This window comes from Somniosus microcephalus, chromosome 4 (genome assembly GCF_052327205.1).
Source record: "Somniosus microcephalus isolate GS21.2 chromosome 4, FLI_Smic_1.0, whole genome shotgun sequence".
NCBI lineage: Eukaryota > Metazoa > Chordata > Chondrichthyes > Squaliformes > Somniosidae > Somniosus > Somniosus microcephalus.
In genome coordinates this window covers 45,115,689-45,187,777 of record NC_140990.1, presented here as the reverse complement: position 1 = coordinate 45,187,777, position 72,089 = coordinate 45,115,689, and the positions used below count along the sequence as shown (strand labels likewise).

Here is a 72,089-nt window from a genome sequence, read left to right as displayed (position 1 = left end):
ACTCTCCCATACCCCGTCAGATCTTCCTTTGCCCCGAGACTCTCCCATACACCAGTCACATCTTCCTTTGCCACGAGACTCTCCCATGCCATAGTCACATCTTCCTTAGCCCTGTGACTCTCCCATACCAAAGTCACACATTCCTTTGCCCCATGACTCTCCCATACCCCAGTCACATCTTCCTTTGCCCCATGTCTCTCCCATACCCCAGTCATACCTTCCTTTGCCCCATGTCTCTCCCATACCCCAGTCACATCTTCCTATGCCCCATGACTCTCCCATACCCCAGTCACATCTTCCTTTGCCCCGTGAATCTCCCATACCCCAGTCACATCTTCCTTTGCCCCATGACTCTCGCATACCCAGTCACATCTTCCTTTGACCCGAGTGTCTCCCATACCCCAGTCACTTCTTCCTTTGCCCCGTGACTCTCCCATACTCCAGTCACATCTTCCTTTGCACCGTCACTCTCCCATACCCCAGTCACATCTTCCTTTGCCCCGTGACTCTCCCATACCTCAGTCACATCTTCCTTTGCCCCATGTCTCTCCCATACCCCAGTCACATCTTCCTTTGACCCATGACTCTCCCATACCCCAGTCACATCTTCCTTTGCCCGGTGACTCTCCCATACCCCAATCACATCTTCCTTTGCTCCGTGACTCTCCCATACCCCAGTCACATCTTTCTTTGCCCCATGACTCTCGCATACCCAGTCACTTCTTCCTTTGCCCCGAGAGTCTCCCTTACCCCAGTCACATCTTCCTTTGCCCCGTGACTCTCCCATACTCCAGTCTCATCTTCCTTTGCCCCGTCACTCTCCCACACTCCAGTCACATCTTCCTTTGACCCATGACTCTCCCATACCCCAGTCACATCATCCTTTGCCCGGTGACTCTCCCATACCCCAGTCACTTCTCCCTTAGCCCCGTGACTCTCCCATACGCCAGTCACATCTTCCTTTGCCCCGTCACTCTCCCACACCCCAGTCACATCTTCCGTTGCTCCGTGACTCTCCCATACACCAGTCACATCTTCCTTTGCCACGAGACTCTCCCATACCATAGTCACATCTTCCTTAGCCCTGTGACTCTCCCATACCCCAGCCATATCTTCCTTTGCCCCATGTCACTCCCATACCCCAGTCACACCTTCCTTTGCCCCATGTCTCTCCCATACCCCAGTCACATCTTCCTTTGCCCCGAGACTCTCCCCGACCCCAGTCACATCTCACTTTGCTGCGTGACTCTCCCATGCCCCCGTCACATCTTCCTTTGCCCCGTGATTCTCCCATACCCCAGTTGCTTCTTCCTTTGACCCGTGACTCTCCCATACCCCAGTCACATCTTCCTTTGCCCCATGTCTCTCCCATAACCCAGTCACATCTCCCTTTGGTCCGTGGCTCTGATATACCCCAGTCACATCTACCTTTGCCCCGTAACTCTCCCATACCACAGTCACATCTTCCTTTGCCCTGTGACTCTCCAATACCCGAGTCACATCTTCCTTTGCCCCATGACTCTCCCATACCACAGTCACACCTTCCTTTGCCCCGTGACTCTCCCATACCCCAGTCACATCTTCCTTTGCCCCGTGACTATCCCATACCCCAGTCACATCTCACGTTGCTCTGTGACTCTCCCATACCCCAGTCACATCTTCAATTGCCCCGTGACTCTCCCATTCCCCAGTCACATCTTCCTTTGCCCAGAGATTCTCCCATACCCCAGTCACATCTTCCTTTGCCCCGTGACTCTCCCATACCCCAGTCACATCTTCCTTTGCCACGTGACTCTCCCATACCCCAGTCACATCGTACTTTGCCCCGTGACTCCCCATACCCCAGTCACATCTTCCTTTTCCCCATGTCTCTCCCATACCCCAGTCACATCTTCCTTTGACCAATGACTCTCCCATACCCCAGTCACATCTTCCTTTGCCCCGTGACTCTCCCATACCACAGTCACATCTTCCTTTGCCCCTTGAATCTCCCATACCCCAATCACATCTTCCTTTGCCCCGTGACTCTCACATACCCCAGGCACATCCTCCTTTGCCCCGTAACTCTCCCATACCCCAGTCACATCTTCCTTTGCCCCATGACTCTCCCATATCCCAGTCACATCTCCCTTTGCCCCGTGAATCTCCAAAACACAGTCACATCTTCCTTTGCCCCGTGACTCTCCCATACCCCAATCACATCTTTCTTTCCCCTGAGATTCTCCCATCACCCTGTCACATCTTCCATTGCCCCGTGACTCTCCCATACCCCAGTCTCATCTTCCTTTGCCCCGTGACTCTCCCATACCGTAGTCACATCATCCTTTGCCCCATGACTCTCCCATACACCAGTCACATCTTCCTTTGCCCCGTGACTCTAACATACGCCAGTCACATCTTCCTTTGCCCCATGTCTCTCCCATACCCCAGTCACATCTTCCTTTGCCCCGTGACACTCCCATACTCCAGTCACATCTTCCATTGCCCCGTGACTCGCCCATACCCCAGTCACATCTTCCTTTGTCCCATGACTCTCCCATACCCCAGTCACATCTTGCTTTGCCCCGCGACTCTCCAATACCCCAGGCACATTTTCCTTTGCCCCGTGACTCTCCCATACCCCAGTCACATCTTCCTTTGCCCCGTGACTCTCCCATACCCCAGTCACATCTTCCTTTGCCCCGTGACTCTCCCATACCCCAGTCATATCTTCCTTTGCCCCATGTCCCTCCCATACCCCAGTCACATCTTCCTTTGACCCAAGACTCTCCCATACCCCAGTCACATCTTCCTTTGCCCGGTGACTCTCACATACCCCAGGCACATCCTCCTTTGCCCCGTAACTCTCCCATACCCCAGTCACATCTTCCTTTGCCCCATGACTCTCCCATATCCCAGTCACATCTCCCTTTGCCCCGTGAATCTCCAAAACACAGTCACATCTTCCTTTGCCCCGGGACTCTCCCATACCCCAGTCACATCTTCCTTTGCCCTGAGATTCTCCCATAACCCTGTCACATCTTCCTTTGCCCTGAGATTCTCCCATAACCCTGTCACATCTTCCATTGCCGCGTGACTCTCCCATACCCCAGTCACATCTTCCTTTGCCCTGAGATTCTCCCATAACCCAGTCACATCTTCCTTTGCCCCTTGACTCTCCAATACCCCAGTCACATCTTCCTTTGCCCCATGTCTCTCCCATACCCCAGTCACATCTTCCTTTGCCCCGTGACACTCCCATACTCCAGTCACATCTTCCATTGCCCCGTGACTCTCCCATACCCCAGTCACATCTTCCTTTGCCCCGTGACTCTCCAATACCCCAGTCACATCTTCCTTTGCCCCGTGACTCTCCCATACCCCAGTCACATCTTCCTTTGCCCCGTGACTCTCCCATACCCCAGTCACATCTTCCTTTGCCCCATGACTCTCCCATACCCCAGTCATATCTTCCTTTGCCCCATGTCACTCCCATACCCCAGTCACATCTTCCTTTGACCCAAGACTCTCCCATACCCCAGTCACATCTTCCTTTGCCCGGTGACGCTCCCATACCCCAGTCACATCTCCCTTTGCCCCGTGACTCTCCGATACCCCAGTCACATCTTCCTTTGTCACGTGACTCTCCCATACCCCAGTCACATCTCACTTTGCTCTGTGACTCTCCCATACCCCAGTCACATCTTCCTTTGCCCCGTGACTCTCCCATACCCCAGCCACGTCTTCCTTTGCCCCGTGTCACTCCCATACCCTAGTAACATCTTCCTTTGCCCCGAGACTCTCCCACATCCCAGTCACATCTCACTTTGCTCCGTGACTCTACCATGCCCCCGTCACATCTTCCTTTGCCCCGTGATTCTCACATACCCCAGTCGCTTCTTCCTTTGCCCCGTGACTCTCCCATACCTCTCTCATCTTCCATTGCCCCATGCCTCTCCCATACCCCAGTCACATCTCCCTTTGCCCCATGACTCTCCCATACCCCAGTCACATCTTCCTTTGCCCCGTGACTTTCCCATACCCCAGTCACATCTTCCTTTGCCCATTGACTCTCCAATACCCCAGTCACATCTTCCTTTGCCCCATGACTCTCCCATACCGATGTCACATCTCACTTTGCTCCGTGACTCTCCCATACCCCAGTCACATCTTCCTTTGCCCCATGACTCTCCCATATCCCAGTCACTTCTTCCTTTGCCCCGTGACTCTCCCATACCCCAGTCACATCTTCCTTTGTCCCGTGACTCTCCCATACCCTAGTCACATCTTCCTTTGCCCAGAGATTCTCCCATACCCCAGTCACATCTTCCTTTGCCCCGTGACTCTGCCATACCCCAGCCACATCTTCCTTTGCTGCGTGACTCTCCCATACCCCAGTCACATCTTCCTTTGCCCCATGTCTCTACCATACCCCAGTCACATCTTCCTTTGACCCATGAATCTCCCATACCGCAGTCACACTTTCCTTTGCCCGGTGACTCTCCCATACCCCAGTCACATCTCCCTTTGCCCCGTGACTCTCTCATACCCCAATCACATCTTCCTTTGCCCCGTGACACTCCCACACCAGTCACATCTTCCTTTGCCCTGTGACTCTCCAATACCCCAGTCACATCTTCCTTTGCCCCGAGATTCCCCCATACCACAATCACATCTTCCTTTGCCCCATGACTCTCCCATACCACAGTCACATCTTCCTTTGCCCCGTGACTTTCCAATACCCCAGTCACATCTTCATTTGCCCCGAGACTCTCCCATACCACAGTCACATCTTCCTTTGCCCCGTGACTCTCCCATACCACAGTCACACCTTCCTTTGCCCCGTGGCTCTCACATACCCCAGTCACATCTTCCTTTGCTCCGTGACTCTCCCATACCACAGACACATCTTCTTTTGCCCCGTGACTCTCCAATACCCTGTCAGACCTTCCTTTGCCCCGAGACACTCCCATACACCAGTCACATCTTCCTTTGCCACGAGGCTCTCCCATGCCATAGTCACATCTTCCTTAGCCCTGTGACTCTCCCATACCAAAGTCACACATTCCTTTGCCCCGTGACTCTCCCATACCCCAGTCACATCTCCCTTTGCCCCATGTCTCTAACATACCCCAGTCACATCTTCCTTTGACCCATGAATCTCCCATACCGCAGTCACACTTTCCTTTGCCCGGTGACTCTCCCATACCCCAGTCACATCTCCCTTTGCCCCGTGACTCTCTCATACCCCAATCACATCTTCCTTTGCCCCGTGACACTCCCACACCAGTCACATCTTCCTTTGCCCTGTGACTCTCCAATACCCCAGTCACATCTTCCTTTGCCCCGAGATTCCCCCATACCACAATCACATCTTCCTTTGCCCCATGACTCTCCCATACCACAGTCACATCTTCCTTTGCCCCGTGACTTTCCAATACCCCAGTCACATCTTCATTTGCCCCGAGACTCTCCCATACCACAGTCACATCTTCCTTTGCCCCGTGACTCTCCCATACCACAGTCACACCTTCCTTTGCCCCGTGGCTCTCACATACCCCAGTCACATCTTCCTTTGCTCCGTGACTCTCCCATACCACAGTCACATCTTCTTTTGCCCCGTGACTCTCCAATACCCTGTCAGACCTTCCTTTGCCCCGAGACACTCCCATACACCAGTCACATCTTCCTTTGCCACGAGGCTCTCCCATGCCATAGTCACATCTTCCTTAGCCCTGTGACTCTCCCATACCAAAGTCACACATTCCTTTGCCCCGTGACTCTCCCATACCCCAGTCACATCTCCCTTTGCCCCATGTCTCTCCCATACCCCAGTCACACCTTCCTTTGCCCCATGTCTCTCCCATACCCCAGTCACATCTTCCTTTGCCCCATGACTCTCCCATACCCCAGTCACATCTTCCTTTGCCCCGTGACTCTCCCATACCCCAGTCACATCTTCCTTTGCCCCATGACTATCGCATACCCAGTCACATCTTCCTTTGACCCGAGTGTCTCCCATACCCCAGTTACATCTTCCTTTGCCCCGTGACTCTCCCATACCCCAGTCACATCTTCCTTTGCCCCATGTCACTCCCATACCCCAGTCACATCTTCCTTTGACCCAAGACTCTCCCATACCCCAGTCACATCTTCCTTTGCCCAGTGACTCTCCCGTACCCCAGTCACATCTCCCTTTGACCCGTGACTCTCTCATACCCCAGTCACATCTTCCTTTGCCCCGTGACCCTCCCATACTCCAGTCACATCTTCCTTTGCCCTGTGACTCTCCCATACCCCAGTCACATCTTCCTTTGCCCAATGACTCTCCCACACCCCAGTCACATCTTCCTTTGCTCTGTGACTCTCCCATACCCCAGTCACATCTTCCTTTGCTCCGTGACTCTCCCATACCCCAGTCACATCTTCCTTTGCCCCGTGACTCTCCCATACCCCAGTCACATCTTCCTTTGCCCCGTGACGCTCCCATACCCCAGTCACATCTCCCTTTGCCCCGTGACTCTCCGATACCCCAGTCACATCTTCCTTTGTCACGTGACTCTCCCATACCCCAGTCACATCTCACTTTGCTCTGTGACTCTCCCATACCCCAGTCACATCTTCCTTTGCCCCGTGACTCTCCCATACCCCAGTCACATCTTCCTTTGCCCCATGTCACTCCCATACCCCAGTAACATCTTCCTTTGCCCCGTGACTCTCCCATACCTCTCTCATCTTCCATTGCCCCATGCCTCTCCCATACCCCAGTCACATCTCCCTTTGCCCCATGACTCTCCCATACCCCAGTCACATCTTCCTTTGCCCCGTGACTTTCCCATACCCCAGTCACATCTTCCTTTGCCACATGACTCTCCCATACCGATGTCACATCTCACTTTGCTCCGTGACTCTCCCATACCCCAGTCACATCTTCCTTTTCCCCATGACTCTCCCATACCCCAGTCACTTCTTCCTTTGCCCCGTGACTCTCCCATACCCCAGTCACATCTTCCTTTGTCCCGTGACTCTCCCATACCCCAGTCACATCTTCCTTTGCCCAGAGATTCTCCCATACCCCAGTCACATCTTCCTTTGCCCCGTGACTCTGCCATACCCCAGCCACATCTTCCTTTGCTGCGTGACTCTCCCATACCCCAGTCACATCTTCCTTTGCCCCATGTCTCTACCATACCCCAGTCACATCTTCCTTTGACCCATGAATCTCCCATACCCCAGTCACATCTTCCTTTGCCCGGTGACTCTCCCATACCCCAGTCACATCTCCCTTTGCCCCGTGACTCTCTCATACCCCAGTCACATCTTCCTTTGCCCCGTGACACTCCCACACCAGTCACATCTTCCTTTGCCCTGTGACTCTCCAATACCCCAGTCACATCTTCCTTTGCCCCGAGATTCCCCCATACCACAGTCACACCTTCCTTTGCCCCGTGGCTCTCACATACCCCAGTCACATCTTCCTTTGCTCCGTGACTCTCCCATACCACAGTCACATCTTCTTTTGCTCCGTGACTCTCCAATACCCCGTCAGATCTTCCTTTGCCCCGAGACTCTCCCATACACCAGTCACATCTTCCTTTGCCACGAGACTCTCCAATGCCATAGTCACATCTTCCTTAGCCCTGTGACTCTCCCATACCAAAGTCACACATTCCTTTGCCCCGTGACTCTCCCATACCCCAGTCACATCTTCCTTTGCCCCATGTCTCTCCCATACCCCAGTCACACCTTCCTTTGCCCCATGTCTCTCCCATACCCCAGTCACATCTTCCTTTGCCCCATGACTCTCCCATACCCCAGTCACATCTTCCTTTGCCCCGTGACTCTCCCATACCCCAGTCACATCTTCCTTTGCCCCATGACTCTCCCATACCCCAGTCACATCTTCCTTTGCCCCATGACTCTCCCATACCCCAGTCACATCTTCCTTTGCCCCGTGACTCTCCCATACCCCAGTCACATCTTCCTTTGCCCCATGACTCTCCCATACCCAAGTCACATCTTCCTTTGCCCCATGACTCTCCCATACCCCAGTCACTTCTTCCTTTGCCCCGTGACTCTCCCATACTCCAGTCACATCTTCCTTTGCCCCGTCACTCTCCCATACCCCAGTCACATCTTCCTTTGCCCCGTGACTCTCCCATACCTCAGTCACATCTTCCTTTGCCCCATGTCTCTCCCATACCCCAGTTACATCTTCCTTTGACCCATGACTCTCCCAAACCCCAGTCACATCTTCCTTTGCCCGGTGACTCTCCCATACCCCAGTCACATCTTCCTTTGCCCCGTGACTCTCCCATACCCCAGTCACATCTTCCTTTGCCCCATGACTCTCGCATACCCAGTCACATCTTCCTTTGCCCCGTGACTCTCCCATACTCCAGTCACATCTTCGTTTGCCCCGTCACTCTCCCACACTCCCAGTCACATCTTCCGTTGCCCCGTCACTCTCCCATACCCGAGTCACACCTTCCTTTGCCCCATGTCTCTCCATAACCCAGTCACATTTCCTTTGACCCATGACTCTCCCATACCCCAGTCACATCATCCTTTGCCCGGTGACTCTCCCATACCCCAGTCCACATCTCCCTTAGCCCCGTTACTCTCTCATACCCCAGTCACATCTTCCTTTGCCCTGGGACTCTAACATACCCCAGTCACATCTTCCTTTGCCCGTCACTCTCCACACCCCAGTCACATCTTCCGTTGCTCCGTGACTCTCCCATACCACAGTCACATCTTCCTTTGCCCCGTGACTCTCCAATAACCCGTCAGATCTTCCTTTGCCCCGAGACTCTCCCATACACCAGTCACATCTTCCTTGCCACGAGACTCTCCCATACCATAGTCACATCTTCCTTAGCCTGTGACTCTCCCATACCCCAGCCACATCTTCCTTTGCCCCATGTCACTCCCATACCCAGTCACACCTTCCTTTGCCCATGTCTCTCCCATACCCCAGTCACATCTTCCTTTGCCCCGAGACTCTCCCCTACCCCAGTCACATCTCACTTTGCTGCGTGACTCTCCCATGCCCCCGTCACATCTTCCTTTGCCCCGTGCCTCTCCCATACCCCAGTCACATCTTCCTTCGCTCCATGACTCTCCCATACCCGAGTCACATCTCCCCTTTGGTCCGTGGCTCTGAAAACCACAGTCACATCTACCTTTGCCCGTAACTCTCCCATACTCCAGTCACATCTTCCTTTGCCCCCGAGACTCTCCCATACCCAGTGACATCTTCCTTTTCCCAATGACTCTCCCATAACCCAGACACATCGTCCTATGCCCCGTGACACTCCCATATCCAAGTCACATCTTCTTTGCCCTGTGACTCTCCCATTCCCCAATCACATCTTCCTTTGCCCCGTGACACTCCCATACCCCAGCCACATCATCCTTTGCCCCGAGACTCTCCCACACCCCAGTCACATGATCCTTTGCCCCGTAACAGTCCCATACCCCAGTCACATCTTCCTTTGCCCGTGTCTCTCCATACCCCAGTCACATCTTCCTTTGCCCGTGCCTCTCCCATACCCCAGTCACATCTTCCTTTGCTCCATGACTCTCGCATACCCAGTCACATCTTGCTTTGCCCCGAGATTCTCCCACACCCCAGTCACATCTTCCTTGCCCCGTGACTATCCCATACTCCAGTCACATCTTGCTTTGCCCGTCACTCTCCCACACTCCAGTCACATCTCCGTTGCCCCGTGACTCTCCCATACCCCAGTCACACCTTCCTTTTGCCCCATGTCTCTCCCATACCCCAGTCACATCTTCCTTTGACCCATGACTCTCCCATACCCAGTCACATCATCCTTTGCCCGGTGACTCTCCATACCCCAGTCACATCTCCCTTTGCCCCGTGACTCTCTCATACCCCAGTCACATCTTCCTTTGCCCTGGGATGCTAACATACCCCAGTCACATCTTCCTTTGCCCCGTCACTCTCCACACCCCAGTCACATCTTCTCGTTGCTCCGTGACTCTCCCATACCACAGTCACATCTTCCTTTGCCCCGTGACTCTCCAATAACCCGTCAGATCTTCCTTTGCCCCGAGAATCTCCCATAAGCCAGTCACATCTTCCTTTGCCACGAGAACTCCTCCCATCCATCGTCACATCTTCCTTAGCCCTGTGACTCTCCCATACCCCAGCCATATCTTCCTTTGCCCCATGTCACTCCCCATACCCCAGTCACACCTTCCTTTGCCCCATGTCTCTCCCATACCCCAGTTACATCTTCCTTTGCCCCATGACTCTCCCATACCATAGTCACATCTTCCTTTGCCCCGTGACTCTCCCATACCCCAGTCACATCTTTCTTTGCCTCGTGACTCTCCCATACCCCGATCACATCTTCCTTTGCCCCGTGACTCTCCCATACCTCTCTCATCTTCCATTGCCCCATGTCTCTGCCATAACCCAGTCACATCCCCCTTTGCCCATCACTCTCCCATACCCCAGTCACATCTCCCTTTGCCCGTGACTCTCCCATACCGCAGTCACATCTTCCTTTGCCCAGAGACTCTCCCATACCCCAGTCACACCTTTCTTTGTCCTGTGACTCTCCCATACCCCAGTCACATCTTACTTTGCCCCATGAATCTCCATACCCCCGTCACATCTCCATTGCCCCGTGACTCTCCCATACCCCAGTCACATCTTCCTTTGCCAATGACTCTCCCATACCATAGCCATATCTTCCTTTGCCCCGTGACTCTCCCATACACCAGTCACATCTTCCTTTGCCCGTGACTCTCCCATACCTCAGTCACATCTTCCTTTGCCCCGTGACTCTCCCATACCCCAGTCACATCCTCCTTTGCACGGTGACTCTCCCATACCCCAGTCACATCTTCCTTTGCCCCGTGACTCTCCCATACCCCAGTCACATCTTCCTTTGCCCCGTGTCTCTCCCATACCCCAGTCACATCCTCCTTTGCCCGGTGACTCTCCATACCCCAGTCACATCTTCCTTTGCCCGTGACTCTCCCATACCCAGTCACATCTTCCTTTGCCCCGAGAATCACCCATACCCCAGTCACATCTTCCTTTGCCCCGAGAATCTCCCATACCTGAGTCACATCTCCCTTTGCTCCGTGACTCTCGCATACCCAAGTCACATCTTCCTTTGCCCCGTAACTCTCCCATACTCCAGTCACATCTTCCTTTGCCCTGTGACTCGCCCATACCCCAGTCAGATCTTTCTTTGCCCAATGACTCTCCCACACCCAGTCACATCTTCCTTTGCTCCGTGACTCTCCCATAGCCCAGTCACATCTTCCTTTGCCCCGTGACTCTCCCATACCCCAGTCACATCTTCCATTGCCCCATGTCTCTCCATAACCCAGTCACATCTTTCTTTGACCCATGACTCTCCAATACCCCAGTCACATCTTCCTTTGCCCCGTGGACACTCCCATACCCCAGTCACATCTCCCTTTGCCCCGTGACTCTCCGATACCCCAGTCACATCTTCCTTTGCCACGTGACTCTCCCATATCCCAGTCACATCTCACTTTGCTCCGTGACTCTCCCATGCCCCAGTCACATCTTCCTTTGCCCCGTGACTCTCCCATACCGCAGTCACATCTTCCTTTGCCCCGTGACTCTCCCATACCCCAGTCACATCTTCCTTTGCCCCATGTCTCTCCCATACCCCAGTCACATCTTCCTTGCCCCGAGACTCTCCCCGACCCCAGTCACATCTCACTTGGCTGTGTGACTCTCCCATGCCCCCGTCACATCTTCCTTTGCCCCGTGATTCTCCCATACCCCAGTCGCTGCTTCCTTTGACCCGTGACTCTCCCATACCCCAGTCACATCTTCCTTTGCCCCATGTCTCTCCCATACCCCAGTCACATCTCCCTTTGGTCCGTGGCTCTGACATACCCCAGTCACATCTACCTTTGCCCTGTAACTCTCCATACTCCAGTCACATCTTCCTTTGCCCGAGACTCTCCCTTACCCCAGTCACATCTTCCTTTTCCCAATGACTCTCCCATACCCCAGACACATCGTCCTATGCCCCGTGACTCTCCCATATCCAAGTCACATCTTCCTTTGCCCTGTGACTCTCCCATACCCCAATCACATCTTCCTTTGCCCCGTGACACTCCCATACCCCAGCCACATCATCCTTTGCCCCGAGACTCTCCCATACCCCAGTCACATCTTACTTTGCCCCTTGACTCTCCCATACCCCAGTCACATCATTCTTTGCTCCATGACTCTCCCATACCCAGTCACATCTTCCATTGCCCCGAGACTCTCCCATACCCCAGTCACATCTTCCTTTGCCCCGTGACTCTCCCATACCCCAGTCACATCTTCCTTTGCCCCGTGACTCCCCCATACCCCAGTCACATCTTCCTTTGCCCCGTGAATCTCCCATACCCCAGTCACATCTTCCTTTGCCCCGTGACTCTCCCAAACCACAGTCACATCTTCCATTGCCCCGTAACTCTCCCATACCCCAGTCACATCTTCCTTTGCCCCGTGTCTCTCCCATACCCCAGTCACATCTTCCTTTGCCCCGAGACTCTCCCATACCACAGTCACATCTTCCTTTGCCCCTTGACTCTCCCATACCCCAATCACATCTTCCTTTGCCCCGTGACTCTCACATACCCCAGGCACATCCTCCTTTGCACCGTAACTCTCCCATACCCCAATCACATCTTCCTTTGCCCCATGACTCTCCCATATCCCAGTCACATCTCCCTTTGCCCCGTGAATCTCCAAAACAGAGTCACATCTTCCTTTGCCCCATGACTCTCCCATACCCCAGTCAAATCTTCCTTTGCCCTGAGATTCTCCCATAACCCTGTCACATCTTCCATTGCCCCGTGACTCTCCCATACCCCAGTCACATCTTCCTTTGCCCCATGTCTCTCCCATACCCCAGCCACATCTTCCTTTGACCCATGACTCTCCCATACCCCAGTCACATCTTCCTTTGCCCGGTGTCTCTCCCATACCCCAGTCACATCTTCCTTTGCCCCGTGACTCTCCCATACCCCAGTCACATCTTCCTTTGCCCCATGACTCTCGCATACCCAGTCACATCTTCCTTTGCCCCGAGAGTCTCCCATACCCCAGTCACATCTTCCTTTGCCCCGTAACTCTCCCATACTCCAGTCACATCTTCCTTTGCCCCGTCACTCTCCCATACTCCAGTCACATCTTCCGTTGCCCCGTGACTCTCCCATACCCCAGTCACACCTTCCTTTGCCCCATGTCTCTCCCATACCCCTGTCACATCTTCCTTTGACCCATGACTCTGCCATACCCCAGTCACATCAACCTTTGCCCGGTGACTCTCCCATACCCCAGTCACATCTCGCTTTGCCCCGTGACTCTCTCATACCCCAGTCACATCTTCCTTTGCCCCGTCACTCTCTCACACGCCAGTCACATCTCCCGTTGCTCCGTGACTCTCCCATACCACAGTCACATCTTCCTTTGCCCCGTGACTCTCCAATAACCCGTCAGATCTTCCTTTGCCCCGAGACTCTCCCATACACCAGTCACATCTTCCTTTGCCACGAGACTCTCCCATACCATAGTCACATCTTCCTTAGCCCTGTGACACTCCCATACCCCAGCCATATCTTCCTTTGCCCCATGACTCTCCCATACCCGTCACATCTTCCTTTGCACCATGACTCTCCCATACCGCAGTCACATCTTCCTTTGCCCAGAGACTCTCCCATACCCCAGTCACACCTTTCTTTGTCCTGTGACTCTCCCACACCCCAGTCACATTTACTTTGCCCCATGAATCTCCCATACCCCAGTCACATCTTCCATTGCCCTGTAACTCTCCCATACTCCAGTCACATCTTCCTTTGCCCCGAGACTCTCCCTTACCCCAGTCACATCTTCCTTTTCCCAATGACTCTCCCATACCCCAGACACATCGTCCTATGCCCCGTGACTCTCCCATATCCAAGTCACATCTTCCTTTGCCCTGTGACTCTCCCATACCCCAATCACATCTTCCTTTGCCCCGTGACACTCCCATACCCCAGCCACATCATCCTTTGCCCCGAGACTCTCCCATACCCCAGTCACATCTTACTTTGCCCCTTGACTCTCCCATACCCCAGTCACATCATTCTTTGCTCCATGACTCTCCCATACCCAGTCACATCTTCCATTGCCCCGAGACTCTCCCATACCCCAGTCACATCTTCCTTTGCCCCGTGACTCTCCCATACCCCAGTCACATCTTCCTTTGCCCCGTGACTCCCCCATACCCCAGTCACATCTTCCTTTGCCCCGTGAATCTCCCATACCCCAGTCACATCTTCCTTTGCCCCGTGACTCTCCCAAACCACAGTCACATCTTCCATTGCCCCGTAACTCTCCCATACCCCAGTCACATCTTCCTTTGCCCCGTGTCTCTCCCATACCCCAGTCACATCTTCCTTTGCCCCGAGACTCTCCCATACCACAGTCACATCTTCCTTTGCCCCTTGACTCTCCCATACCCCAATCACATCTTCCTTTGCCCCGTGACTCTCACATACCCCAGGCACATCCTCCTTTGCACCGTAACTCTCCCATACCCCAATCACATCTTCCTTTGCCCCATGACTCTCCCATATCCCAGTCACATCTCCCTTTGCCCCGTGAATCTCCAAAACAGAGTCACATCTTCCTTTGCCCCATGACTCTCCCATACCCCAGTCAAATCTTCCTTTGCCCTGAGATTCTCCCATAACCCTGTCACATCTTCCATTGCCCCGTGACTCTCCCATACCCCAGTCACATCTTCCTTTGCCCCATGTCTCTCCCATACCCCAGCCACATCTTCCTTTGACCCATGACTCTCCCATACCCCAGTCACATCTTCCTTTGCCCGGTGTCTCTCCCATACCCCAGTCACATCTTCCTTTGCCCCGTGACTCTCCCATACCCCAGTCACATCTTCCTTTGCCCCATGACTCTCGCATACCCAGTCACATCTTCCTTTGCCCCGAGAGTCTCCCATACCCCAGTCACATCTTCCTTTGCCCCGTAACTCTCCCATACTCCAGTCACATCTTCCTTTGCCCCGTCACTCTCCCATACTCCAGTCACATCTTCCGTTGCCCCGTGACTCTCCCATACCCCAGTCACACCTTCCTTTGCCCCATGTCTCTCCCATACCCCTGTCACATCTTCCTTTGACCCATGACTCTGCCATACCCCAGTCACATCAACCTTTGCCCGGTGACTCTCCCATACCCCAGTCACATCTCGCTTTGCCCCGTGACTCTCTCATACCCCAGTCACATCTTCCTTTGCCCCGTCACTCTCTCACACGCCAGTCACATCTCCCGTTGCTCCGTGACTCTCCCATACCACAGTCACATCTTCCTTTGCCCCGTGACTCTCCAATAACCCGTCAGATCTTCCTTTGCCCCGAGACTCTCCCATACACCAGTCACATCTTCCTTTGCCACGAGACTCTCCCATACCATAGTCACATCTTCCTTAGCCCTGTGACACTCCCATACCCCAGCCATATCTTCCTTTGCCCCATGACTCTCCCATACCCGTCACATCTTCCTTTGCACCATGACTCTCCCATACCGCAGTCACATCTTCCTTTGCCCAGAGACTCTCCCATACCCCAGTCACACCTTTCTTTGTCCTGTGACTCTCCCACACCCCAGTCACATTTACTTTGCCCCATGAATCTCCCATACCCCAGTCACATCTTCCATTGCCCCGTGACTCTCCCATACCCCACTCACATCTTCCTTTGCCCATGACTCTCCCATACCATAGTCATAACTTCCTTTGCCCCGTGACTCTCCCATACCCCAGTCACATCTTCCTTTGCCCCGTGACTCTCCCATACCAGTCACATCTTCCTTTGCCCCGTGTCTCTCCCATACCCCAGTCACATCCTCCTTTGCACGGTGACTCTCCCATACCCCAGTCACATCTTCCTTTGCCCCGTGACTCTCCCATACCCAGTCACATCTTCCTTTGCCCCGAGAATCACCCATACCCCAGTCACATCTTCCTTTGCCCCGAGAATCTCCCATACCTGAGTCACATCTCCCTTTGCTCCGTGACTCTCCCATACCCCAGTCACTTCTTCCTTTGCCCCGTAACTCTCCCATACTCCAGTCACATCTTCATTTGCCCTGTGACGCTCCCATATCCCAGTCAGATCTTCCTTTGCCCAATGACTCTCCCACACCCCAGTCACATCTTCCTTTGCTCCGTGACTCTCCCATAGCCCAGTCACATCTTCCTTTGCCCCGTGACTCTCCCATACCCCAGTCACATCTTCCATTGCCCCATGTCTCTCCCATAACCCAGTCACATCTTTCTTTGACCCATGACTCTCCCATACCCCAGTCACATCTTCCTTTGCCCCATGACACTCCCATACCCCAGTCACATCTCCCTTTGCCCCGTGACTCTCCATACCCCAGTCACATCTTCCTTTGCCACGTGACTCTCCCATATCCCAGTCACATCTCACTTTGCTCCGTGACTCTCCCATACCCCAGTCACATCTTCCTTTGCCCCGTGACTCTCCCATACCGCAGTCACATCTTCCTTTGCCCCGTGACTCTCCCATACCCCAGTCACATCTTCCTTTGCCCCATGTCTCTCCCATACCCCAGTCACATCTTCCTTTGCCCCGAGACTCTCCCCTACCCCGTCACATCTCACTTTGCTGCGTGACTCTCCCATGCCCCCGTCACGTCTTCCTTTGCCCCGTGATTCTTCCATACCCCAGTCACCTCTTCCTTTGACCCGTGACTCTCCCATACCCCAGTCACATCTTCCTTTGCCCCATGTCTCTCCCATACCCCAGTCACATCTCCCTTTGGTCCGTGGCTCTGACATACCCCAGTCACATCTACCTTTGCCCCGTAACTCTCCCATACTCCAGTCACATCTTCCTTTGCCCCGAGACTCTCCCATACCCCTGTCACATCTTCCTTTTCCCAATGACTCTCCCATACCCCTTACACATCGTCCTGTGCCCCGTGACTCTCCCATATCCAAGTCACATCTTCCATTGCCCTGTGACTCTCCCATACCCCAATCACATCTTTCTTTGCCCCGTGACACTCCCATACCCCAGTCACATCTTCCTTTGCCCCGAGACTCTCCCATACCACAGTCACATCTTCCTTTGCCCCTTGGCTCTCCCATACCCCAATCACATCTTCCTTTGCCCCGTGACTCTCACATACCCCAGGCACATCCTCCTTTGCACCGTAAATCTCCCATACCACAGTCACATCTTCCTTTGCCCCATGACTCTCCCATATCCCAGTCACATCTCCCTTTGCACCGTGAATCTCCAAAACACAGCCACATCTTCCTTTGGCCCGTGACTCTCCCATACCCCAGTCAAATCTTCCTTTGCCCTGAGATTCTCCCATAACCCTGTCACATCTTCCATTTCCCCATGCCTCTCCCATACCCCAGTCACATCTCCCTTTGCCCCATGACTCTCCCATACCCCAGTCACATCTTCCTTTGCCCCGTGACTCTCCCATACCCCAGTCACATCTTCCTTTGCCCATTGACTCTCCAATGCCCCAGTCACATCTTCCTTTGCCCCATGACTCTCCCATACCCCAGTCACATCTCACTTTGCTCCATGACTCTCCCATACCCCAGTCACATCTTCCTTTGCCCCGTGACTCTCCCATACCTCAGTCACATCTTCCTTTGCCCCGTGACTCTCCCATACCCCAGTCACATCTTCCTTAGCCCCGTGACTCTCCCATACCCCAGTCACATCTTCCTTTGCCCCGTGACTCTCCCATACCCAAGTCACATCTTCCTTTGCCCCATGTTTCTCCCATACCCCAGTCACATTTTCCTTTGCCCCGAGACTCTCCATACCCCAGTCACATCTTCCTTTGCCCCATGTCTCTCCCATACCCCAGTCACATCTTCCTTTGCCCTGTGACTCTCCCATACCCCAATCACATCTTCCTTTGCCCCGTGAATCTCCCATACCCCAGTCACATTATCCTTTGCCCTGAGACTCTCCCATACCCCAGTCACCTCTTACTTTGCCCCTTGACTCTCCCATACCCCAGTCACATTATCCTTTGCCCCGAGACTCTCCCATACCCCAGTCACCTCTTAATTTGCCCCTTGACTCTCCCATACCCATGTCACATCTTCCTTTGCTCCATGACTCTCCCATACCCAGTCACATCTTCCATTGCCCGAGACTCTCCCATACCCCAGTCACATCTTCCTTTGCCCCGTGACTCTCCCATACCCCAGTCACATCTTCCTTTGCCCCGTGACTCCCCCATACCCCAGTCACATCTTCCTTTGCCCCGTGAATCTCCCATACCCCAGTCACATCTTCCTTTGCCCCGTGACTCTACCAAACCGCAGTCACATCTTCCTTTGCCCCGTGACTCTCCAATACCCCAGTCACATGTTCCTTTGCCCCATAACTCTCCCATACCCCAGTCACATCTTCCTTTGCCCCGTGACTCTCCCATACCCCAGTCACATCTTCCTTTGCTCCGAGACTCTCCCATACCACAGTCACATCTTCCTTTGCCCCTTGACTCTCCCATACCCCAATCACATCTTCCTTTGCCCCGTGACTCTCACATACCCCAGGCACATCCTTCTTTGCCCCATAACTCTCCCATACCCCTGTCACATCTTCCTTTGCCCTATGACTCTCCCATACCCCACTCACATCTCCCTTTGCCCCGTGAATCTCCAAAACACAGTCACATCTACCTTTGTCCCGTGACTCTTCCATACTCCAGTCACATCTTCCTTTGCCCCGAGACTCTCCCATACCCCAGTCACATCTTCCTTTTCCCAATGACTCTCCCATACCCCAGACACATCGGCCTATGCCCCGTGACTCTCCCATACCCCAGCCATATCTTCCTTTGCCCCATGTCACTCCCATACCCCAGTCACACCTTCCTTTGCCCCATGTCTCTCCCATACCCCAGTTTCTTCTTCCTTTGCCCCATGACTCTCCCATACCTCTCTCATCTTCCATTGCCCCATGTCTCTCCCATACCCCAGTCACATCTCCCTTAGCCCCGTCACTCTCCCATACCCCAGTCACATCTCCCTTTGCCCCGTGACTCTCCCATACCGCAGTCGCATTTTCCTTTGCACAGAGACTCTCCCATACCCCAGTCACACCTTTCTTTGTCCTGTGACTCTCCCATACCCCAGTCACATCTTACTTTGCCCCATGAATCTCCCATACCCCGGTCACATCTTCCTTTGCCCCGTGACTCTCCCATACCCCAGTCACATCTTCCTTTGCCCATGACTCTCCCATACCATCGTCATATCTTCCTTTGCCCCGTGACTCTCCCATACCCCAGTCACATCTTCCTTTGCCCCATGACTCTCCCATACCAGTCACATCTTCCTTTGCCCCGTGACTCTCCCATACCTCAGTCACATCTTCCTTTGCCCCGTGTCTCTCCCATACCCCAGTCACATCCTCCTTTGCACGGTGACTCTCCCATACCCCAGTCACATCTTCCTTTGCCCCGTGACTCTCCCATACCCAGTCACATCTGCCTTTGCCCCGAGAATCACCCATACCCCAGTCACATCTTCCTTTGCCCCGAGAATCTCCCATACCTGAGTCACATCTCCCTTTGCTCCGTGACTCTCGCATACCCCAGTCACTTCTTCCTTTGCCCCGTAACTCTCCCATACTCCAGTCACATCTTCCTTTGCCCTGTGACTCTCCCATACCCCAGTCAGATCTTCCTTTGCCCAATGACTCTCCCACGCCCCTGTCACATCTTCCTTTGCTCCGTGACTCTCCCATAGCCCAGTCACATCTTCCTTTGCCACGTGACTCTTCCATATCCCAGTCACATCTCACTTTGCTCCGTGACTTTCCCATACCCCAGTCACATCTTCCTTTGCCCCGTGACTCTCCCATACCGCAGTCACATCTTCCTTTGCCCCATGACTCTCCCATACCCCAGTCACATCTTCCTTTGCCCCATGTCTCTCCCATTCCCCAGTCACATCTTCCTTTGTCCCGAGACTCTCCCCTACCCCAGTCACATCTTCCTTTGCCCCATGTCTCTCCCATACCCCAGTCACATCTTCCTTTGCCCCGTGATTCTCCCATACCCCAGTCGTTTCTTCCTTTGACCCGTGACTCTCCCATACCCCAGTCACATCTTCCTTTGCCCCATGTCTCTCCCATACCCCAGTCACATCTCCCTTTGGTCCGTGACTCTCCCATACCCCAGTCACATCTCCCTTTGCCCCGTGACTCTCCCATACCGCAGTCACATCTTTCTTTGTCCTGTGACTCTCCCATACCCCAGTCACATCTTACTTTGCCCCATGAATCTCCCATACCCCAGTCACATCTTCCTTTGCCCCGTGACTCTCCCATACCCCAGTCACATCTTCCTTTGCCCATGACTCTCCCATACCATAGTCATATCTTCCTTTGCCCCGTGACTCTCCCATACCCCAGTCACATCTTCCTTTGCCCCGTGACTCTCCCATACCAGTCACATCTTCCTTTGCCCCGTGACTCTCCCATACCTCAGTCACATCTTCCTTTGCCCCGTGACTCTCCCATACCCCAGTCACATCTTCCTTTGCCCCGTCACTCTCCCATACCCAGTCACATCTTCCTTTGCCCCGAGAATCACCCATACCCCAGTCACATCTTCCTTTGCCCCGAGAATCTCCCATACCTGAGTCACATCTCCCTTTGCTCCGTGACTCTCGCATACCCCAGTCACATCTTCCTTTGCCCCGTAACTCTCCCATACTCCAGTCACATCTTCCTTTGCCCTGTGACGCTCCCATACCCCAGTCAGATCTTCCTTTGCCCAATGACTCTCCCACACCCCAGTCACATCTTCCTTTGCTCCGTGACTCTCCCATAGCCCAGTCACATCTTCCTTTGCCCCGTGACTCTCCCATACCCCAGTCACATCTTCCATTGCCCCATGTCTCTCCCATAACCCAGTCACATCTTTCTTTGACCCATGACTCTCCCATACCCCAGTCACATCTTCCTTTGCCCCGTGACACTCCCATACCCCAGTCACATCTCCCTTTGCCCCGTGACTCTCCATACCCCAGTCACATCTTCCTTTGCCACGTGACTCTCCCATATCCCAGTCACATCTCACTTTGCTCCGTGACTCTCCCATACCCCAGTCACATCTTCCTTTGCCCCGTGACTCTCCCATACTGCAGTCACATCTTCCTTTGCCCCGTGACTCTCCCATACCCCAGTCACATCTTCCTTTGCCCCGAGACTCTCCCCTACCCCGTCACATCTCACTTTGCTGCGTGACTCTCCCATGCCCCCGTCACATCTTCCTTTGCCCCGTGATTCTTCCATACCCCAGTCACCTCTTCCTTTGACCCGTGACTCTCCCATACCCCAGTCACATCTTCCTTTGCCCCATGTCTCTCCCATACCCCAGTCACATCTCCCTTTGGTCCGTGGCTCTGACATACCCCAGTCACATCTACCTTTGCCCCGTAACTCTCCCATACTCCAGTCACATCTTCCTTTGCCCCGAGACTCTCCCATACCCCTGTCACATCTTCCTTTTCCCAATGACTCTCCCATACCCCTTACACATCGTCCTATGCCCCGTGACTCTCCCATATCCAAGTCACATCTTCCATTGCCCTGTGACTCTCCCATACCCCAATCACATCTTCCTCAGCAGAGGCGGGACCAAATCAACAGCAGAGCAGAGAGGCCCACAGCCCCGAGACCGGAGAAGCAGCGGACCTGCGCGGGAGCAGCCCGAGGCGGGAGAGCTTAAAGGCTTGAGAGGGAGCAGTCAGAGGCACCGACCAATCCAGGTTCCAGGAGAGAGCTGGTGCAGTCGGGAGAGCAGGAGGCCAGTAACTGCTGGGGCAGTCGGGAGAGCAGGAGGCCAGTAACTGGTGAGTTTAAAAGCTCACCTTTCGCGGGCTTTTTCTTTCACAGCTGGTGCAGTCAGGAGAGCAGGAGGCCAGTAACTCTTATATAAGTGGAGCTGTTGCTAAACCCGAAACACTACAGTGTAGTGTCTCCCACCCTTCCACCTCCTCTAACCTTTTAGGGGTTAGGGGAAGTTGAAAAGGTAGGTTCAATTTATTTTATTTCAGGAGCCTAACCTAGGTGGAAAAGGTTCCAGGACAGGAGGCGGCAGTGAAAATACAACACCAGAAAACAGGTAGGTGACTGGTTGGTGAGTACTTTCACAAACTTATTCTAAGTAGAATTCAATAATTAAGCTAAATCGTAGTAAATAAAAGGGTCTTGTAAGGGTTAAGTCATGGAAGGGCAGCTCAGACCCGTGTCATGCTCCTCCTGTGCCATGTGGGAAATCAGGGACACTGTCCCTGACAACTATGTGTGCAGGAAGTGTGTCCAGCTGCAGCTCCTAGCGGACCACATGGCGGCGCTGGAGCTGCGAATGGACTCACTCTGGAGCATACGCGATGCTGAGGATCTTGTGGATAGCACATTCAGTGAGTTGGTCACACCGCAGGTAAAGGCTAGCTCAGACAGTAAATGGGTGACCAAAAGGCAGGGTAAAGGCAGGAAGGTAGTGCAGGAGTCACCTGCGGTCATCTCCCTCCAAAACAGGTTTACCGTTTTGGGTACTGTTGGGGGAGATGACTTATCAGGGGAAGGCACCAGCAGCCAGGTTCAGGGCACCATGACTGGCTCTGCTGCACAGAAGGGCGGGAAAAAGAGGGATAGGGCTATAGTGATAGGGGATTCAATTGTAAGGGGGATAGACAGGAGTTTCTGTGGCCGAGACCGAGACTCCAAGATGGTATGTTGCCTCCCTGGTGCAAGGGTCAAGGATGTCTCGGAGCGGGTGCAGAGCATTCTGAAGGGGGAGGGGGATCAGCCAGTTGTCGTGGTACATGTAGGTACCAACGATGTAGGTAAAAAGAGGGAGGAGGTCCTACAAGCTGAATTTAGGGAGTTAGGAGCTAAATTGAAAAGTAGGACCTCAAAGGTAGTAATCTCTGGATTGCTACCAGTGCCACGAGCTAATAAGTTTAGAGAGAGTAAGATAGATAAGCTAAATACGTGGCTTGAGCAGTGGTGCAAGGGAGAGGGATTTAAATTCTTGAGGCATTGGAACCAGTTCTTGGGGAGGAGTGACCTGTACCAAGGGGACGGTCTACACCTGAACTGTGAGGGAGCCGATGTCCTCGGGGTAATATTTTCTAGGGCGGTTCGGGAGGATTTAAACTAATTTGGCAGGGGGATGGGAACCTAGGTAGTGGAAAAGAGGGAAGTCATATGAAGTCAGAAATAGATGGTAGAAAGGTGAGAAGCAATAAGCAAAGGAGAGAAACACAAAGGGCCAAACTAATTCATAATGAGAGTGTGAAAAAAGCAAGCCTGAAGGCTTTGTATCTTAATGCTAGAAGCATTAGGAACAAGGTGGATGAATTAGTTGTGGAAATAGAGGTAAACAAGTATGATTTGATTGGGATTACAGAAACGTGGCTGCAGGGTGGGCAAGGCTGGGAACTTAACATCCAGGGATATACAATATTTAGGAAGGATCGGCAAAAAGGTAGGGGAGGTGGGGTAGCATTGCTGGTAAAGGAGGGGATTAATGCAATGGAAAGGAAGGATATTAACTCGGATGAAACGGAATCTGTATGGGTAGAAATGAGAAATAGCAAGGGGAGGAAAACGTTAGTGGGTGTGATATATAGGCCTCCAAATAGTAATATGGAGGTGAGGGAAGGCATAAAAAGGGAAATTAGAGAAGCGTGCGATAAGAGCACAGCTGTCATCATGGGTGACTTTAATTTACATATTGATTGGACTACCCAAACTAGTAAAAATTCTGAGGAGGAGGAATTCCTGGAATGTTTTCGGGACGGTTATCTGGGCCAATATGTCGAGGAGCCGACTCGAGATCAGGCCATTTTAGACTGGGTATTGTGCAATGAGAAGGGACTTATCAGCAATCTTCTTGTACGAGGCCCCTTGGGTCAGAGCGATCATAATATGATCGAGCTCTCAGTCGAGATGGAGAGTGAGGAAATTGAATCAGAGACTAAGGTCCAGAACTTAAATAAAGGGAATTACGAGGGTATGAGACGGGAATTGGGTAAGATTGATTGGGTGGTGTTTCTGGGGGGATTGACAGTGGATAGACAATGGCAAGCATTCAAAGATAGAATGGAAGAATTCCAGAACATGTTTATACCGGTTTGGCACAAAAATAAACCTAAAAAGGTGACTCAACCGTGGATAACGAGGGAAATTAGGGACAGCATAAAATCAAAAAAAAGGGCATATCAACTGGCAAAAAAAAGCACCAGACCGGAAGATTGGGGGCAGTACAAGATACAGCAAAAGAGGACAAAGGGATTAATCAGGAAGGGGAAAATAGAATACGAAAGTAAACTTGCAGCAAACATAAAGACAGACTGCAAAAGCTTTTATCGGTATATCAGGAGGAAAAGACTGGTAAAATCCCAAGTCGGTCCCTTGCAGTCCGATTCGGGAGAATATATAATGGAGAATAAGGAAATGGCAGACCAATTAAACTCATACTTTGGTTCTGTATTCACAAAGGAGGACACAAATAACCTCCCAGGAATATTGGCAAACATAGGGACTAATGAGAGGGAGGAGCTGACAGAAATTAGTATCTCTAGGGATATGGTGCTGGGTAAGTTGAGGGGACTGAAGGCCGACAAATCCCCGGGGCCTGATAAACTACATCCTAGGGTACTTAAGGAGGTGGCCCTGGAGATAGCAGATGCTCTAAGGATCATCTTCCGGAACTCCATTGACTCGGGAACAGTACCCGTGGATTGGAGGGTAGCTAATGTTACCCCAATATTTAAAAAGGGGGGTAGAGAGAAAGCAGGGAATTATAGACCAGTAAGCCTTACATCGGTTGTGGGCAGAATGCTAGAGTCCATTATTAAGGATAAAATAGCGGAGCACTTGACAAATGGGGAAAGGATCGGACAGAGTCAACATGGATTTACAAAGGGTAAATCGTGTTTGACTAATCTGCTGGAATTTTTTGAGGAAGTAACTGGTAAAATAGATGGGGGAGAGCCAGTGGATGTGGTGTACCTTGACTTCCAGAAAGCCTTCGATAAGGTTCCACACAAAAGATTATCATGCAAAATTAAGGCACATGGGATTGGGGGCAAAGTATTAACGTGGATAGAGAACTGGCTGGCGGATAGAAAACAGAGAGTTGGAATAAACGGCTCGTTTTCGGAGTGGCAGGCAGTGACCAGTGGGGTGCCGCAAGGATCTGTCCTGGGACCCCAGCTGTTCACAATATATATAAATGATCTGGATCAGGGAATTGGATGCAATATTTCCAAATTCGCTGACGACACTAAACTAGGAGGAGGGGTGGGCTCTGATGAGGATGTCAGGAGGCTACAGTGCGATTTGGACAGGTTGGGGGAATGGGCGGATACGTGGCAGATGCACTATAATGTGGATAAATGCGAGGTTATCCACTTTGGGGGTAAAAACAGGAGGGTAGATTATTATCTAAACGGCAATAGATTGGGAGATGGGGAAGTGCAGAGGGACCTGGGTGTTCTTGTGCACCAGTCACTGAAGGAGAGCATGCAGGTGCAACAGGCGATTAAGAAGGCAAATGGTATGTTGGCCTTCATATCAAGGGGGTTCGAGTATAGGAATAGGGATACCTTACTACAGCTGTACAAGGTGCTGGTGAGACCGCATCTGGAGTATTGTGTACAGTTTTGGTCGCCCCATCTGCGGAAGGATGTTCTTGCCATGGAAAGAGTGCAACGGCGATTCACCAGGCTGATACCTGGAATGGCGGGAATGACCTACGAAGAGAGATTAAATAGTTTGGGCTTGTACTCACTGGAGTTTAGAAGATTGAGAGGGGATCTCATCGAAACATATAAAATTATGGCAGGCCTGGACAGGCTGAATTCAGAGAGAATGTTTCCAATGGCCGGGGAGCACAGAACCAGGGGCCACAGTCTAAAAATAGCGGGCAAATCATTTAAAACAGAGATGAGGAAGAATTTCTTCACTCAAAGAGTGGTGAGCCTGTGGAATTCCCTGCCACAGAGGGCTGCGAAGGCTAATTCAATAAATATTTTCAAGAAAGAATTGGATATATTTCTGAAGGCTAAGGGGATTAAGGGTTACGGAGAAAAGGCGGGGACGGGGTACTGAACTGGTAAGATCAGCTATGATCTCAGACGAAGATCAGCCATGATCTCATTGAATGGCGGAGCAGGCTCGAAGGGCCGAATGGCCTACTCCTGTTCCTATCTCTATGTTTCTATGTTTCTCTATGTTTGCCCCGTGACACTCCCATACCCCAGTCACATCTTCCTTTGCCCCGAGACTTTCCCATACCACAGTCACATCTTCCTTTGCCCCTTGGCTCTCCCATACCCCAATCACATCTTCCTTTGCCCCGTGACTCTCACATACCCCAGGCACATCCTCCTTTGCACTGTAAATCTCCCATACCACAGTCACATCTTCCTTTGCCCCATGACTCTCCCATATCCCAGTCACATCTCCCTTTGCACCGTGAATCTCCAAAACACAGTCACATCTTCCTTTGCCCCGTGACTCTCCCATACCCCAGTCAAATCTTCCTTTGCCCTGAGATTCTCCCATAACCGTCACATCTTCCATTTCCCCATGCCTCTCCCATACCCCAGTCACATCTCCCTTTGCCCCATGACTCTCCCATACCCCAGTCACATCTTCCTTTGCCCCGTGACTCTCCCATACCCCAGTCACATCTTCCTTTGCCCATTGACTCTCCAATACCCCAGTCACATCTTCCTTTGCCCCATGACTCTCCCATACCCCAGTCACATCTCACTTTGCTCCGTGACTCTCCCATACCCCAGTCACATCTTCCTTTGCCCCGTGACTCTCCCATACCTCAGTCACATCTTCCTTTGCCCCGTGACTCTCCCATACCCCAGTCACATCTTCCTTAGCCCCGTGACTCTCCCATACCCCAGTCACATCTTCCTTTGCCCCGTGACTCTCCCATACCCAAGTCACATCTTCCTTTGCCCCATGTTTCTCCCATACCCCAGTCACATTTTCCTTTGCCCCGAGACTCTCCATACCCCAGTCACATCTCACTTTGCTCCGTGACTCTCCCATGCCCCCGTCACATCTTCCTTTGCCCTGAGACACTCCATAACCCAGTCACATCTTCCTTTGCCCCATGTCTCTCCCATACCCCAGTCACATCTTCCTTTGCCCCGTGACTACCCCATACCCCAGTCACATCTCCCTTTGCTCCGTGACTCTGACATACCCCAGTCACATCGTCCTATGCCCCGTTACTCTCCCATATCCAAGTCACATCTTCCTTTGCCCCGTGAATCTCCCATACCCCAGTCACATTATCCTTTGCCCCGAGACTCTCCCATACCCCAGTCACCTCTTACTTTGCCCCTTGACTCTCCCATACCCCAGTCACATTATCCTTTGCCCCGAGACTCTCCCATACCCCAGTCACCTCTTAATTTGCCCCTTGACTCTCCCATACCCGTCACATCTTCCTTTGCTCCATGACTCTCCCATACCCAGTCACATCTTCCATTGCCCGAGACTCTCCCATACCCCAGTCACATCTTCCTTTGCCCCGTGACTCTCCCATACCCCAGTCACATCTTCCTTTGCCCCGTGACTCCCCCATACCCCAGTCACATCTTCCTTTGCCCCGTGAATCTCCCATACCCCAGTCACATCTTCCTTTGCCCCGTGACTCTACCAAACCGCAGTCACATCTTCCATTGCCCCATGAATCTCCCATACCCCAGTCACATCTTCCTTTGCCCCGTGACTCTCCAATACCCCAGTCACATGTTCCTTTGCCCCATAACTCACCCATACCCCAGTCACATCTTCCTTTGCCCCGTGACTCTCCCATACCCCAGTCACATCTTCCTTTGCTCCGAGACTCTCCCATACCAAAGTCACATCTTCCTTTGCCCCTTGACTCTCCCATACCCCAATCACATCTTCCTTTGCCCCGTGACTCTCACATACCCCAGGCACATCCTTCTTTGCCCCATAACTCTCCCATACCCCTGTCACATCTTCCTTTGCCCTATGACTCTCCCATACCCCACTCACATCTCCCTTTGCCCCGTGAATCTCCAAAACACAGTCACATCTACCTTTGTCCCGTGACTCTTCCATACTCCAGTCACATCTTCTTTTGCCCCGAGACTCTCCCATACCCCAGTCACATCTTCCTTTTCCCAATGACTCTCCCATACCCCAGACACATCGTCCTATGCCCCGTGACTCTCCCATACCCCAGCCATATCTTCCTTTGCCCCATGTCACTCCCATACCCCAGTCACACCTTCCTTTGCCCCATGTCTCTCCCATACCCGTTTCTTCTTCCTTTGCCCCATGACTCTCCCATACCCCAGTCACATCTTCCTTTGCCCCGTGACTCTCCCATACCCCAGTCACATCTTCCTTCGCCTCGTGACTCTCCCATACCCCAGTCACATCTTCCTTTGCCCCGTGACTCTCCCATACCTCTCTCTTCTTACATTGCCCCATGTCTCTCCCATACCCCAGTCACATCTCCCTTTGCCCCGTCACTCTCCCATACCCGAGTCACATCTCCCTTTGCCCCGTGACTCTCCCATACCGCAGTCGCATTTTCCTTTGCCCAGAGACTCTCCCATACCCCAGTCACACCTTTCTTTGTCCTGTGACTCTCCCATACCCCAGTCACATCTTACTTTGCCCCATGAATCTCCCATACCACAGTCACATCTTCCTTTGCCCCGTGACTCTCCCATACCCCAGTCACATCTTCCTTTGCCCATGACTCTCCCATACCATCGTCATATCTTCCTTTGCCCCGTGACTCTCCCATACCCCAGTCACATCTTCCTTTGCCCCATGACTCTCCCATACCAGTCACATCTTCCTTTGCCCCGTGTCTCTCCCATACCCCAGTCACATCCTCCTTTGCACGGTGACTCTCCCATACCCCAGTCACATCTTCCTTTGCCCCGTGACTCTCCCATACCCAGTCACATCTTCCTTTGCCCCGAGAATCACCCATACCCCAGTCACATCTTCCTTTGCCGCGAGAATCTCCCATACCTGAGTCACATCTCCCTTTGCTCCGTGACTCTCGCATGCCCCAGTCACTTCTTCCTTTGCCCCGTAACTCTCCCATACTCCAGTCACATCTTCCTTTGCCCTGTGACTCTCCCATACCCCAGTCAGATCTTCCTTTGCCCAATGACTCTCCCACGCCCCTGTCACATCTTCCTTTGCTCCGTGACTCTCCCATAGCCCAGTCACATCTTCCTTTGCCCCGTGACTCTCCCATACCCCAGTCACATCTTCCTTTGCCCCGTGACTCTCCCATACCCCAGTCACATCTTCCTTTGCCCCATGTCTCTCCCATACCCCAGTCACATCTTCCTTTGCCCCGTGATTCTCCCATACCCCAGTCGTTTCTTCCTTTGACCCGTGACTCTCCCATACCCCAGTCACATCTTCCTTTGCCCCATGTCTCTCCCATACCCCAGTCACATCTCCCTTTGGTCCGTGGCTCTGACATACCCCAGTCACATCTACCTTTGCCCCGTAACTCTCCCATACTCCAGTCACATCTCCCTTTGCCCCGTGACTCTCCCATACCGCAGTCACATCTTCCTTTGCCCAGAGACTCTCCCATACCCCAGTCACACCTTTCTTTGTCCTGTGACTCTCCCATACCCCAGTCACATCTTACTTTGCCCCGTGACTCTCCCATACCCCAGTCACATCTTCCTTTGCCCATGACTCTCCCATACCATAGTCATATCTTCCTTTGCCCCGTGACTCTCCCATACGCCAGTCACATCTTCCTTTGCCCCGTGACTCTCCCATACCAGTCACATCTTCCTTTGCCCCGTGACTCTCCCATACCTCAGTCACATCTTCCTTTGCCCCGTGACTCTCCCATACCCCATTCACATCCTCCTTTGCACGGTGACTCTCCCATACCCCAGTCACATCTTCCTTTGCCCCGTCACTCTCCCATACCCAGTCACATCTTCCTTTGCCCCGAGAATCACCCATACCCCAGTCACATCTTCCTTTGCCCCGAGAATCTCCCATACTTGAGTCACATCTCCCTTTGCTCCGTGACTCTCGCATACCCCAGTCACATCTTCCTTTGCCCCGTAACTCTCCCATACTCCAGTCACATCTTCCTTTGCTCCGTGACTCTCCCATAGCCCAGTCACATCTTCCTTTGCCACGTGACTCTCCCATATCCCAGTCACATCTCACTTTGCTCCGTGACTTTCCCATACCCCAGTCACATCTTCCTTTGCCCCATGACTCTCCCATACCGCAGTCACATCTTCCTTTACCCCGTGACTCTCCCAAACCCCAGTCACATCTTCCTTTGCCCCATGTCTCTCCCATTCCCCAGTCACATCTTCCTTTGCCCCGAGACTCTCCCCTACCCCAGTCACATCTTCCTTTGCCCCATGTCTCTCCCATACCCCAGTCACATCTTCCTTTGCCCCGTGATTCTCCCATACCCCAGTCGTTTCTTCCTTTGACCCGTGACTCTCCCATACCCCAGTCACATCTTCCTTTGCCCCATGTCTCTCCCATACCCCAGTCACATCTCCCTTTGGTCCGTGGCTCTGACATACCCCAGTCACATCTACCTTTGCCCCGTAACTCACCCATACTCCAGTCACATCTTCCTTTGCCCCGAGACTCTCCCATACCCCAGTCACACCTTCCTTTTCCCAATGACTCTCCCATACCCCAGACACATCGTCCTATGCCCCGTGACTCTCCCATATCCAAGTCACATCTTCCTTTGCCCTGTGACTCTCCCATACCCCAATCACATCTTCCTTTGCCCCGTGACACTCCCATACCCCAGCCACATCATCCTTTGCCCCGAGACTCTCCCTTACCGCAGTCACATCTTACTTTGCCCCTTGACTCTCCCATACCCCAGTAACATCTTCCTTTGCTCCATGACTCTCCCATACCCAGTCACATCTTCCATTGCCCCGAGACTCTCCCATACCCCAGTCACATCTTCCTTTGCCCCGTGACTCTCCCATACCCCAGTGACATCTTCCTTTGCCCCGTGACTCCCCATCACCCAGTCACATCTTCCTTTGCCCCGTGAATCTCCCAAACCCCAGTCACATCTTCCTTTGCCCCATGACTCTCCCAAACCACAGTCACATCTTCCATTGCCCCATGAATCTCCCATACCCCAGTCACATCTTCCTTTGCCCCGTGACTCTCCAATACCCCAGTCACATGATCCTTTGCCCCGTAACTCTCCCATACCCCAGTCACATCTTCCTTTGCCCCGTGTCTCTCCCATACCCCAGTCACATCTTCCTTTGCCCCGAGACTCTCCCATACCACAGTCACATCTTCCTTTGCCCCTTGACTCTCCCATACCCCAATCACATCTTCCTTTGCCCCGTGACTCTCACATACCCCAGGCACATCCTCCTTTGCACCGTAACTCTCCCATACCACAGTCACATCTTCCTTTGCCCCATGACTCTCCCATATCCCAGTCACATCTCCCTTTGCCCCGTGAATCTCCAAAACACAGTCACATCTTCCTTTGCCCCGTGACTCTCCCATACCACAGTTAAATCTTCCTTTGCCCTGAGATTCTCCCATAACCCTGTCACATCTTCCATTGCCCCGTGACTCTCCCATACCCCAGTCACATCTTCCATTGCCCCGTGACTCTCCCATAACGTGGTCACATCATCCTTTGCCCCATGACTCACCCATACACCAGTCACATCTTCCTTTGCCCCGTGACTCTCCCATACCCCAGTCACATCTTCCTTTGCCCCATGTCTCTCCCATGCCGAAGTCACATCTTCCTTTGCCCCGTGACACTCCCATACTCCAGTCACATCTTCCATTGCCCCGTGACTCTCCCATACCCCAGTCACATCTTCCTTTGTCCCGTGACTCTCCCATACCCCAGTCACATCTTCCTTTGCCCCGTGACTCTCCCATACCCCAGTCACATCTTCCTTTGCCCCGTGACTCTCCCATACCCCAGTCACATCTTCCTTTGCCCCGTGACTCTGCAATACCCCAGTCACATCTCCCTTTGGTCCGTGGCTCTGACATACCCCAGTCACATCTACCATTGCCCCGTAACTCTCCCATACTCCAGTCACATCTTCCTTTGCCCCGAGACTCTCCCATACCCCAGTCACATCTTCCTTTTCCCAATGACTCTCCCATACCCCAGACACATCGTCCTATGCCCCGTGACTCTCCCATACCCCAGTCACATCTTCCTTTGCTCCATGACCCTTCCATACCCCAGTCACATCTTCCTTTGCCCCGTGTCTCTCCCATACCCGATTGACATCTTCCTTTGCCCCGTGACTCTCCCATGCCCCGTCACATCTTCCTTTGCCCCGTGACTCTCCCATACCCCAGTCACATCCTCCTTTGCCCCATGACTCTCCCATACCCCAGTCACATCTTCCTTTGCCCTGTGACTCTCCCATACCCCAGTCACATCTTCCTTTGCCCCATGACTCTCCCATACCCCAGTCACATCTTCCTTTCCTCCATGACTCTCCCATATCCTAGTCACATCTTCCTTTGCCCCGTGACTCTCCCATACCCCAGTCACATCTTCCTTTGCCCTGTGACTCTCCCATACCCCAGTCACATCTTCCTTTGCTCCATGACTCTTCCATACCCCAGTCACATCTTCCTTTGCCCCGTGTCTCTCCCATACCCCAGTCACATCCTCATTTGCCCCATGAGTCTCCCAAAACCCTGTCACATCTTCCTTTGCCCCGTGCATCTCCCATACCCCAGTCACATCTTCCTTTGCCCCATGACTCGCCCATACCCCAGTCACATCTTCCTTTGCCCCGTGACTCTCCCTTACCCGAGTCACATCTTCCTTTGCCCTGTGACTCTCCCATACCCGAGTCACATCTTCCTTTGCCCCGTGACTCTCCGATACCCCAGTCCCATCTTCTTTTGCCCCGTGACTCTCCCATACCTCGGTCACATCTTCCTTTGCCCCGTGACTCTCCCGTACCCGAGTCACATCTTCTTTTGCCCCATGGCTCACCCATACCCCTCACATCTTCCTTTGCACCGTGACTCTCCCTTACCCCAGTCACATCCTCCTTTGCCCCATGACTCTCCCATACCCCAGTCACATCTTCCTTTACCCCTTGTCTCTCCCATACCCTAGTCACATCTTCCTCTGCCCCGTGACCCTCCGATACCTCAGTCACACCTTCCTTTGCCCCGTGACTCTCCCGTACCCCAGTCACATCTTCTTTTGCCCCATGACTCACCCATACCCGTCGCATCTTCCTTTGCACCGTGACTCTCCCTTACCCCAGTCACATCTTCCTTTGCCCCGAGACTCTCCCATACCCGTCACATCTTGCTTTGTCCCGTTACTCTCCCATACCCCAGTCACATCTTCCTTTGCCCCATGTCTCTCCCTTACCCCAGTCACAAAGTCCTTTGCCCCATGTCTCTCCCATACCCCAGTCACATCTTCCTTTGCCCCGTGACTCTCCCATACCCCAGTCACAGCTTGCTTTGCCCCGTGACTTTCCCATACCCCAATCACATCTTCCTTTGCCCCATGACTCTCCCATGCCCCAGTCACATCTTCCTTTGGCCCGTGGCTCTCCCATACCCGTCACATCTTCCTTTGCCCCTTGCTCTCCCATACTCCAGTCACATCTTCCTTTGCCCCGAGACTCTCCCATACCCGGTCACATCTTCCTTTGCCCCATGACTCTCCATACCCCAGTCACATCTTCCCTTGCCCCGAGACTCTCCCATACCCGTCACATCTTGCTTTGCCCTGTGACTCTCCCATACCCCAGTCACATCTTCCTTTGCCCCATGTCTCTCCCATACCCCAGTCACATCTTCCTTTGCCCCATGTCTCTCCCATACCCCAGTCACATCTTCCTTTGCCCCATGACTCTCCCATACCCCAGTCACATCTTCCTTTGCTCCATGACTCTTCCATACCCCAGTCACATCTTCCTTTGCCCCGTGTCTCTCCCATACCCCAGTCACATCTTCCTTTGCCCCGTGACTCTCCCATACCCCAGTCACATCTTTCTTTGCCCCGTGACTCTCCCATATCCCAGTCACATCTTCCTTTGCCCCGTGACTCTCCCAAACCTCTCTCCTTTTGACGTATATTTGTGCAGTTGCACCATATTTACTTCCTCTGCTCTGATATTGCAAGCTGCCACCGGGGCCAGAGAAGGGGGCATATTTTCCCATGCAGGTGCAGCAGGCGGTTAAGAAGGCAAATGGTATGTTGGCCTTCGTAGCGAGAGGGTTTGAGTACAGGAGTAAGGATATCTTGTTGCAGTTGTACAGGGCCTTGGTGAGTCCACACCTTGAGGATTGAGTGCAGTTTTGTCGCCTTACCTGAGGAAGGATGTTCTTGCCATGGAGGGAGTGCAGCGAAGATTCACCAGGCTGATACCTGGGATGGCAGGAATGACGTATGAGGAGAGATTGGGTCGATTGGGCTTGTACTCACTGGAGATTAGAAGAATGAGAGGGGATCTCATTGAAACTTATAAAATTCTGACAGGACTAGACAGACTAGATGCAGGAAGGATGTTCCCAATGGTCGGGGAGTCCAGAACCAGGGGTCACAGTCTAAGGATAAGGAGTAAGCCATTTAGGACAGAGATGAGGAGGAATTTCTTCACTCAGAGAGTGGTGAACCTGTGGCATTCTCTACCACAGAAGGCAGTAGAGGCCAATTCATTAAATATATTCAAGAAGGAGTTAGATATATTTCTTAAGGCTAAACGGATCAAGGGATATGGGGAGAAGGCAGGGACAGGGTACTGAAATTGAATGATCAACCATGATCTTATTGAATGGCGGAGCAGGCTTGAGGGCCCGAATGGCCTACTCCTGCTCCTATCTTCTATGTTTCTATGACCTGGCAAAAAAACGCTTTTGCTTTCTCCTCGTTATTCTTGCTCTCCTTACTCCACCAGTCTTTCTGCCGATTGGGAATCCATTCTGGATCCCAGCCTTCCTTTACCATTCTTTTTATTACCTTGTCATGTTTATTTAACAAATACTTCGTTATGGATCCCTGAGGACCCGGCTTTCCCTCGGCCATCTTACCTACTTAACTCTTTTAGAAATCGCGGGGGTCTTCTACCCCAAGAGAGGCACCCATTAAGCTCTCTCCCCCGGCCCTCACCTGGCCGTCGGCGACCACAACCACTTTGCAATGTTGCCCTCTCTCTCTCTCACATGACAGCCATTCTGACTCATATTGTTCGAGATCCCTGATAGTCCGAGGGACCACTCCGTGCCCACAGACCTAACTACTGGGTGGTATAAATTAACGTACTCACCCCACTTTGTCTGTTGGTCCCGGAATGGTGCCCTTGTTTCGGTACTAGCAGCGGATCCTGCCGACTACGCCAAGTTGTTGTGGAAAGAAACCACTCGGAGTCACGGGTAGACTGTGATATGAGAGAAACGTTATTACAAGCATGCAGGGGAGAGCTTTCAGCGTACCAAAGTCTCTCAAATTTACAATGGTTGTTGCAATATATTTATACATAATCAATCTACTACCAATAATTGTTCAACTGTTAATTACCGGTTATGTAGGCTTTGGCAGATGCTTCCCGCTATCTCAACTGTCCCGGACCCAAGGTGCCTTTCTGCAGTTTTGTTTATTTTATCCAATCTCCAGTTACCATTATCTTTGTTCATTGTTCCTGATTCAAGGTTTCGTGGAGAAACTTTATTACAACTACTGCTACTGTTAAATGCTGACACTATGCTTTGGTCTGATTTTGGTCAAGTTTCCCATCATACCTTGCAGTTACAGTTACATTTTAATAGCATAGCTTCTAATGCAACTATAATATACATTTAAAGGTTATCCAAACCTACAGGTTACCCTATCAGTCAGAACTGGAAAAAGTTAGAGATGTAACAGATTTTAAGCAGGTGCAGGGGCAGGGAAAGGGGGCCGGGGAGGAAAGAACAAAAGGGACGGTCTGTGATAGGGTGAAAGGTAGGAGTGGTGAAATGTTGCAAATGGCAGAATCATCACCAGCTGCTGCCTGAAAAAATGGGGGCCGAGGTTATGGCCTGAAATTGTTGAACTCGATGTTGAGTCCAAAAGGCTGTAAAGTGCCTAATCGAAAGATGAGGTGCTGTTCCTCGAGCTTATGTTGAGCTTCCTTTGAACAGTGTAAGAGGCCGAGAATGGAAAGGTCAGAGTGGGAATGGAGCGTTGAATTAAAATGACAGGCGACCGGAAGCTCGGGGTTACCCTTACGGACTGAACGGAGGTGTTCTGCAAAGTGGTCACCCAATCTGCGTTTGGTCTCCCCACTGTAGAGGAGACCGCATCGTGAGCAGCGAATACAGTACACTAAATTACAAGAAGTACAAGTAAATCACTGTTTCACCTGGAAGGAGTGTTTGGGGCCCTGGATGGTAGGAAGGGAGGAGGTAAAAGGGCAGGTGTTGCATCTCCTCTGCTTGCACGGGAAGGTGCCAGGTGAAGCGGAAGGGGTGTTGGGGATAATAGAGGAGTGGACCTGGGTGTTGCAGAGGGAGTGGTCCCTTCGGAATGCTGAAAGGGGAGGGGAAGATGTGTTTGGTGGTGGGATCACACTGGAGGTGGCGGAAATGGCGCAGGATGATCCGTTGAATGTGGAGGCTGGTGGGGTGAAAAGTGAAGACAAGGGGAACTCTATCATGGTTCTGGGAGGGAGGGGAAGGGGTGAGAGCAGAAGTGTGGGAAATGGAACGGACACGGTCGAGGGCCATGTCAACCACAGTAGAGGGGGATCCTCGGTTAAGGAAAAAGGAAGAGATATCGGATGCACTAGTATGGAAGGTCACATCGTCAGAACACATGAGGCGGAGAACTGGGAGAATGAAATCCAAACTCATCGCACCATCTCCAACATTTCTTTCCTCCACTCCCAGTTTTCCCCCTCCCTCTACTCTGGTTGGGTTCAGTTCTCCACCCGCTGTGTGCAGAGTGAGAATAAAATCAATGAGTCAATGATTGTCTCTGCTGGTCGCTGGGAACCTGGAGCCCCACCCACTCTATTCCTGCACCAAGATGGCCACGCATGCGCTATGATCCAAATGAAACCGTGCTGTCCCTCCTTCCTCTACCAAGATGGCGACCGGGATCCCCCCTCGAATTCCCATATAGCCCGGCCTGTCACCGAGAAAAAGCCTCACCGCTGCCGTCCGGTGGAACACAGACCGGGCCGCGGGATCTCATTCGGGCCTGAGGCCGTTCCCCAACTTTATAAACCCTGCGGCTCGGCCTACCCGCAGTTTATTAATCTCCCGACCCCGCTCCCGCCGACCTGCAGCTCCGTCCGCCGACCGCGCAGAGCCTGTCCCGCACCTGCACACCTGTAACTGAACTGGGGCAGATTCTTCCGCGTGGGCCATTCTGGGCAATAGTCGCTGCCATTGATGGTCCTTAATTGGAGATTTCACTGATCGCAGTGAGATGGAGGCAGAGCAGCAATGAATCAAATGGACAGAAACACAGAGGCCGCGGCCATTAATGATCATAAGCAAGGAGACCGGACTGTCTCTTCCCTCTCCCCACCCCTAGCAATCTGCATCTGAACACCTGACTCATTCTTAAAGGGACAGTAGGAGCTCTGTCTCTGTGTAGTTGGCAGTTAAAGGGACCCACACAGCTTCACCTTTTTGTTGTGTGGTGTGGTTTTTTTTGGAAGTTTCTGGCAGAGTGCCTCTGCTTGCCTGCGGGAGTGAGGTAGATTTTTAAAGAGACACGCTTGCCACCATTTTTATGCCGGCATATTTCAAGCCGTGCAAGTGTCCCGCCTTGAAGAGGCGGGAAACTTCATTATCATAAATTTAAGTTATGCTCCCACTGGGTAATTGGGAGCCTGATTTAAATTTAATAGTTGACGGCCCGCTTTCCCAGGGCTCAGGAAACCCGGCAGTGAAATGCAGGTTTCAGAAGCTAACTGCATTTTTTTGCCACTCCTTGTGGGACAGGAGGAGCAGGAATGTTCGTCCAGGCCCCTCCAGGAAGCCTTCAGTCTCCCTTCCACAGATCCCGGACTCTCCTCTGTAAGGTGTTTGTTTTTACTCTCTTAACTGTTTAGGGTAATCAGAGGTGAGATCAAACAAGACTTTAAACTTTTCTAACTAATAGTTTTATTAACATTAAAACAGTACAAGTTTACAGCGAGCGACGCATACAACCTTTAAATCAGTAATGCAATTCCAAACTCCGAATGGCTGATTCTTCTGCTTCATGAACATTGAAAGGTTAATTCTCTGCCGACATCCTGCATGGTAAGAGGTTAATAATCCACCGACTTCCTGCGTCACAGTCTTCTGGTCTGACTCGGGCTCTGAGCCCTGGCTGGGCTCATGGACTGTCTCTTGTACCATTCTTGCTGACAATAATAACCCCACTCAGTAATGTTCCACTCTCTCAGTAATGTTCCACTCTCTCAGTAATGTTCCACTCTCTCAGTAATGTTCCACTCTCTCAGTAATGTTCCACTCTCTCAGTAATGTTCCACTCTCTCAGTAATGTTCCACTCTCTCAGTAATGTTCCATTCTCTCAGTAATGTTCCACTCTCTCAGTAATGTTCCACTCTCTCAGTAATGTTCCACTCTCTCAGTAATGTTCCACTCTCTCAGTAATGTTCCACTCTCTCAGTAATGTTCCACTCTCTCAGTAATGTTCCATTCTCTCAGTAATGTCCCACTCTCTCAGTAATGTTCCATTCTCTCAGTAATGTTCCACTCTCTCAGTAATGTTCCACTCTCTCAGTAATGTTCCACTCTCTCAGTAATGTTCCTCTCTCAGTAATGTTCCACTCTCTCAGTAATGTTCCACTCTCTCAGTAATGTTCCACTCTCTCAGTAATGTTCCACTCTCAGTAATGTTCCATTCTCTCAGTAATGTTCCACTCTCTCAGTAATGTTCCACTCTCTCAGTAATGTTCCACTCTCTCAGTAATGTTCCATTCTCTCAGTAATGTTCCACTCTCTCAGTAATGTTCCTCTCTCAGTAATGTTCCACTCTCTCAGTAATGTTCCACTCTCTCAGTAATGTTCCATTCTCTCAGTAATGTTCCACTCTCTCAGTAATGTTCCACTCTCTCAGTAATGTTCCACTCTCTCAGTAATGTTCCACTCTCTCAGTAATGTTCCACTCTCTCAGTAATGTTCCACTCTCTCAGTAATGTTCCACTCTCTCAGTAATGTTCCACTCTCTCAGTAATGTTCCATTCTCTCAGTAATGTTCCATTCTCTCAGTAATGTTCCACTCTCTCAGTAATGTTCCACTCTCTCAGTAATGTTCCACTCTCTCAGTAATGTTCCACACTCAGTAATGTTCCACTCTCAGTAATGTTCCACTCTCTCAGTAATGTTCCACTCTCTCAGTAATGTTCCTCTCTCAGTAATGTTCCACTCTCAGTAATGTTCCATTCTCTCAGTAATGTTCCACTCTCTCAGTAATGTTCCATTCTCTCAGTAATGTTCCACTCTCAGTAATGTTCCATTCTCTCAGTAATGTTCCATTCTCTCAGTAATGTTCCACTCTCTCAGTAATGTTCCATTCTCTCAGTAATGTTCCACTCTCTCAGTAATGTTCCATTCTCTCAGTAATGTTCCACTCTCTCAGTAATGTTCCACTCTCTCAGTAATGTTCCACTCTCAGTAATGTTCCACTCTCTCAGTAATGTTCCATTCTCTCAGTAATGTTCCACTCTCTCAGTAATGTTCCACTCTCTCAGTAATGTTCCATTCTCTCAGTAATGTTCCATTCTCTCAGTAATGTTCCACTCTCTCAGTAATGTTCCATTCTCTCAGTAATGTTCCACTCTCTCAGTAATGTTCCATTCTCTCAGTAATGTTCCACTCTCTCAGTAATGTTCCACTCTCTCAGTAATGTTCCACTCTCAGTAATGTTCCACTCTCTCAGTAATGTTCCATTCTCTCAGTAATGTTCCACTCTCTCAGTAATGTTCAACTCTCTCAGTAATGTTCCATTCTCTCAGTAATGTTCCATTCTCTCAGTAATGTTCCACTCTCTCAGTAATGTTCAACTCTCTCAGTAATGTTCCACTCTCTCAGTAATGTTCCACTCTCTCAGTAATGTTCCATTCTCTCAGTAATGTTCCACTCTCTCAGTAATGTTCCATTCTCTCAGTAATGTTCCATTCTCTCAGTAATGTTTCACTCTCAGTAATGTTCCACTCTCTCAGTAATGTTCCACTCTCTCAGTAATGTTCCACTCTCTCAGTAATGTTCCATTCTCTCAGTAATGTTCCATTCTCTCAGTAATGTTTCACTCTCAGTAATGTTCCACTCTCTCAGTAATGTTCCATTCTCTCAGTAATGTTCCATTCTCTCAGTAATGTTCCATTCTCTCAGTAATGTTCCATTCTCTCAGTAATGTTTCACTCTCAGTAATGTTCCACTCTCTCAGTAATGTTCCACTCTCTCAGTAATGTTCAACTCTCTCAGTAATGTTCCATTCTCTCAGTAATGTTCCACTCTCTCAGTAATGTTCCACTCTCTCAGTAATGTTCCACTCTCTCAGTAATGCTCCACTCTCTCAGTAATGTTCCATTCTCTCAGTAATGTTCCACTCTCTCAGTAATGTTCCATTCTCTCAGTAATGTTCCATTCTCTCAGTAATGTTCCACTCTCTCAGTAATGTTCCTCTCTCAGTAATGTTCCACTCTCTCAGTAATGTTCCACTCTCTCAGTAATGTTCCACTCTCTCAGTAATGTTCCATTCTCTCAGTAATGTTCCATTCTCTCAGTAATGTTTCACTCTCAGTAATGTTCCACTCTCTCAGTAATGTTCCACTCTCTCAGTAATGTTCCACTCTCTCAGTAATGTTCCATTCTCTCAGTAATGTTCCATTCTCTCAGTAATGTTTCACTCTCAGTAATGTTCCACTCTCTCAGTAATGTTCCATTCTCTCAGTAATGTTCCATTCTCTCAGTAATGTTCCACTCTCTCAGTAATGTTCCACTCTCTCAGTAATGTTCCATTCTCTCAGTAATGTTCCATTCTCTCAGTAATGTTCCATTCTCTCAGTAATGTTCCATTCGCTCAGTAATGTTTCACTCTCAGTAATGTTCCACTCTCTCAGTAATGTTCCACTCTCTCAGTAATGTTCAACTCTCTCAGTAATGTTCCATTCTCTCAGTAATGTTCCACTCTCTCAGTAATGTTCCACTCTCTCAGTAATGTTCCACTCTCTCAGTAATGCTCCACTCTCTCAGTAATGTTCCATTCTCTCAGTAATGTTCCATTCTCTCAGTAATGTTCCATTCTCTCAGTAATGTTCCACTCTCTCAGTAATGTTCCACTCTCTCAGTAATGTTCCACTCTCTCAGTAATGTTCCACTCTCTCAGTAATGTTCCACTCTCTCAGTAATGTTCCACTCTCTCAGTAATGTTCCATTCTCTCAGTAATGTTCCACTCTCTCAGTAATGTTCCACTCTCTCAGTAATGTTCCACTCTCTCAGTAATGTTCCATTCTCTCAGTAATGTTCCACTCTCTCAGTAATGTTCCACTCTCTCAGTAATGTTCCACTCTCTCAGTAATGTTCCACTCTCTCAGTAATGTTCCACTCTCTCAGTAATGTTCCACTCTCTCAGTAATGTTCCACTCTCTCAGTAATGTTCCACTCTCTCAGTAATGTTCCACTCTCTCAGTAATGTTCCACTCTCTCAGTAATGTTCCATTCTCTCAGTAATGTTCCACTCTCGCAGTAATGTTCCACTCTCTCAGTAATGTTCCACTCTCTCAGTAATGTTCCACTCTCTCAGTAATGTTCCACTCTCTCAGTAATGTTCCACTCTCTCAGTAATGTTCCACTCTCTCAGTAATGTTCCACTCTCTCAGTAATGTTCCATTCTCTCAGTAATGTTCCACTCTCTCAGTAATGTTCCACTCTCTCAGTAATGTTCCATTCTCTCTTTCCCTTGTTTACACAGGCTGGTGCTACCAAACAGCACCGGGTGTTTACCATGGTACTGATACTAGATTTTTAATTCCAGATTTATTTAATTAACTGAATTTAAATCCCCCAGCTGCTGTGGTGGGATTTCAACTCGGGTCTCTGGATTACTGGTCCGGTAACATAACCAATATGCTACCGTACCCCTAAAAGTCTACTTGTGATTACCACCATTCAGAGCGTGTCCTCGAGTTATAGAACAGACTTTCTCCTTTCAATATAGAGCTGGAGGATTGGACCATGGTCTGTTTACGTGTTCATCATTTGATCAATAAATTTTCTGAATGGATTTATATGTAAAACGAGGTTTGCAGGCGTGATGGGCTATTCACACATCAAAGGTGAGAGGGGATTATTGACATCAGAAACAAACCCCCAACTGCCAGAATGAAGAGATTCAGTCCCTATCTATGTAGCCCCCAGCCCTACGAGATCTCTGCATGCCTCCAATTCTGCCCTCTTTCACATTTCTGATTTTTATTGCCCCACCATTGGCGGCTGTGCCTTCAGCTGCCAAGGCCCCAAGCTCTGGATTTCCCTCCCAGAACATGCAGGTACAGCAAGAAAGTTAACATGCAGGTACAGCAGGCAATTAGGAAGGCAAATGGTATATTAGCCTTTATTGCAATGGGGTCAAATAGTCATAGAGTTATACAGCACAGAAAGAGGCCCTTCAGCCCATCGTGTCCGCGCCTGCCATCAAGCCCTGTCTATTCTAATCCCATTTTCCAGCACTTGGTCCGTAGCCTTGTATGCTATGGCATTTCAAGTGCTCATCTAAATGCTTCTTGAATGTTGTGAGGGTTCCTGCCTCTACCACCCTTTCAGGCAGTGAGTTCCAGATTCCAACCACCCTCTGGGTGAAAACGTTTTTCCTCAAATCCCCTCTAAACCTCCTGCCCCTTACCTTGAAACTATGCCCCCTGGTTATTGACCCCTCTACTAAGGGAAAAAGTTCCTTTCTATCTACCCTATCTATGCCTCTCATCATTTTGTACACCTCAATCAGGTCCCCCCTCAGCCTTCTCTGCTCCAAGGAAAACAACCCCAGCCTGTCCAGTCTTTCTTCATAGCTGAGGCGCTCCAGCCCAGGTAACATCCTGATGAATCTCCTCTGCACCCTCTCCAAAGCAATCACATCCCTCCTATAGTGTGGCGATCAGAACTGCACACAGTATTCCAGCTGTGGCCTAACTAGCATTTTGTACAGCTCCATCATAACCTCCCTACTCTTATATTCTATGCCTAATGGGGTGGCAGGGTTGGAGTATAAGAGTGAGGAAGTCTTGCTGCAATTATATAGGGCTTTGGTGAGACCACACCTGGAGTACCGTGCACAGTTTTGATCTCGGTACCTAAGGCCTTAGAGGGGGTGCAACGAAGGTTCACTAGATTGATTCCTGGGATGAGAGGGCTGTCCTATGAGGAGAGATTGTGTAGAATGGGCCGATACTCTCTGGAGTTTAGAAGAATGAGAGGTGATTTCACTGAAATATACAAAATTCTTACAGGGCTTGACAGGGTAGATGCTGGGAGGATGTTTCCCCTGGCTGGCAAGTCCAGAACCAGGGGTCACAGTCTCAGGATAAGGGGGCGGCCATTTAGGGCTGAGATGAGGAGGAATTTCTTCACTCAGTGGGTGGTGAATCTTTGGAATTCTCTGCCCCAGAGGGCTGTGGAGGCTCAGTCGTTGGGTATATTCAAGGCTGAGATCGATAGATTTTTGGGCACTAAGTGAGTGCTCCTAGTTCTGATGTTCCCCAAATCTCTCCGCCTCGCTACCTCCCCCTTATACTTTAAGACGCTCCTTTAAATCTATCTCTTTGACCAAGCTTTTGGTCACCTCTCCTAGTATCTCTATTCATGGCTTGGTGTGTCAGTGATCTCCCATCAGATTAATGTGTTTCTGCTGTGTGTGTGTCTTTAATAAAGTGCCCGAAGCACTTCACGAAAGCTCGACACCGAGCCAGGCAGGGAGATGTTAAGGCAGGTGATCAAAAGCTTGGTTAAAGAGGTAGGTTTTAAAGAACGTCTTAAAGGAGGAAAGAGAGGCAAAGAGGTTTAGGGAGGGAATTCCAGAGCTTAGGGCCCAGGCAGCTGAAGGCACAGCTGCCAATGGTGGAGCCATTAAAATGGACGATGCTCAAGAGGGCAGAATTGGAGGAGGGCAGAGATCTTGGAGGGTGGTAAGACTGGAGGAGGTTAGAGATAAGGAGAGGGGCGAGGCCATGGAGGGATTTGAAAACAAGCATGAAAATTTTAAAATCGAGCCGTTACTCAACCGGGAGCCAATGTAGGTCAGCGAGCACAGGGGAGATGGGTGAACGGGACTTGGTGTGAGTTAGGATACAGGCAGCAGAGTTAAAGGTGCTATCTAAATGCAAGCTGTTGGATGAGATTAACAGCAGAATCCAACCCCTGCAGTCACTTGTGAACTCGCTGGTGTGCCAGCAGATGGGATGAACGAGTGAATCGCTTCCCACACACGGAGCAGGCGAACGGCCTCTCCCCAGTGTGAACTCGCTGGTGTTTCACCAGCTCATTTGTGCTTTTAAAGCTCTTCTCACAATCAGAACATTTAAAAGGTCTCTTATCAGAGTGAACAAGTTGGTGTGCAGTGAGGTGGGATGAACAAATGTATCGTTTTCCACACACAGAGCAGGTAAATGGCCTCTCCCCGGTGTGAGTGCGCTTATGAGTCAGAAGGTGGGATGAACGGGTGAATCCCTTCCCACACACAGAACAGGTGAACGGCCTCTCCCCAGTGTGATCAGCCTGGTGTCTCAAATGGTTGGATGAAGAGCTGAATCCTTTCCCACACATAGAGCAGATGAACGGTCTCTCTCCAGTGTGAGCTCGCTTGTGAAGAGTGAGGTGGGAAAAAGAAATGAATCTCTTCCCACACACCGTGCAGGTGAACGGCTTCTCCCCGGTGTGAATACGTTTGTGCCCAATGAGGGTGGCTGACTGCCTGAACCTCTTCCCACACAGAGAGCAACTGAACGGTCTCTCATCAGTGTGAATTCGCTGGTGTGTTCGGAGGACGGATGCCCAAGTGAATCCCTTCCCACACACGGGGCAGGTGAACGGCCTCTCCCCGGTGTGATTGCGTCGATGAATTTCCAGCTGGGATGGGTAATTGTATCCCTTCCCACAGTCCCCACATTTCCACGGTTTCTCCGTGGTGCGGGTGTCCTTGTGTCTCTCCAGGTTGGATGATCAGTTGAAGCCTCGTCCACACACAGAACACGTGTACGGTTTCTCCCCGCTGTGAATGGTGCGATGATTTTTCAGGCTGTGTAACTGGTTAAAGCTCTTTCCACAGTCAGTGCACTGGAACACTCTCACTCGGGTGTGTGTGTCTCGGTGCTTTTCCAGTCACACTGATGTATGAAATCTTTTCCCACAGACAAACATTTCTCCTTCCACATTCAAAGGCCGATGATATTCCCTGTAAAAGCAGTTTACAAAAGACATCACTAAGTTAAGGATAAAACTGCAGAACAGATAATTCTAGTTTCTATGGAACATTCTTTCCTCTCATTACATAGAGAGCTTTTTGAGCCAGCATGTAGAAAGTCCTACAAGAGAGGGGGCAGTACTGGACCTAATTCTAGGGAATGTGGCCGGCCAAGTGGAAAAAGTGCTCGTAGGTGAGCACTTTGGTGACAGTGACCATAATATGGTGAGATTTAAGGTGGTCATGGAAAAGGACAGGGATGGGCCGGAAATAAAGGTTCTAAATTGGGGGAAGGCCGATTTTAATAGGATAAGGCAGGATCTGGCCAAAATGGACTGGGATCAGCTACTTGTAGGAAAATCCGCATCGGAGCAATGGGAGGCTTTCAGAAGGGAGATTGAGATCATACAATGGCAACATGTTCCCGTAAAGGTCAAGGGTGGTTCCAAAAACCACAGGGAACCTTGGATGTCAGGGGATATACGAGAATGGATTAGGAAAAAAAGGAGGGCTTTTGGCAGATACAAAAGGCTAAAGACGGAGGAAGCCCTAGAGGAGTACAAAAAGTGCAGGGGGATACTTAAAAAAGAAATTAGGAGATCAAGGAGGGGCCATGAAATAACACTGGCGAGCAAAATAAAGGAAAATCCTAAGATGTTTTATAAGTATATTAAGGGTAAGAGGATAACTAGGGAAAAAATAGGGCCCATTAGGGACAAAAGTGGCAATCTGTGTGTGGAGCCGGAAGATGTAGGAGGGGTTCTAAATGAATTTTTTGCATCTGTTTTCACTATGGAGGAGGACGATGTAGACATAGAAATAGAGCGGGGGGACTGTGATATGCTCGAACATATTAACATCGAGAGGGAGGAGGTATTGGCGGTTTTAGCAGGCCTAAAAATGGATAAATCCCCAGGCCCGGATGAAATGTATCCCAGGCTGCTGTGTGAGGCAAAGGAAGAGATTGCGGGGGCTCTAACACATATATTCAGGACCTCTCTGGCCACAGGGGATGTGCCAGAGGACTGGAGAACCGCTAATGTAGTACCATTATTCAAGAAGGGAAGTAGGGAAAAACCGGGGAACTACAGGCCAGTGAGCCTAACATCAGTGGTAGAAAAATTATTGGAAAAAATTCTGAGGGACAAAATTTGTCTCCACTTGGAGAGGCAAGGATTAATCAGGGATAGTCAACATGGCTTTGTCAAGGGAAGATCATGTCTGACTAATTTGATTGAATTTTTTGAGGGGGTGACTAGGTGTGTGGATGAGGGTAACGCAGTGGATGTGGTATACATGGATTTCAGTAAGGCCTTCGATAAAGTCCCGCACAGGAGACTGGTCAAGAAGGTAAGAGCCCATGGAATCCAGGGTGCCTTGGCACATTGGATACAAAACTGGCTTAGTGGCAGAAGGCAGAGGGTGATGGTCGAAGGTTGTTTTTGTGACTGGAAGCCTGTGGCCAGTGGGGTGCCACAGGGATCGGTGCTGGGTCCCTTGCTGTTTGTGGTCTACATTAATGACTTGGATATGAATGTAAAAGGTATGATCAGTAAGTTCGCGGATGATACAAAAATTGGTAGGGTGGTAAATAGCAAGGAGGGTAGCCTCAGTCTGCAGGACGATATAGATGGGTTGGTCAGATGGGCGGAACAGTGGCAAATGGAATTTAACCCGGAAAAGTGCGAGGTGATGCACTTTGGGGGGACTAACAAGGCAAGGGAATACACAATGAATGGTAAGACCCTAGGCAAGACGGAGGTGCAGAGGGATCTGGGTGTACAAGTACACAGATCCCTGAAGGCGGCGGAACAGGTGGATAAGGTGGTAAAAAAGGCATATGGGATACTTGCCTTCATTAGCCGAGGCATAGAATATAAGAGCAAGGAGGTTATGATGGAGCTGTATAAAACACTGGTTAGGCCACAGCTGGAATACTGTGTGCAGTTCTGGTCGCCACACTACAGGAAGGATGTGATCGCTTTGGAGAGGGTGCAGAGGAGATTCACCAGGATGTTACCAGGGCTGGAGCGCTTCAGCTATGAAGAAAGACTGGGCAGATTGGGTTTGTTTTCCTTGGAGCAGAGGAGGCTGAGGGGGGACATGATTGAGGTGTACAAAATTATGAGGGGCATAGGTAGGATGGATACTGAGGAGCTTTTTCCCTTAGTAGAAGGGTCAATAACTAGGGGGCACAGATTCAAGGTAAAGGGCGGGAGGTTTTGAGGGGATTTGAGAAAGAACTTTTTCACCCAGAGGGTGGTTGGAGTCTGGAACTCACTGCCTGAAAGGGTTGTGGAGGCAGGAACCCTCACAACTTTGAAGAAGCATTTGGATGAGCACTTGAAATGTCATAACATACAAGGCTACGGACCAAATGCTGGAATATGGGATTAGATTAGACAGGGCTTGATGGCCGGCACGGACACGATGGGCCGAAGGGCCTCTATCCGTGCTGTATAACTCTAAGTGTAAATTACATAGATTGTAGAACACAGAAACAGGCCATTCGGCCCAACTGGTCCATGTGGTGTTTATGCTCCACACGAGCCTCCTCCCATCTCTCTCCATCTCACCCTATCAGCATCTCCTTCTATTCCTTTCTCCCATGTGTTTATCCAGCTTCCCCTTAAATACATCCCTGCTCTTCGCCTCAACTACTCCCTGTGGCAACAAATTCCACATTATCAGCACCCTCTGGGTGAAGGAGTTTAATCTAAATAGGACTTTCCTGGGCAGCCAATCAGCACTGCTGCCTCTTCTGTGCATTTCCTGGCGAGGCGAAACAGTTGATATTTTCTGATCAAGAGGAGCTGAGCTCGGCAGCATTAGTCCTGTTTTGCCTCCTTTGGAGACCAGGTGTACGAGCAGAGTGAGCGCAGCCTTCACAGCAACTGCAATAAAATTGTTACAGTTGTGAAGGAACTTTGTGTCAGTGCACTGGCCCACAAACACAGTATGTGTGTCGATTATTGTCTGACTGCATTACTGAGAAGTGCCTTGGGATGTTTTAAAGGTGCTACATAAAGGTAAGTTGTTGTTGGTGTTGTTTAAATTTAGTGAAATGATCGATAACCAAGGAAGGTCATTTCTTTAATAACAACAGAAAATGCTGGAAACACTCAGCAGGCCAGGCAGCATCCGTGGAGAGAGAAACAGAGTTAACGTTTCAGGTCTGGGACCCTTCATCAGAACTGGAGAAGGCGAGAGATGTAACAGATTTAAAACAGGTGCAGAGACAGGGAAAGGGGGAGGGGAGGGGAAGAAGGAACAGTCTGTGCTAGGGTCGGAGGCAGGAGAGATAGAATGCTGTAAATGTGGACGGCAAAACCATAAACAGCCTGAAAAATGGGGGCAGGGATTATAGTTTAAAATGGTTGAACTCGATATTGAGTCCGGCAGGCTGTAAAGTGCCCAATTGAAAGATGAGGTGCTGTTCCTCGAGCTTACGTTGAGCTTCATTGGAACAATGTAATAGGCCGAGGACAGAGAGATCAGAGTGGGAGTGAAGCGGAGAATTAAAGTGACAGGCAACCGGAAGCTCAGGGTTACCCTTACTGACTGAACGGAGGTGTTCCGCAAAGCGGTCGCCCAATCTGCGTTTGGTGTCCCCAATGTAGAGGAGACCGCATCGTGAGCAGTGAATACAGTATACTAGATTGCAAGAAGTACAAGTAAATCGCTGTTTCACCTGGAAGGGGTGTTTGGGGCCCTGGACAGTGGGAAGGGAGGAGGTTAAAGGGCATGTGTTGCATCTCCTGCACTTGCACGGGAAGGTGCCAGGTGAAGGAGAAGGGCTGTTGGGGGTGATTGAGGAGTGGACCAGGGTGTCGCGGAGGGAGCGGTCCCTTCGGAATGCTGAAAGGGGAGGTGAGGGTAAGATGTGTTTGGTGGTGGGATCACGTTGGAGGTGGCGGAAATGGCGGAGGATAATCCGTTGAATGTGGAGGCTGGTGGGGTGAAAGGTGAGGACAAGGGGAACCCTATCGTGGTTCTGGGAGGGAGGGGAAGGGGTGAGGGCAGAAGTGCGGGAAATGGAATGGACACGGTCGAGGGCCGAGTCAACCACGGCAGAGGGGAATCCTCGGTTGAGGAAAAAGGAAGACATGTCGGAATCACTGGCATGGAAGGTGGCATCATCATAACAGACACGGTGGAGACGGAGAAACTGGGAGAATGGAATAGAGTCCTTACAGGAAGCGGGGTGGGAAGAAGTGTAGTCCAGGTAGCTGTGGGAGTCGGTGGGCTTGTAATGGATGTTTGTCGACAGCCTATCGCCAGAAATGGAGACAGAGAAGTCGAGGAAGTGAAGGGAAGAGTCGGAGATGGACCATGTGATGGTCCACTCTTCAATCACCCCCAACGGCCCTTCCCCTTTGCCCGGCACCTTCCCGTGCAAGCGCAGAAGTTGCAATACCTGCCCTTTTACCTCCTCCCTTCCCACTGTACAGGGCCCCAAACACCCTTCCAGGTGAAACAGTGATTTACTTGTACTTCCTGCAATTTAGTATACTGTATTCACTGCTCATGATGCGGTCTCCTCTACACTGGGGAGACCAAACGCAGATTGGGCGACCGCTTTGCAGAACACCTCCGTTCAGTCCGTAAGGATGACCCCGAGCTTCCGGTCGCCTGTCACTTTAATTCTTCACTTCACTCCCACTCTGATCTCTCTGTCCTCGGCCTCTTACACTGTTCCAATGAAGCTCAACGTAAGCTCAAGGAACAGCACCTCATCTTTCGATTAGGCACTTTACAGCCTACATCGAGTTCAACAATTTCAGATCATAACCCCTGCCCCCATTTTTCAGGTTGTTTATGGTTTTTCCATCCCCATTTACAACATTTTATCTCTCCTGCCTCCTACCCTAGCACAGACTGTTCCTTCTTCCCCTCCCCCGGCCCCGGCCTCTGCACCTGCTTAAAATCTGTTTCCAGCATCTTCTGTTGTTATTTCAGATTTCCAGTATCCGCAGTATTTTGCTGTTGTATCAGATCATTTCTTTGTTGGTTCTGTTGGTTTTCACAGAATCATCCACCCTGTCCAAGATGGCGCCCGCTGACCCGGGCAGCCGGGCCTGTCCCCGCGGGGTAAACCTGAGGCCGACACCGGGTGTTTATGAAGCTTCCCAGCCCACCCGCAGGTCCAATTTCTCCCCGAGCCCACAATTTCTTACCGCCTCCTGCAACGTCTCTTCCGCGCCAGCCCATCGCTAACCCTCGCACTGCGTATGCTCAGAGCACGGTCCTATATCGCGCCTGCGCACTAGCCTCCTGTAGTCATTGATAGGGCACATTCTGTCGCGCAGGGGAGTCTGGGTAAACACCCCGCCATTGAAAGCTCCAATTGGGTAAGGGAATATTTTTTTAATTATTCCATCGAGATTCGGTCCGGAGGGGCAATCAACAAAATTAATTAATAAATTATACAGAAGCCCACATGCCCGGTTCCTCCACCATTGTGTGAAGTACATCCCAGATTATTTAAGGAAGTGGCCCTAGAAATAGTAGATGCATTGCTCGTCATCTTCCAAAATTCAATACACTCTGGAACAGTTCCCATGGATTGGAGGGTAGCTAATGCAACCCCACTATTAGAAAAAGGTGGTAGAGAGAAAACAGGGAATTATAGACCGGTTAGCCTGACATCGGTAGTGGGGAAAATGCTAGAGTCTGTTATAAAAGATGTAATAGCAGAGCACTTGGAAAACAGTGACAGGATCAGACAAAGTCAACATGGATTTACTAAAAGTAAATCATGCTTGACAAATCTACTGGAATTTTTTGAGGATGTAACTGGTAGAATTGATAAGGGAGAACCAGTGGATGTGGTGTATTTGGACTTTCAGAAGGCTTTTGATAAGGTCCCGCATAAGAGATTAGCATGCAAGGTTAAGGCACATGGGATTGGGGGCAAGGTACTGACTTGGATAGAGAACTGGTTGGCAGACAGGAAGCAAAGAGTTGGAATAAATGGGTCTTTTTCTAAGCGGCAGGCAGTGACTAGTGATGTACCGCAGGAATCGGTGCTAGGGCCCCAGCTATTCACAATATATATTAATGATTTAGACAAGGGAACGAGATGTAATATCTCCAAGTTTGCAAATGACACAAAGCTGGGTGGGCGTGTGTGCTGTGAGGAGGATGCAGAGAAACTCCAGTATGATTTTGATAGGTTGGGTGATTGGGCAGGTGCATGACAGATGCAGTATAATGTGGATAAATGTGAGGTTATCCACTTTGGTGGCAAAAACAGGAAGGCAAATTATTATCTGAACAGCAATAGATTGGGAAAAGGGGAGGTGTAACGAGACCTGGTGTCCTTGTGCACCAATCGCTGAAGGTAAGCATGCAGCTGCAGCAGGTGGTTAAGAAGGCAAATGGTATGTTGGCCTTCATAGCGAGAGGGTTCGAGTACAGGAACAAGGATGTCTTGCTGTATGTTGTACAGGGCTTTGCTGAGACCACACCTTGAGTATTGTGTGCAGTTTTGGTCGCCTTATCTGAGGAAGGATGTTCTTGCCATGGAGGGAGTGCAGCGATGATTCAGCAGACTGATACCGGGGATGGCAGGGATGACATATGAAGAGAGATTGGGTCGATTAGGCTTATACTCGCTGGAGTTTAGAAGAATGAGAGGGGATCTCATTGAAACTTATAAAATTCTAACAGGACTAGAAAGACTAAATGCAGGAAGGATGTTTCTGATGGCAGGTGAGTCCAGAACCAATGGTCACAGTCTAAGGATAAGGGGTAAGCCATTTAGGACTGAGATGAGGAGGAATTTCTTCACCCAGAGAGTGGTGAACCTGTGGAATTCTCTACCACAGAAGGCAGTTGAGGCCAATTCATTAAATATATTCAAGAAGGAGTTAGATATATTTCTCAAGGCTAAAGGGATCAAGGGATATGGGGAGAAAGCAGGGACAGGGTACTGAATTTGGATGATCAGCCATGGCCTCATTGAATGGCGGAGCAGGCTCGAGGGGCCGAATTGCCTACTCCTGCTCCTATCTTCTATGTTTCTATGTAAATATGCTGGCTGCCACTTTTCGGTTACCACTCGTACCTCAGGCCCCGCCCAGTCTGGTTTAATTGCTAAATGTTTTCTAATTTCAGTGCAGTCCTGTTACTTTGTAAGACTTACCTGAGAAGCTGTTAATGGCAGCAATTTTTTTCCAAGGTGGAAATAGGTGAAAAACGCCACTAGCGACCTATCAAAACACTCGGGGCAGAGAAGTTCACTTCAGCAGCACACTTACCAGAGGACTCAATATCGATCCCCTCCATCCCTGGTGCACTTTGTCTGCAGTGTGTACGATCTACAAGGTGACCAACGGTCAGATTGTGTGGAGTCAAAGGTCAGGCCGTGTGGAGTCAAGGGCCAAGTAGCATGTTTTCCTGAAAAGATTGCTACAAAACAGAACTCAGAGAGTAAGAGCTAAGGGAAGTTTCTCGGACTGGCAGAAAGTGCGAAGATCCATGCTGGGACCCGTGTTGTTCACCATTATATGGGCTCAAAAATTGGAGGCATGTTGCCAAAATTTGCAGCTGATACCAAGTCTTCACACTGAGGACACCCTCCATTGTATTGTGTGGCACTACCACTGTACTAAGTGAAATAGACTGAGAACAGACCTAACAGCTCAAAACTGGGCAGCCACGAGGCGCTGTGGGCAATCAGCAGTTGCAGAATGTATTCCACCACAAACTGCAACTGGGAAAGTAAGCTGCGAGGAGGACACAAAGAGCCTGCAAAGGGATATAAACAGGTGAGTGGGCAATAAGGTGGCAGATGGAGTATAATGTGAGGAAATGTGAGGTTATTCACTTTGATAGGAAGAATAGAGAAACAGAATATTTTTTAAATGATGAGAAACTATTAAATGCTGGTGTTCAGAGAGATTTAGGTGTCCTCGTACAGGAAACACAGAAAGTCATGAGGGGTCTGGACAGAGTAGATAGAGAGAAACTGTTCCCATTGGCAGAAGGGTCGAGAACCAGAGGACACAGATTTAAGGTGATTGGCAAAAGAACCAAAGGCGACATGAGGAAAAACTTTTTTACGCAGTGAGTGGTTAGAACCTGGAATGCACTGCCTGAAAGGGTGGTGGAGGCAGATTCAATCACAGCTTTCAAAAGGGAATTGGATAAGTACCTGAAAGGGAAAAAAATGCAGGGCTACAGGGAAAGGGCGGGGAGTGGGACTAGCTGAAGTGTTCTTGCAGAGAGTTGGCACGGGCTCGATGGGCCGAATGGCCTCTTTCTGTGCTGTAACCATCCTATGATTCTATGAAAGTTAGCATGCAGGTACAGCAAACAATGAGGAAGGCAAGTGGAATGTTGGCCTTTATTGCAAGGGGGTTGGAGTATAAGAGTAAGGAAGTTTTACTACAATTGTACAGGGCCTTGGTGAGACCACACCTGGGGTACTGGGCACAGATTTGGTCTCCTTATCTAGGAAGGATATACTTGCCTTGGAGGAGGTGCAACGATGGTTCACTAGATTGATTCCTGGGATGAGAGGGCTGTCCTATGATGAGAGATTGTGTAGAATGGGCCTATACTCTCTGGAGTTTAGAAGAATGAGAGGTGATCTCATTGAAATATATAATATTCTGAGGGGGATTGACAGGGTAGATGCTGAGAGGTTGTTTCCCCTGGCTGGAAAGTCTAGAACTAGGGGGCATAGTCTCAGGATTAGGGGGTGGCCATTTAAGACTGAGATGAGGAGGAATTTCTTCACTCAGAGGGATGTAAATCTTTGTAATTCTCTGCCCCAGAGGGCTGTGGAGGCTGAGTCGTTGAGTATATTCAAAGCTGAGATTGATAGATTTTTGGACTCTAGGGGAATCAAGGGTTATGGGGTTCAGGAGAGAAAGTGGAGTTGAGGTCGATGATCAGCCATGATCTTATTGAATGGTGGAGCAGGCTTGAAGGGCTATATGGCCCACTCCTGCTCCTAATTCTTACATTCTTATGTTCTTATAACCTCATGGCCCAGCATACCCCTCACTCCTCTATCATCATCAAACCAGAGGACTAACCCTGATTCAAAGAGGAGTACAGAAGTGCATGCTGGGAACAGCACCAGGTGTACCTGAAAATGAGAAGCCAACTTGGTGAAGCTAAAACACAGGACTACATGCATGCTAAACAGAGGAAGCAGCATGCTATAGACAGAGCCAAGCAATCCCACAATCAAAGCATCAGATCAAAGCTCTGCAGTCCTGCCACATCTAGTCACGAATGGTAGTGGACAAGTAAGCAACTAACAGGAGGAGGAGGCTCCATGAACATCCCCATCCTCAATGATGGTGGAGACCATCATATAAGTGCAAAAGGCAAGGCCGAATCATTTGTAACTATCTTCAGCTAGAAGTGTCGAGTGGATGATCCTTCTCTACCTGCTCCTGAGTCAACAACAACCACTTGCATTTATGTAGTGCCTTTACTGCAGTAAAATATTCCCAGGCTCTTCACAAGAATGTTATCAGACAAAATGTGACACCAAACCACGTAAGGAGATATTAGGACAGGCAAAAATCTTGGTCAAAGAGATCGTTTTTAAGGATCACCTTAAAGGAGAGAGGCAGGTAGGTTTTCTGAATTCCAGACCTGCGGCCTCGGCAGCTGAAGGCACGGCCACCAATAGTGGAGCAATAAAAATTGGGGATGCTCAAGAGGCCAGAATTAGAGGAGCACAGATAATTTGGAGGGTTGTAGGGCTGGAGGAGGTTTCAGAGATGGGGAGGAGCAAGGCCATGGAGGGAATTGAAAACAAGGATGAATGTTTTAAATTTGAGGTGTTGCCGGATAGGGAGCCAGTGTAGGTCGGTGAGCACAGGGGTGATGGGTGAACGAGACTTGGTGTGAGTCAGGAGAGGGGCAGCAGAGTTCTGGAGGAGCTGAAGCTTACGGAGGGTGATAGATGGGAGGCTGACTAGGAGAGCATTGGTATAGTCGAGTCTGGAGGCAACAAAGGCAGGGATGAGGGTTTTAGCAGCAGATGGGCGGAGGCAGAGGTGGAGTTAGGTAATGTTACGGAGCTGGAAGGAGGAGGTGTTGGTAACAGAGAGAATATGTGGTCGGAAGCTCAGCTCAGGGTCAAATGGGATATCGAGGTTGTGAACAGTCTGGTTCAGCCTCAGACAGTCAGCAGGAAAGGGATGGAGGTGGTCACTCGGGAATGAGAGAGTGGCGGGGGCCTCGTAGGCCCGAGCATTAATCCACCCCCCAGGGAAAGGGTTCCCTAGGCCCGAGCATTAACCCACCCCTGGACAAGTGTCTCTGAGTGGGAGAGCTATAGTGATAGGTGTTTCGATTGTAAGGGGAATAGATAGGCGTTTCTGCGGCCGCAAACGAGACTCCAGGATGGTATGTTGCCTCCCTGGTGCAAGGGTCAAGGATGTCTCAGAATGGCTGCAGAACATTTTGGAAGGGGAGGGTGAACAGCCAGTTGTCGTGGTGCATATAGGTACCAACGATATAGGTAAAAAACGGGATGAGGTCCTAAAAGCTGAATATAGGGAGTTAGGAGGTAAATTAAAAAATAGGACCTCAAAGGTAGTAATCTCAGGATTGCTACCAGTGCCACGTGCTAGTCAGAGTAGAAATAGAAGGATATTTCAGATGAATACGTGGCTAGAGGAATGGTGCAAGGGGGACAGATTCAAATTCCTGGGACATTGGAACCAGTTCTGGGGGAGGTGGGACCAGTACAAAATGGATGGTTTGCACCTGGGCAGGACTGGAACCGATGTCCGAGGGGGAGTGTTTGCTAGTGCAGTGGGGGAGGGTATAAACTAAAATGGCAGGGGGTTGGGAACCTGTGCAGGGAGACAGAGGAAAGGGAAACGAGGATAGGAGCAAAACGCAGGAAGGAGAAAAGCAAGAGTGGCAGTCAGAGAAATCAAGGGTTTAAATCAAACATAGCCACAGTAAATAATAATTCTAAAAGGTCAAAGAGTGTTAAAAAAACAAGCCTGAAGGCTTTGTGTCTTAAAGCGAGGAGCATTCGTAATAAGGTGGATGAATTAGCTGCGCAAATAGATGTAAACGGATATGATATGATTGGGATTATGGACACATGGCGCCATGGTGACCAGGGCTGGGAACTCAACATCCAGGGATATTCAATATTCAGGAAAGACAGGCAAAAAGGAAAAGGAGGTGGGGTAGCATTGCTGGTTAAAGAGGAGATTAACACAATTGTAAGGAAGGATATTAGCTCTGGTGATGCAGAATCTGTATGGGTACAGCTGAGAAATACCAAGGGACAGAAAAAGTTAGTGGGAGTTGTATACAGACCCCCAAACAGTAATGCGGAGGTTGGGGATGGCATTAAATGGGAAATTAGAGACGCGTGCAATAAGGGCACAGCAGTTATCATGGGTGACTTTAATCTACATATAGATTCGGCTAACCAAATTAGTAACAATACTGTGGAGGAGGAATTCCTGGAGTGTATACGGGATGGTTTCCTGGACCAACATGTCGAGGAACCAACTAATGATCAGGCCATCTTAGACTGGGTATTATGTAATGAGAAAGGAACAATTAACAATCTTGTTGTGCGAGCCCCCTTGGGGCACAGCACTCATAATATGATAGAATTCTTCATTAAGATGGAGAGTGAAGTATTTGACTCAGAGATTGGGTCCTGAATTTAAATAAAGAAAACTACAATGGTATGAGGTGCGAGTTGAGTAGGATTGATTGGGGAATGTTGACGGTGGATAGGCAATGGCAAACATTCAAAGACCGCATGGATGAACTACAGAATTTGTTCATCCCTGTTTGGCATAAAAATAAAACAAAAAAGGTGACTCAACTGTGGCTAACAAGGGAAATTAGGGATAGCATAAGATCCAAGGAGAGGACATATAAATTGGCCAGAAAAAGCAGCAAACCTGAGAATTGGGAGCAGTTTAGGATTCAACAAAGGAGGACAAAGGGATTAATTAAGAGGGGGAAAATAGAGTATGAGAGTAAGCTTGCGGGGAACATAAAAACGGACTGTAAAAACTTCTATAGATATGTGAAGAGAAAAATATTGGTGAAGTCAAGCGTAGGTCCCTTGCAGTCAGGATCAGGGGAATTTATAATGGGGAACAAAGAAATGGCAGACCAATTAAATACATACTTTGGTTCTGTCTTCACAAAGGAGGACACAAATAACCTCCCAGAGATGTCGGGGAACATAGGGTCTAATGAGAGGGAGGAACTGAATGAAATCAGTATTTTTAAGGAAATGGTGTTAGGGAAATTGACAGGATTGAAGGCCGATAAATCCCCAGGGCCTGATAATCTACATCCTAGGGTACTCAAGGAAGTGGCCCTAGAAATACTAGATGCATTGCTGGTCATCTTCCAAAATTCTATTGATTCTGGAACAGTTCCCATGGATTGGAGGGTAGCTAATTTTACCCCACTATTCAAAAAGATGGTAGAGAGAAAACGGGGAATTATAGACCGGTAAGCCTGACATCGGTAGTGGGGGAAATGCTAGAGTCCATTATAAAAGATGCAATAGCAGAACACTCGGAAAACAGTGACAGGATCGGACAAAGTCAACATGGATTTACAAAAGGTAAATCATGCTTGACTAATCTACTGGAATTTTTGGAGGATGTAACTGGTAAAATAGATAAGGGAGAACCAGTGGATGTGGTGTACTTGGACTTTCAGAAGGCTTTCGATAAGGTCCCGCATAAGAGATTAGCGTGTAAAGTTAAGGCACATGGGATTGGGGGCAAGGTACTGACTTGGATAGAGAACTGGTTGGCAGACAGGAAGCAAAGAGTTGGAATAAACAGGTCGTTTTCCGAGTGGCAGGCAGTGACTAGTGGGGTACCGCAGGGATCGGTCCTAGGACCCCAGCTATTCACAATGGGCCAGAAATTGGTGAACGGGGCTTGCCGCGCGTGCAAGCCCCATATATGCATTTACCCCGCGCTACTGCCGATCAGCTCCAGGGACGCCTGGACTTGGTGTTTGAAAAAGAAGAATCCCGGGCAGCATATGATGTCACGCCGCCCAGGAGTGCAGCCAGCGCAAAGCCAGGAGCGTGCAGTGCAAGTGAGACACGCCCCTTGAGGTCTCAGTTTCACTGGACACGCCCCCAATGTTTCTGTCAAGCTGCTAAGCATTTTTACATGCAAAGCAGCAGTTTAAATAGGTTTTTGGAAGTTTTTTGAAGATTTTGGTAACTTTTATAAACTTTTTAAAATGTTTACATTATTTTGAGTAATCTGAAGTAGTTTTAAAGAGAATTAAAGCAATTTAAAGACTTTTAAAAGCCCTAAAAGAATTTTTTAAATTCCATTTATTTATTTAGCAATGTCGTCGTCATACGTGTCTTCACACTGCTCCCTTTGGGGAACTGTATGAAGTGGTGGAAGGATTTATGGCCATGATTAACGCTCATTCCGTGACCGTAACCATCTTTGAACCAGCCATTAGGGCGGTTAGTCCTATGGCGGGAGGGTTTTACGGGCTCCCACAAGCTATACAAGGAGGGGGGGCCACCCACACCCACGGACGCAAATATCCCACTGGATGTCAACCCAGAATTTAGAGCCGGAGCTCCGACTCCACTTGCCGGGACTGTCTGGAGCGGGGTTCGAAACCCTACCCTGATCTGGCCCAGCGGCGGGGATCCTACCGCTATGACAAAGGCCCAATCCGATTAGCAACGTGAAATGGCAGCATAGGGCTCCAGTCACGGGGAGGGAAAAGGTGCAGGAAACGTATGGGTGTCACCTTTTGTGCGGAGTGGGCCTTTTGCGTAGCAGTAAGCATCCCCACCGCTGGGCCAGAAGGAGTAGGGTTTTGAACCCCACTCCAGACAGTCCCAGCAAGTGGAGTCAGAGCTCCAACTTTAAATTCTGGGTGGACATCCAGCGGGATACTTGCGTCCGTGGGTGTTGGTGGCCCCCCCCGCCTCAGATGGGTTGTGGGAGCCTGTAAAACCCTCCCGCCATAGGACTAACCACCCTAATGGCTGGTTCAAAGATGGTTACGGTCACGGAATGAGCGTTAATCACGGCCATAAATCCTTCCACCACTTCATACAGTTCCCCAAAGGATACGTACGATGATGACCTCTTGCGCAATGCACCTCCTTGGACCCTCAGTCGCAGATGCGAGGGGGCAAGTCGTGCAATTGTTAAATTTTTCATTTTATTGACATGTAAAATGTTGGCCCAGTAATTCCCTTCCAAATGCGCGAGTACGGTCGGGGTACTTACGCATCTGGCCGGATGAAATGCCGGTTTTCAGCATGCACAGTGCATGTGGGGAAAACCGGCATTTCCTGTCCTCTGAACGAAGGGGTTCAGAGGCAGAACGCGTGCGACTGCACAGGCAGCGCGTGCGCAGTATAATTCGCCGTTTTCATTAATGCTTTCAGTGAGGTCAAGTCATTACAACTTACACATGAAAAAAGCATGGGTACAGTTGCTCCAGAGGCTGCGGAGGAAGATATTTATTATCGTGGAGCTTCTGAAAGTATGTATGTCTGTATATATTCCTTTGCGTGTTATGTATATATTCCTTTACTTATGTGTATGAATGTATTATTTAATTATGACTTTCAGAGAAAGTAACTTATTGGAAAATCATAATTAAAAACATACATTCATACACATTAGTAAAGGAATATAAAACATACATACATATACGTAAAGGAATATATGTGGACATACATACATAACTCATTCTCACATTCCATTCACACAGCCACAATTGCTCCTTCTACCTACCATTCTGAAAACCCTTTAAAAAAAATAAAATTTAAACTTTAAAACTGACTTAAAATTTCTTAAAATAACTTCCCTCCCTTTCCCAAACAAAAATATTGCATTTCAGAAGCTCCACGATAAAATATATCTTCCTCCGCAGCCAATGAACAACTTTACACTTGCTTTTTTCAAGTGTAACTTCTAAGGACTTACCCTCACTGAATCCATCATTGAAATCCACAAAGTTCACTGCGCAAGCGCTGCCCGTGCAGTCGCACGCGCTGTGAATAGACCTCGGGTCTGGAAATGCCGGCGTTCCCCGCATGCGCTGTTCCTGCTGAACGCCGGCATTTCCAACGGCCAGATGCGTGAGTACCCCGACCGTACTCACGCTTCTGGCTGCGAATTTCTGGCCCAATATATATAAATGATCTAGATGAGGGAACTAGATGTAATATCTCCAAGTTTGCAGATGACACAAAGCTGGGTGGGCGTGTATGCTGTGAGGAGGACGCCGAGAAACTCCAGTATGATTTGGACAGGTTGGGTGATTGGGAAGATGCATGGCAGATGCAGTATAATGTGGTGAATGCGAGGTTATCCACTTTGGCAGCAACAACAGGAAGGCAGATTATTATCTGACCGGCAATAGATTGGGAGATGGGGATGTGCAACGAGACCTGGATGTCCTTGTGCATCAGTCGCTGATGGTAAGCATGCAGGTGCAGCAGGCGGTTAAGAAGGCAAATGGTATGTTGGCCTTCGTAGCGAGAGGGTTCGAGTACAGGAACAAGGATGTCTTGCTGCTGTTGTACAGGGCCTTGGTGAGACCACACCTTGATTATGTGTGCAGTTTTGGTCGCCTTATCTGAGGAAGGATGTTCTTGCCATGGAGGGAGTGCAGCGAAGAATCACCAGACTGATACCTGGGATGGCAGGAATGACGTATGAGGAGAGATTGCGTCGATTGGGCTTATACTCGCTGGAGTTTAGAAGAATGAGAGGGGATCTCATTGAAACTTCTAAAATTATAACAGGACTAGACAGACTAGATGCAGGAAGGATGTTTCTGATGGCAGGTGAGTCCAGAACCAGGGGTCACAGTTTAAGGATAAGGGGTAAGCCATTTAGGACTGAGATGAGGAGGAATTTCTTCACCCAGAGAGTGGTGAACCTGTGGAATTCTCTACCACTGCCGGCAGTAGAGGCCAGTTCATTAAATATATTCAAGAAAGAGTTGGATATATTTCTTAAGGCTAAAGGGATCAAGGGATATGAGGAGAAAGCAGGGGCAGGGTACTGAATTTGGATGATCAGCCATGATCTCATTGAATGGCGGAGCAGGCTCGAGGGGCCGAATGGCCCACTCCTGCTCCTATCTTCTGTGTTTCTATGTAAGTACGCTGGCTGCCACTTTTCGGTTACCCACTCGTACCTCAGGTCCCGCCCAGTCCGGTTTAATTGCTAAATGTTTTCTAATTTCAGTGCAGTCCTGTTATTTTGTAAGTCTTACCTGAGAAGCTGTTAATGGCAGCAATTTTTTTCCAAGGTGGAAATAGGTGAAAAACGCCACTAGCGACCTATCAAAACACTCGGGGCAGAGAAGTTCACTTCAGCAACACACTTACCACAGGTCTCAATATCGATCCCTCCATCCCTGGTGCACTTTGTCTGCAGTGTGTACGATCTACAAGGTGACCAACAGTCAGATTGTGAAATAACAACAGAAAATGCTGGAAAAACTCAGCAAGTCAGGCAACAGCCGTGGAGAGAAATTTGAGTTGATGCTTCGGGTTTGACCCTTCAAAGGTCAGGCTGTGTGGAGTCAAGGGCCAAGTAGCATGTTTTCCTGAAAAGATGGCTACAAAACAGAACTCAGAGAGTAAGAGCTAAGGGGAGTTTCTCGGACTGGCAGAGAGTGAGAAGATCCGTGCTGGGACCCGTGTTGTTCACCATTATATGGGCTCAAAAATTGGAGGCATGTTGCCAAAATTTGCAGATGTTACCAAATCTTCACACTGAGGACACCCTCCATTGTATTGTGCGGCACTACCACTGTACTAAGTGAAATAGACTGAGAACAGACCTAACAGCTCAAAACTGGGCAGCCACGAGGCGCTGTGGGCAATCAGCAGTTGCAGAATGTATTCCACCACAAACTGCAACAGGGAAAGTAAGCTGCAAGGGGGACACAAAGACCCTGCAAAGGGGTATAAACAGGTGAGTGGGCAATAAGGTGGCAGATGGAGTATAATGTGAGGAAATGTGAGGTTATTCACTTTGATAGGAAGAATAGAGAAACAGAATATTTTTTAAATGGTGAGAAACTATTAAATGCTGGTGTTCAGAGAGATTTAGGTGTCCTCGTACAGTAAACACAGAAAGTCATGAGGGGTCTGGACAGAGTAGATAGAGAGAAACTGTTCCCATTGGCAGAAGGGTCGAGAACCAGAGGACACAGATTTAAGGTGATTGGCAAATGAACCAAAGGCGACATGAGGAAAAACTTTTTTACACAGCGAGTGGTTAGAATCTGGAATGCACTGCCTGAAAGGGTGGTGGAGGCAGATTCAATCACGGCTTTCAAAAGGGAATTGGATAAGTACCTGAAAGGGAAAAAAATGCAGGGCTACAGGGAAAGGGCGGGGAGTGGGACTAGCTGAAGTGCTCTTCCAGAGAGTCGGCACGGGCTCAATGGGCCGAATGGCCTCTTTCTGTGCTGAAACCATTCTATAATTCTATGAAAGTTAGCATGCAGGTACAGCAAACAATTAGGAAGGCAAGTGGCATGTTGGCCTTTATTGCAAGGGGGTTGGAGTATAAGAGTAAGGAAGTCTGGTTACAATTGTACAGGGCCTTGGTGAGACCACACCTGGAGTACTGGGCACAGATTTGGTCTCCTTATCTAAGGAAGGATATACTTGCCTTGGAGGAGGTGCAACGATGGTTCACTAGATTGATTCCTGGGATGAGAGGGCTGTCCTATGAGGAGAGATTGAGTAGAATGGGCCTATACTCTCTGGAGTTTAGAAGAATGAGAGGTGATCTCATTGAAATATATAATATTCTGAGGGGGATTGACAGGGTAGATGCTGAGAGGTTGTTTCCCCTGGCTGGAGTGTCTAGAACTAGGGGGCATTGTCTCAGGATAAGGGGTCGGCCATTTAAGACTGAGATGAGGAGGAATTTCTTCACTCAGAGGGTTGTAAATCTTTGTAATTCTCTGCCCCAGAGGGCTATGGAGGCTGAGTCGTTGAGTATATTCAAGGCTGAGATAGATAGATTTTTGGACTCTAGGGGAATCAAGGGATATGGGGTTCGGGCGAGAAAGTGGAGTTGAGGTCGAGGATCAGCCATGATCTTATTGAATGGGGGAGCAGGCTCAAAGGGCTATATGGCCCACTCCTGCTCCTAATTCTTACATTCTTATGTTCTTACAACCTCAAGGCCCAGCATACCCCTCACTCCTCTATCATCATCAAGCCAGAGGACTAACCCTGATTCAAAGAGGAGTGCAGAAGTGCATGCCGGGAACAGCACCAGGTGTACCTGAAAATGAGAAGCCAACTTGGTGAAGATATAAGACAGGACTACATGCATGCTAAACAGAGGAAGCAGCATGCCATAGACAGAGCCAAGCAATCCCACAATCAGAGCATCAGATCAAAGCTCTGCAGTCCTGCCACACCTAGTCACAAATGGTAGTGGACAAGTAAGCAACTAACAGGAGGAGGAGGCTCCATGAACATCCCCATCCTCAATGATGGTGGAGACCATCATATAAGTGCAAAAGACAAGGCTGAATCATTTGTAACTATCTTCAGTCAGAAGTGTCGAGTGGATGATCCTTCTCTACCTGCTCCTGAGTCAACAACAACCACTTGCATTTATATAGCGCCTTTACTGTAGTAAAATGTTCCCAGGCTCTTCACAAGAATGTTATCAGACAAAATGTGACACCAAACCACGTAAGGAGATATTACGACAGACAAAAATCTTGGTCAAAGAGATCGTTTTTAAGGATCATCTTCAAGAAGGAGAGAGGCAGGTAGGTTTTCTGAATTCCAGACCTGCAGGGGCAGTTGAAGGCACGGCCGCCAATAGTGGAGCAATAAAAATCGGGGATGCACAAGAGGCCAGAGTTAGAGGAGCACAGATATTTTGGAGGATTGTAGGGCTGGAGAAGGTTTCAGAGATGGGGAGGAGCAAGGCCATGGAGGGAACTGAAAACAAGGATGAATGTTTTAAATTTGAGGTGTTGCCGGACAGGGAGCCAGTGTAGGTCGGTGAGCACAGGGGTGATGGGTGAACGAGACTTGGTGTGAGTCAGGAGATGGGCAGCAGAGTTCTGGAGGAGCTGAAGCTTACGGAGGGCAAAAGATGGGAGGCTGACTGGGAGAGCATTGGTATAGTCGAGTCTGGAGGCAACAAAGGCAGGGATGAGGGTTTTCGCAGCAGATGGGCGGAGGCAGAGGCGGAGTTAGGTAATGTTATGGAGCTGGAAGGAGGAGGTGTTGGTAACAGGGAGAATATGTGGTCGGAAGCTCAGCTCAGGGTCAAATGGGATGTCGAGGTTGTGAACAGTCTGGTTCAGCCTCAGACAGTCGGCAGGAAAGGGATGGAGGTGGTCGCTCGGGAATGAGAGAGTGGCGGGGGCCTCGTAGGCCCGAGCATTAATCCACCCCCTGGGTAAGGGCTCCCTCGGCCCGAGAATTAATCCACTTCATGGGTAAGGGCTCCCTAGGCCCTAGCATTAATCCACTTCCTGGATAAGTGTCTCGGAGTGGGAGAGCTATAGTAATAGGTCATTCGATTGTAAGGGGAATAGATAGGCATTTCTGCGGCCACAAACGAGACTCCAGGATGGTATGTTGCCTCCCTGGTGCAAGGGTCAAGGATGTCTCGGAGCGGCTGCAGAACATTTTGGAGGGGGAGGGTGAACAGCCAGTTGTCGTGGTGCATATAGGTACCAACGATACAGGTAAAAAACGGGATGAGGTCCTAAAAGCTGAATATAGGGAGTTAGGAGGTAAATGTAAAAATAGGTCCTCAAAGGTAGTAATCTCAGGATTGCTACCAGTGCCACGTGCTAGTTAGAGTAGAAATAGAAGGATATTTCAGATGAATACGTGGCTAGAGGAATGGTGCAAGGGGGACGGATTCAAATTCCTGGGACATTGGAACCGGTTCTGGGGGAGGTGGGACCAGTACAAAATGGATGGTTTGCACCTGGGCAGGACTGGAACCGATGTCCGAGGGGGAGTGTTTGCTAGTGCAGTGGGGGAGGGTTTAAGCTAAAATGGCAGGGGGTTGGGTACCTGTGCAGGGAGACAGAGGAAAGGGAAACGAGGATAGAAGCAAAAGACAGGAAGGAGAAAAGCAAAAGTGGCAGTAAGAGTAATCAAGGGTTTAAATCAAACATGGCCACAGTAAATAATAATTCTAAAAGGACTAAGAGTGTTAAAAAAACAAGCCTGAAGGCTTTGTGTCTTAATGCGAGGAGCATTCATAATAAGGTGGATGAATTAGCTGTGCAAGTAGATGTAAATGGATATGATATGATTGGGATTACGGAAACATGGCGCCAGGGTGACCAGGGCTGGGAACTCAACGTCCAGGGGTATTCAATATTCAGGAAAGACAGGCAAAAAGGAAAAGGAGGTGGGGTAGTGTTAGATCCGTGTGTTAATGGAGACACGGAATGCAGGAGTTGATTTAACAAGTGTTTACTGAACAAAGTCTGGAGGTGAACTAACAACACAAGACGCTACACAGGCTTATATACCCGAGTGGTCACTACTGGTACTACAGTATACAGGGGCTTCAAAAACATAGTTCCTCTTAAAGGGACATACACTACAATTCCTTCCCTTTTAGATAAATAGTACATAACATTTTAAGTAATCATTAAATAACATTTTTACAAGAACAATAATATACACATTTGCTGAAGTTAATCAATTACAAATTCAGTCTCTCTGGAGGCTTCCTGACTCGGTCCGGATAACGCCTCGGTGGTGTAGTAGGTTCTTTTGGCAAGGTCGATTCGGCTTCAATGCCAGTGTCGGGTTCATCTGGTTCCAGTATCACCGGATCGGAGGTAGATACTATGGGTATCTCTGCTTCATCACTAGGCGTATAGAGTTGTTGTGTAGGTTGTCCTTTTTCAGATGACTCTATGATCTGGTCAGCATGGCGCCTTATTATGTCCACGGTATACATCAGCAGTCCTAGTCGTGTGCAAATAGTTCCAGGCTGCCATTTCTCGGTATGGTAGTCCCGGGCGAAAACTGGTTGACCTATCTGGAAGGTTCCAGTTGGCCTTTCATTCATGCTTTGAAATTGCCGGTTCTCTACGTCCCTTCTGACATTTGGCTTGACCAAATCCAGCCGGCATCTTAGTCTTCTATTGAACAACATCATGGCGGGGGTTTGGTTTGTAACCACATATGTTGCATTCCTGTACGCAAACAAGAAGTTATCTACCTTATGTTGTAGATTTATGTCTTCATTACCCATGGCCTTTATGGCCTTCTTGAAGGTCTGGACAAACCTTTCAGCCAATCCATTGGTGGCGGGATGGTATGGGGCGGACGTGTAGTGCTTAACCCCATTGTTTTTTAAGAACTTCCTGAATTCTTCGGATACAAATTGCGGTCCATTATCAGAACAGATCTGTTCAGGCAGCCCATTCCTGGTGAATATGGTCCTTAATACTGTGATGGTTTTTTCCGTGGTGGTGGATGACATCTTTATTACCTCCGGCCACTTGGAGTGTGCATCCACCGCGATTAAGAACATTGAGTCCATAAATGGACCAGCAAAGTCGATATGTACCCTTTGCCATGGAGATGAGGGCCACTCCCATGGATGTAGAGGGGCTTGTGGTGGGGCGTTTTGGACCTTCTGGCATCCTAGACAGCTCTTGGTCATTTCTTCGATGTCTCCATCGATACCTGGCCACCACACAAGCGCTCTGGCTAAGTTCTTCATTTTCACTCCACCCAGATGCCCCTCGTGAAGCTCCTTTAGCACTCTATCCTTGAGTTTGGGTGGAATCACCACTCTGGATCCACACATCAAAGTTCCTCGGCACACTGACAGCTGTTCTCTTCTTTGCGAGAATGCTGGCAACAGTGGTTCGCCATGTGCTGGCCATCCCTTCACCGTCAAATCGTAGACTCGTGAGAGAGTCGGGTCATTTCGCGTTTCCTTTTCAATCTACCTTGGATAACACGCCTGCTTTTTCCAAATTCTCCAGCTCTGCCTCGACTGCTGGACGAATTGCGTATGGCACCGGCCTTGCCTTAAAAAACTTGGGAATTGCCGCATCTTCCACTTTTATTGAGGAGGTGACGCCTTTCAAGGTTCCTAGTTCCTGTTGAAACACTTCTTTCGCGTTAGCCAAGATGTCTTTTAATCGTTCAGGTATGACGTCATCATCATTTTTTTCCTTACTGGTCACCGTCAGTGCCTGAATGGAGTGCCAGTCTAAACGTATCTTCCTGATCCATTCACGTCCCAACAACGGTGGACCACCATCTTGCAGAACGTATAAATACAACTTCTGTATTTCCTTGCCGTTGTATACAACAGGCACCCTTATTTTCCCTCTGGGGTATACTTTCTGCCCCGTATATGTCTTCAAGATAATGGATGTGTCTTTCAAAGGTATATGCGGAAATAGCCGCTCGTAATCCCATCGACTTATGACGGTCAGAGCTGATCCTGTATCTAGCTCCACTTTAACTGGGGACCCTGCTATCGTGAGGGTAACCCAAATGGTCTGGTAATCTTCTTTGGCAATTACATTATGTAATTTGAGACAGCTTAGTCTCTTGTTTCCGGAGTCGCTGTCACTCTCCTGGTCTTCGGCACTACTGTCCGTCATCATTTGTACCTTTCTGTACTTTTCCTTATTGACCTTTTTACTGTCAGTGGATTTCTTTCCAGATCTGCATACACGTGCAATGTGTCCCATCTTTCCACATTGCCTGCATGCTTTGTCCTTGAACCAGCAGTCCTTCTGGTCATGGGTGGATCTGCCGCAGCGATAACATCTCTCGAAACCCCGTGTCATTTCATGGGTGCCGAAGTCCTGTGGCTTTTGCTGTACCTCTGCAGCTCCTCTTGCTGCTGCTTCGTATGATACAGCCACACTGAAAGCCTTGTCCAGTGTCAAATCTTTCTCAGAAAGTAGTCTTTTCTGTGTTCCTTTGCTTAGGAGACCGCAGACGAATTTGTCTCGTAGAGAATCTGCCAGTCCTGCCCCGAATTGGCAGTGCTTTGACAGCTTTCATAATTCGGTGAGGTAATCAGCGTTACTTTCATTCTTGTGGTGATTCCTCCTGAAGAATTTGAATCGTTCCGCTATCAGCAGCGGTGTTGGGTTTAAGTGCTCCTGTAAGGTATCAACAATCTCATTAAAATTTTTGTCCATCGGTTTGGCTGGAGTGATCAAGTTTCGTAACAGCCCGTATGTCCTTGCGCCCATCAGATATAGAAGTATCGATGCCTTTTTATCATCCGCTACCTCATTCGCCTTGCAATATACCTCCACTCTTTCCACATATGTGGTCCAATCTTCTATATCACTATCGAAAGCAGTAATATTGCCAGTCTTCGGCATCTTGAAAATCTAAAATGGCGCTTCCGTGCTTTTCTTTCTTCCCCGCCGAGTTAAGATGGCGCCTCCCGCGCTTTCCCACCGCTGCTGCTGCTGCCAACGCTGTTCTCCGTGGTTCCCGTTGCGACCTGGAGCTTTTCGCGGTATTTCTATTTTTTTTTTTTATATATCACTTCAATATTCTCTCCGTAATTGAAGAACCGTTCCCGTCGTGGAGCGGACCCTCTGGGACTTTCCCCTCCCTCTGCTCGGTCCGAACGCCGGCCACGCCCTGAGTGCTCCACCCTCTCTCTCTTTGCTTCTGCTTCCCGACTCGCTGCCCGGCCCTGTTGCTGAGCCACCCGATCGAGCTGTAGCCCGCCACAGCCCAGGAAGGATCAGTGCACTACCTGCCACCAGCCCGTTTAGCTGGGGAAACCACAGACTGGAGACTAAGCCTGGCCCTCGTTTTCGAGTTTCCTTGAGTTATTATTATTATTTTTTTCTTGCTTCTGGCTTCGACCTTCATCTGAGGAATCGATGCCCTTGAGGTGCTGCCGAATTGCAGGTAAGTTCGTTTCAAACTCATAACCACTGTTAGATCCGTGTGTTAATGGAGACACGGAATGCAGGAGTTGATTTAACAAGTGTTTACTGAACAAAGTCTGGAGGTGAACTAACAACACAAGACGCTACACAGGCTTATATACCCGAGTGGTCACTACTGGTACTATAGTATACAGGGGCTTCAAAAACATAGTTCCTCTTAAAGGTACATACACTACAGGTAGCATTGCTGGTTAAAGAGGAGATTAACACAATTGTAAGGAAGGATATTAGCTCTGATGGTGTAGAATCTGTATGGGTACAGCTGAGAAATACCATGGGACAGAAAAAGTTAGTGGGAGTTGTATACAGACCCCCAAACAGTAATGCGGAGGTTGGGGATGGCATTAAATGGGAAATTAGAGACGCGTGCAATAAGGGCACAGCAGTTATCATGGGTGATTTTAATCTACATATAGATTGGGCTAACCAAATTAGTAACAATACTGTGGAGGAGGAATTCCTGGAGTGTATACGGGATAGTTTCCTGGACCAACATGTCGAGGAACCAACTAGCGATCAGGCCATCTTTGACTGGGTATTATGTAATGAGAAAGGAACAATTAACAATCTTGTTGTGCGGGGCCCCTTGGGGCAGAGTGATTATAATATGATAGAATTCTTCATTAAGATGGAGAGTGAAGTATTTGACTCAGAGACTAGGATCCTGAATTTAAATAAAGGAAACTACGATGGTATGAGGCGTGAGATGAGTAGGATTAATTGGGGAATGTTAATCAAAGGGTTGATGGTGGATAGGCAATGGCAAACATTTAAAGATCGCATGGATGAACTACAGAATTTGTTCATCCCTGTTTGGCATAAAAATAAAACAAAAAAGGTGAATCCACCATGGCTAACAAAGGACATTAGGGATAGCATAAGATCCAAGGAGAGGACATATAAATTGGCCAGATATAGCAGCAAACCTGAGGATTGGAACAGTTTAGGATTCAACAAAGGAGGACAAAGGGATTAATTAAGAGGGGGAAAATAGAGTATGAGAGTAAGCTTGCAGGGAACATAAATACTGACTGTAAAAGCTTCTATATGTATGTGAAGAGAAAAAGATTGGTGAAGTCAAGCATAGGTCCCTTGCAGTCAGAATCAGGGGAATTAATAATGGGGAACAAAGAAATGGCAGACCAATTAAATACATACTGTTAGGGAATATGTATATATATATATATTTTAATAACATAGATTTTAATATGATTAAAATCTAATGATTTAAAGAAATCTGATTATGCTTAAGCTGACCACGTGCCAAAGGATGGTGTGATGTATCAGATCCAATCACAGCTGGTAACGTCACATCGGCTGACTTAAAAACTGAGAACAATGAAAATGCTGATTTAGCTTAAACTGAGAAAGTGCTGATCTTAGCTTAAAACTGCAAGTGATGATTCTGCTTAACTAGAGAACAAAGGAATGATTGATGTATCAGAGATCCAATCAGTATGATGTAGTTGAACCAACCATAGCTCTGCATGCATGCTGCTGAGCCAATGGTAATAAAGGGGGCGGGTACATCTGCTGCTGTATAAAAACCAGCCATTTTGAATATGATGTTAATCGGATGAAGGAAGTCAAACAGTGTAAATCAAGTGATGCAATAAATCGACTATTTAAAACTCACCACCGGACTCGCAAACTTTTATTTTAGTGTGTTGACCTCAGATCAGTGTGGTCCACTGAAATTACCTTGATCTAACAATTACTTTGGTTCTGTCTTCAAAAAGGAGGACACAAATAACCTCCCAGAGATGTCGGGGAACATAGGGTCTAATGAGAGGGAGGAACTGAAAGAAATCAGTATTTGTAGGGAAATGGTGTTCAGGAAATTGATGGGATTGAAGGCCGATAAACCCCCAGGTCCTGATAATCTACATCCAGGGTACTTAAGGAAGTGGCCCTAGAAATACTAGATGCATTGCTGGTCATCTTCCAAAATTCTATAGATTCTGGAACAGTTCCCATGGATTGGAGGGTAGCTAATTTTACCCCACTATTCAAAAAGGTGGTAGAGAAAAAACAGGGAATTATAGACCGGTAAGCCTGACATTGGTAGTGGGGAAAGTGCTAGAGTACATTATAAAAGATGTAATTGCAGAGCACTTGGAAAGCAGTGACAGGATCGGACAAAGTCAACATGGATTTCCAAAAGGTAAATCGTGCTTGACTAATCTACTGGAATTTTTTGAGGATGTAACTGGTAAAATAGATAAGGGAGAACCAGTGGATGTGGTGTATTTGGACTTTCAGAAGGCTTTCGATAAGGTCCCACATAAGAGATTAGCGGGTAAAGTTAAGGCACATGGGACTGGGGGCAAGGTACTGACTTTGATAGAGAACTGGTTGGCAGACAGGAAGCAAAGAGTTGGAATAAATGGGTCTTTTTCTGAGTGGCAGGCAGTGACTAGTGGGATACTGCAGGGATCGGTCGTAGGACCCCAGCTATCACAATATATATAAATGGTCTAGATGAAGGGACTAGATGTAATATCTACAAGTTTGCAGATGACACAAAGCTGGGTGGGCATGCGTGCTGTGAGGAGGATGCTG

At 49.4% G+C, this 72,089-nt stretch overlaps 1 protein-coding gene across 1 annotated transcript; it reads right to left on the bottom strand.

Annotated features, from left to right (window-relative positions):
• Window positions 1-38,247: 38,247 nt before the first annotated feature.
• LOC147118783 (uncharacterized) lies at window positions 38,248-50,826 on the bottom strand. The gene is made up of 2 exons (XM_085984605.1): window positions 50,747-50,826; window positions 38,248-45,560 (listed from the first exon to the last, which is right to left on the bottom strand). The coding sequence occupies exon 2, from the start codon at window positions 44,930-44,932 to the stop codon at window positions 44,534-44,536; it is 399 nt and encodes a 132-aa protein (XP_085840731.1). The 5' UTR covers window positions 44,933-45,560; window positions 50,747-50,826; the 3' UTR covers window positions 38,248-44,533.
• Between the last annotated feature and the right edge of the window lie 21,263 nt (window positions 50,827-72,089).

Excerpts from the sequence above, each read along its gene's own strand:
- LOC147118783 (XM_085984605.1), bottom strand. The coding sequence starts at position 44,932 with ATGTGTGGGAAAGGATTCAGCTCTTCATCCAACCATTTGAGACACCAG.